Below are 72089 nucleotides of genomic sequence, written 5' to 3'. Positions count from 1 at the left end.
AGAATATCACACATTTGCAAGTCTATGGAGATTCTCAATTAGTCATCCAAAAAGTGAATGATGACTATGAAACAAAAGATGAAAATCTTATTCCCTATAAGCATATGGTAGACTTCTTCAAGAAAAAATTCACAGCTATCCATTTCAGTCAAGTTCCAAGAATGCAAAACAAGTCGGCAGATGCAATGGCTACGATCGCTTCCATGTTAAATATGCCCCATAATATGGATAAATGTGAATTTTTAGTTGAATAGTTGCTGGTTCCTTCTTTTGACATTCCAATAGTAGATGTGATGTGTGTTCTTGTTGGTCCCAACTCCCCGTGGTACAATGATATATATCAATATTTGAAATCCCAAACCTTACCACCTAATCTTTCTGCTAACCAACGCCAAGCCTTCATTCGAAAAATGGCCAAATATGTCATTATTGCCGACACCCTTTACCATCATTCCTTTTACCATACCCTCCTCAGGTGTTTGGATTCTGATGAAGCACAAACAGCTTTACACAAGGTTCATGATGGTATATGTGGGGGCCATTTCAATGGTCCGAGCTTAGATAAAAAGTTGATTCGTGCTGGGTATTATTGGCCCACTCTGGAAAAAGATGTTCATGATTTTGCTAAGAAGTGCTACAAATGCCAGAATCATGGAAACTACATTCATGCACCAGCCCAAGAGCTTCATTCTGTTATATCTCTGTGGCCTTTTTCTCAATGGGGATTGGATCTTATTGGCAAGATTCACCCAACATTTGCAAATGGACACAAGTTTATCATTACAGCCACAGAGTATTTTACAAAATGGATCGAGGCTATCCCCATGACCTATATCACTGGTGTGCAAATTTAAAAATTCCTATTGAATTATATCATATGCCGGTATGGGGTTCCCCTTTCCATAGTCACAGATAATGGTCATCCCTTCAAGAATAAAGATGTCAAGGAACTCTATGAAAATTTTCATATCCAACACCGTTTCTCTAGTCCATACTATCCACAGGGGAATGGTCAAGCCGAAGCATCAAATAAAACCATTATCAAGATCTTGAAAAAGGTTGTCAATGACGCTAGTCAAGATTGGCCTGTTTAGTTGAATCCAGCACTATGGGCTTATTGCACTTCTATCCGCACACCTACGGGCACAACACCTTATTCCTTGGTGTATGGTGCGGAAGCCATTTTACCCTTGGAAGTGGAGATTCCTTCCTTGCATATTTCCTTGCAACATCTGATTGTTGATGAGATGTACAGAGTCTCTCGGTTGCATCAGCTTGAGATGTCAGATGAGAAACGTCAGACAACCCTAACACATTTGCAAGCATATCAAAACCATCTCTGTCGCTCTTATAATAAGAAGGTCAAAGGGTGACACTTCGAAGTGGGAGATCTCATTTTAAAGGCAAACCCTAAGAATACACAGTCTACTAACATCATCAAAGGTAAGTTTGAACCTAATTGGGTCGGGCCTTTCATAGTGACTGCAGCCTATGGCTTGGGGGCATATCAGCTTGCCACACCAGAAGGTGAACCTCTGTCTGATCCTATAAATAGCATGCACCTTCACAAGTACTAGGCATAATTTTCTATCAGCCCTTCTTCAAGTATGATCTTGAAAATTTTTTTAAAAAGGGAAAAAAGTGAAAAAATACAAAAAAAGTGAAAAAAAGCAAAAGAGAAAAAGAGCAAAAAAGTAAAAAAATAAAAAAATGATTCGCCATCTAGTGAAAACCTAGCAAATAGGCGCCATGCGTAATGAGATCATTGCTCCATCATATGTCATGACCTCTAGCTATCCTTTCTCTCGGCCTATTTATCATGTCTATCTTTGTCTTGACCCAATGTTCTGTTCCAGGCCTATGATTGGTCAACATCATTGTCTTGCATACTCCATTTCTTGTGCATACATTCTGGTCCTGGCCTCTATATATATGTCTTTTAGATGTGCATTGGGTGCGTTCCCTTTGTCATGATTAGTCACTGGAGCTTTTGAATTTTAAAAGGTCCTAAAATAATTCAAAAAAATTGAAAAATGTCTTGAAATAAATCAAAAAAATCATAAAATGTCCTGAATAAATCAAAAAAATCAAAAAATGTCCTGAATAAATCAAAAAAATTGAAAAATGTCTTGAAAAAATCTCTAAAAATTGAAAAATGTCCTGAAATAATTCAAAAAAATTGAAAAATGTCCTGAAATATTCCAAAAAAATTGAAAAATGTCCTAAAAAAAAACTCTAAAAATTCAAATAAAGTCCGGAAAAAAATGAACAATTTTTTTTTTTTTTCAAAAACATTCAAATTCCAAAAACAATTCCTTTAGCATTTTGCATTTTGTCAATAAATAACCCCTTTGTGCATAGACAGATCACTGAGCATACCTCCAACAACACGCAATCCAACACTGTACTTTAATGAAATCATGCGTAAATAGATGAACTTTTTCCATCAAACTAGACATTCAAACTGATCAAAATTGTCATATCAATCAACCTCAAAATCATTTGTCCTTGCCACACTATCATGGGTCTTATACAGGGTGTGGTATACTCGAAACCAGACTATGTCCTGTCTTAGACGGGGTATCGCATATCCTGAAACCAAACAACATGAATGTCCTATCCGGACTTTCAACTTTTGACAATGAAGATCAAGATGTTTGTTTGACTTGTTGGAGTTTGTGCATCTTATCTATTTACTGATTTATTTTTGGCTTCGGTCATGTTCCTATGTTGCTCGATGATGTCACTTAGTGATTTAGAGTGACTGGGATGGTTCATGGTCCTTTTATTTTTTTGTTGTGATTGTTGTTTGTCTGTGATGTGTCTATCTTTTGCGAAAAGGGTTGCATTTCAGCTTTGGCTTTCAATGCCATGATGCTACGCATCCATTTTGCTACATTAAAATAAAGGTTCTCACCTACAAAGTGCATTACTGAAAGCAAGTTTTTCTTTGTCTCTAACTATCCTCCATCTCATTTTCTTCTTACTAACATTTCTTTTGTCAGTTCGGATAGTCAATTCGGTCTAGTGCTCCGATTTCCCCAAACACATATGCTACATCTTGCATCCATTCGGTTAGTACATTTGCATTATATTAGGCATTTTATCCATTTCATATTATAAATGCATCAAAAACACATAAAAATGCATCCATACATGTTCCACAATGGTACATCAATAGTGCATAAGTCATCCTTACGTGGAAAATAACATCAGTCATAACACATTGCATCCCATCATATCGATGCATATCATATCATATGTCACAATAATATTGGAGTACAAAATTGGACTGTCTGTCCTAAGTATGGCCTGCAGGCTGACTACAAAATGTCAAACTACATAAATTTCCACTATCTGTCATAAGGAGCATGTGCCTCTGTCACTGGGTGCTACCTCTATCCTCCTCAACCCTGCCATGTCTCACAGATGATGTCCCTCCTGGTCCTGGCTATGGTGGTCTCATAGGTCCACTCACCCCCATGCTACTCAATGACCTTTGAGAGCGTGCCCTGCTCTCTGTCCTCGATCATGCCTGATATGAAGCTGCTCTCTGCTTTGGTGGAACTGCACTCTCATATAGTGTCCTCTAATGACATATCTCCTCTCCGGTCTCTACCAACATCTGTGCCATCTCCCGTGCATTGGCATCCTGAATCGACCCAATATACTCAGTGACACTATGTTCTTCTCGCTGTGCCTGAGCTATTGCTGTATCTCGAGCCTCTGTAAGTTTGGCTATCTCTTCTCTGAACTGATCCTGCTCTATCCTCAAGATGGCATTCTGTCTCTCTAAAGTCGCAATATGATCATGCTGACTCACTATGGTAGTCCTGCACATCTCCATCTCCTCTATCCTAGTTGTCTCTGGCTCTATGGGTATATCCTGCAATGCCTCTTGCTCGCCTGAATCTAGGTCATCCTCATCATCCCCCTCCTCATCTCCATCCTCATCATCCCCCTCATCCTCATTCGTGCCCTCATCCTCCTCGTCCTCATCATCTCCATCCTCCTCTCCTGTGAGTGGGAAGTACTCCTATCTCCTCGGTACTAGAATGTCCAGATCGGTCAATGGCACTGGCTGCTGTTGTGTAAACCATCTCTCATACTCCTCTGTCATCCCAGTGTCCTCCACATCTGATCTCCAATCCCACTGTCTTTGTTGTAGCTATGAGAAGTCAACATATGCTATGTGTGGCTAAATCATACTCCCCCATTGACTCGTCTCTTTGTGAGATCGGGCAAAGTGTGCAGTCCTCCTAGGAACATCTTGCCTCTCTCCAAACTGTCGTCTGACTCTCTCTGGCAGGTACAACTCAATCACTCTCTGGCGATTCACTGGTTTCCCGATCAAGTACCTCTCCTATCTACAATATGGTAGCTCATCACTATCATCTGACCATCCTCGACAATCACGATATGGCCTCCATGTGAACTCTCTCAGTCTGTTTAGCTCGTGTTGCCAATACAATATGTATGCAAAAGGACCCTGTCTCAGTGCTCCCCCATAGTAGTACACATATGGTCAATGTGGTACTACCTATCTCTTTGTAATCGGTCGACATATGGCTATGTGCTCAAATGCCCATACCTGTAACAGTGTGACTCCATAGCTCAAATTCTGCACTCCCTGATATGCTATCTGATGCAACTAAAAATACAGCATAGCTAGTACACATGGTCCCCATGCGTACACCGTACCCTCTATCACCATCCGCTCTAGCACTCTTCCCCATCCAATCGGGAATCCATGTCCTCATCTGTCTCCTACTAGTAGACATGCTATCACCACTGCTATCACCACATATCGTCGATCATACTCTGACGCCATGGTCTCCCAGCCGATCTCCCTCTCTACGATGTCTAGATCCTCTGCGTTGCACTCAAATAATCTGCACAATGCATCTCTCCCTATCACTGGGTCATACTCTACCACCTCTCCATGAATCAGAATGCGGAGGATACGCCATACATCCTCTAGTGTCACAATTGCCTCTCCAGTCACCAGATGGAAAGAGGAGGTCTCTGAATGCCATCGCTCTGCCAATGCGGTAAGCAGTCCTGTGTTTGCCTTAGTCTCAGGCATGAATGTGATATAGTATATCCCAAGTCCTGCTAATGTATCTCTATCCATGCTCCTGAGTCTATGTCGTAACATGAAGTAGTCTGGTCGGTTCTCTCGTGTGATCAATGGATACTGTCGACTCTGCATCACAATTGGGGCATATTTTGTTAGTTTTAGGGTTTTCTCCTACGGGTTGCATTTCCTCATTTCATTCACAACTCAGGGTGTTTTTCATCTATTCTGACCTATCCTACCCTTCTCCCCCCTTTCCAGATCATTTGCATGCTGTTTTGACCAAAATTAGGGTTGCCAATGCACTTCTGTGCCTATGTTATGCATCCTGTGCCTGTGTATCATAACCTGCACCTGTGTATCCCTACACAGGTGCAGAAGACCCTACACAAGCACAGGATTCGCCCTACACAAGCGCAGGAGTCCCTTTCTGCATCCCCTGTGGGCCCGGCAATATCCCGCAAGCAAGTCAAATTCATAAAATTGAAGACATGGGTTTTTGAGATACATACCGATGCTCCTGTGTCGTCTGGTTGTCTGAATGTGTGTACACATTCTTCGAGGTGATCTGCCCTTGGAATGTTTGCCATCTCTCTGCAAGTGTCCTTTTCCAGAGCAACAAATCCTCTTCTTGGGCTAGTGCAAATGAGTAAATTTTCACTCTCTTGGTCTCATTTATAGATTTTGTCAGTGCATAGATGGACGTACACCCCCTCCATCTTATGTTGGTTGCAATCTTTTGCATCTTCAATTTCTTGTCCTTCATGCATCCGGTCTCCGATTGTCAATCTATTTGCTCCTATCATTTTCTATCATTTTTATCAATCAATTGGCCTCTTCTTTGCATGTTTCCGGCCAATTCCTCGAGGGGGCATGCATATGTGATTGTCATTGTTTGGGGCATTTTTATTATTATTCTTTGAAACAATGCTTAGAATCGCATTGTCTCAAAGAGGGGCAAAATGTAGACACCTAAAAATGGTCAACGCTTGCGGAATCATACTTTAACATTTGCGCATTGCCTCATTTTAGGTTTTTGTGTCACATTAACATTTCTCCAATGCCACGCACTTGGTCTTTATCATTTGCGAGCATCGAGTCCTTCTTCTACATTCTTCATTTGTCTCACTCTCAAATTTGGTCTTGTTGACAACACTCTCCAGTCATGATTTTGATCGATCTTATCCTGTCGCATCAATGTGCGTGCTCATTTGTCATCATTTTGGACATCGTCAATCCTAATTAGGGTTTTGTCCTCTTATCAATCTTATCATCTGGCGATCGATTTGTCATCAATCCTTATCATTTTCAATCTTGTCGTTTTGTGATTGATTTGTCATTGATCGTTGTCATGTTCGATCTTGTCATTTTGCGATTGATTTGTCATCGATCGTGGTCATTTTCAATCTTTTCGTCTTACAATCTATTTTCTCATCAATCCTTGTTCTCTTGTCAATTTTTTCATTTTGCGATCAATTTGCCATCGACCATTGTCTGTCTCAATTATGTTAATTGGGATCAATTAGTCATTGTTCCTCATCAATTGGCGCATTTATTAATCAAATCGTTTGTCAGCATTGGTCTTTTATTAAGTCAAAATCATGATCAAATCAAATCCATATCAATTATCCTTTGTCAAGACCTAATTGTCATCCTTGCATTTCTAATTCATCTTTTAGGGTTTCATGATTTTATTCATTTAACTCTGTTTGTCATTTCTCCCTCTAGGTTAAATAATTTATTTATTTATCCTAGGTCTTCGTGTCATAATTAAATGTCTAATTTAATTGGCTAACTAATTATTCCTCTTTTTGTGAATTAATTAATAAATGACAAATTATTAATTGATTTACCTAATTTCTCCTAATTCTTAATTTCCTAATCTTTCATCAATTTTTAAATTTCCTCTTTGTGAATTAATTAATAAATGAAAAATTATTAATTAATTCACTAAATTCCTAATTTCAATTTCCTCCTATTTTTCTCCTAATTTCATGGGAATGACATTTCAATTTGTCAGAATTTGTCATAATTGACAATCAATCAATTTTTGACATAGAAATTTGTCATAATTTTGTCATAATCATCAATCAATCAAATTTTGCATAGAAAGTGCATAATTTGTCATAATTTTTCATAATTGACATTTTTGATTTGCAATTTCCATTTGAATTGAATCATGCTAATTTGATCATTTCTCCAATTTATCTATAAATTTAATGAATTTCTTCAATCTCGATCTAATAATCACATTATCGAACGAACCACTTTGTCGAATCAATCACACTTCGAGTATTCTTGAGCAATCATCTTGTCTACTTGCTTTCATATCATGATCATGCACTAGTAGGTGAGATCCACAACAAAGCTATTTGGAGGAGAAAGAAGGACAATGGAGTCACATGAAGGAGACATTCAAATCTGCACTTGGTTTGCTTAATTTTCAAATCTTGAATGTTTTGTTTTCATGTCTCTATTGGATGTAATTAGGATTGTTATCATTGCATTTGAGCTTTTGTGATTGAGCTATGACTAATATTGATATTTGCTTTGATGATTTCCAATTTCCTAGCTACAGTAATAATGCCTAACTAGACATGTCGGAGCCGACGGTTCGTCATCGCGATGAGCAGAACAAGAAATCGGCCACGCGACAACATTCGATTGAGTTAGACTGATGATTTTTTTGCCAACAGAAAAAATGTTGCCCTAATAAAACCATAGGGAAACTTGAAAAACTAAGATAGGCTTTTGTAGGGACCCTTCTCATGGCCCCTTGGGTTCAAATGGATCATTTGTAGGTGCCATGGATTCTGAGTGAGGGCCCATCAAAGTTTGCCAATTTTGAGAACTTAGGGTGCTTAAGGGATGATGCCGGTAGGGTATGACCCCGAGCGTTGGATCAAGTCAGGGGGGAAAATAGGAGCATGCATAGGGTAATAATGCCTAACTAGACATGTCAGAGCCAATAGTTTGTCATTGTGATGAGCATAACGAGAAATCGGCCATGCGACAACATTCAATTGAGTGAGACTGACGATTCTTTTGGCAACAGAAAAATTGCTGCCCTAATAAAAATGTAGGGCAACTTGAAAAAATGAGATAGGATTTTTTAGGGACCCCTCTCGGGGCCCTGTAGGTTAAAACGGATCCTTTGTAGGTGCCACGGATTCCGAGTTAGGGCCCGTCAACGTTTGACAATTTTGAGCACTTAGGGCACTCAAGAGACGATGCCGGTAGGGTATGACTCCGAGTGTCGGATCAAGTGGGGGGGAAAAATAGGAGCATGCATATGGTAATAATTCCTAAATGGACATGTTGGAGCCAATGGTTCGTCATCGCAACGAACAGAATGAGAAATCGGCCACGTGACAACATTCGATTGAGTGAGAGTGACAATTTTTTCGCCAACAGAAAAATTGCTGCCCTAATAAAACCGTAGGGAAACTTGAAAAACCGAGATAGGCTTTTGTAGGGACCCCTCTTGTAGCCCCGTAGGTTCAAATGGATCATTCATAGGTGCCACAGATTCTGAGTTAGGTCTCATCAAAATTTGACAATTTTGAGCACTTAGGGCGCTCAAGGGACGACGCTAGTAGGGTATGACCCGAGCATCGGATCAAGTGGGGGGTAAAATAGGAGCATGTGTAGGGTAATAATTCCTAACTCGACATGTCAGAGCCAATGGTTCATCATCGCGATGAGCAGAATGAGAAATAGGCCATGCGACAACATTAGATTGAGTGAGACTAACGATTTTTTTGCCAACAGAAAAATTGCTGCCCTAATAAAACCGTAGGGCAACTTGAAAAACAGAGATAGGCTTTTGTAGGGACCCCTCTCATGGCCCTGTAGATTCAAATGGATCATTTGCAGGTGCCACAGATTGCAAGTTAGGGCCCATCAACGTTTGACAATTTTGAGCACTTAGGGCACTCAAGGGACGACGTCGGTAGTGTATGACCCCAAGCGTCAGATCAAGTGGGGGGAAAAATAGGAGCATGCATAGGGTAATAATGCCTAACTAGACATCTTAGAGCTGACAATTCATCATCGCGATTAGAAGAACGAGAAACCGGCCACATGACAACATTTGATTAAGCGAGACTGACGATTTTTTTGCCAACAGAAAAATTGCTGCCCTAGTAAAACCCCAAGTGTTCGACCGAGGTGGGGGGAAAAATAGGACCATGCATAGGGTAATAATGAATTGTATCAAGTATTGTTCATTAAATGAATTGTATTATATTGTTCATTAAATGAATTGTATTATTCATGAATTGTATTGTTCATTGAATGAATTGTATTGTATTGTTGATTAAATGAATTGTATTGTTCATAAATTGTATTGTTCATTAAATAGCCATTAATAACCATTGTTAATTATTGGAATGAAGATTAAATATTTTGATGATAACACCACACACAGATGAGAAACAATTTATATGATTGAATATCAACTTCTATATATATAAAAATGTCAAATGATTACAAATGTATGTCCATACACAAATATGGCATAAACGCCAACTGAAATAAAATGTTTGTCTAAATACGTGAATGTATGTCCATATACAAAATATACATGCTAACTAGACATGTAAGAATCCCAAAACTATCTATAACATCCTAAGCTGCTGATGGATCATCAAAATCGATCCTCTTTGCCACACTGCTCGGCTCTGAAGGATCCTGCACAAGAAAAATAAACCACGATTAATATTAGTTATATTATATAATTCATATTTGAAAAGTTAACATAAAAATGAACTATATAATTGAACTGTTCATGTTTACCTCATCTCCACATTTTCTCTTCAACTTTGCAGGACTCTTGATGTATGTCTTCGGTAGAGGAGGTATGTTTTGAATATTTTGATACACAACCTACATATTTTTAGAAACATGACATTGATAAAAGTTAGCATATAATTATCACTGATAATAACAAATTATATCTACTAATCAAAAAATAAAATAAACACACATCTACTTGAGGCATCTTCTCTTCTTCTTCAGGTATACTGGGTGTAGTCATCAAGAATGTGAAGCCAAAAATTCTCTGTATATATACACAACAAGTATATGAAACTATCAATCTATGTCTATACATGTATAATCACTATAAGTTATTTAAACTATTCATTCAATCATATTTGCATTCAATTACCTTTCCCTTGTCTCCAACTACACTACCAGATCCTAAATCACACTGCCCCACACTCGTGCTGCATGTGCCCTACAAGAGTAAAATAAGATATACATGCAAGTTACTACATAATCTAATTAATACCAATATAAATTATGATCATGCATGTACAATAAAATACGAGCGACGAGGTGCAATAATGTATGTACTATCAAGTTATCAAGGCCAAATAAAATGGCCGACAAGGTGCCCTCCTAAATCTATCTCAACTCATCCTCGGTCATCAACTATTAAATAGACCATGTAAATAAAAATTAGTACTTAATATTATCTAGTTTATAAATATTTAATTAAAATATAATGATGAACTGTGAAAATACAAATATTACCATTACATCATCAATGTATGATGACAGTGCCTCCTCACCTCTAGCATGTGAGGACTCCCTAGGGTATCCTCCAGTCTATGTAATAACATCTGTTGCATCATGCATCTCATGCATAGGTCATAATATGCACTATCCACAGGAGGATCAATGGGCTCTCCAACTAGACCCAAGCATATGTGCCCACACATGACACAACTATGGGGTATGCATATGTGTGGAGCAGAGGATGATGCATCAATGGCACCAAATGCACCACTACCATCAAGAGTAGGTTGAGCTACTGATGCAGCCTGAGAAACCAAAAGGCTACTCAAAGAGTGAATAGCCGATATGGTCCGTGAAGCTACCTCACAAATGATATCAGGATGCTGCACTGTAGGTGGGGGATCAACAAAAGGAGGGGGGTCATATGGGCCCTAGACTACTCTGACTACCCTAGGTCTATTTTGGGGCATACCTAAACCTGCACCTTGGAAAGGTTGGATGTCAAAGTAGTCCACATGTTTGTTAAAACAAACTCAGCATACAATTTTTTTATGAAATAGAAGGGGATATCAAGATTGTTGTTGGGTGGTTTGTCGAAAACCATCCACAAACGATCCCAAAAGTTTTTCACAATCCCATCATTTGTGCACCATTTAATAGAAAGTTTTATTTTTTTGGGATCTACGGGCTGACCAGTACGGGGATTGACAAACAATGAGGCGATTTCAGCTTTGGATATCTCGAGATCCTTGATATCCTTATAAGACAAGCCATCTGCATATTTTCCCTCATAGAATCTCGCCACAAAAGGGCAACCTTGTGCTCCTCAGTCATGGTTTCTGTACTTTTTATGATCAACGTGAGAGGATCAAACATTGGGTTTAGACGAGGGATCCTGCGATATACTTTTGCAATCCCCCTCAATTCATTCAAATTTTGTGCAACCAAATCCTGAATTGAGGGGGGGTTTGGCAAATGAGGGTTTGGTTGTTGCAGTTGTGGTTGGTTAGGGTTTTCATTGTTATCCCCCATTTCTTACCCAATTGAATGTAAACAATTAAATTTAGTTAACAAATTTTAAACAATTAGGTATTTGATTTAAAAAAATCTACTTTTCATATGAAAAAACCATATTTTCAATGAAAAATCAAATAAACATTAACAAAAAATACAAAAAATGAATGAAAATGATTGAAAATGATAAAATTCTTACCTCTGAATCTATTTTTTAGCAATTTTTTGCCAAAACAACGGATATCGGATTTTGATGAAATCGCGTGGCCCATGAGGTAAAAATGACTCACAGGCTGTCATTGTCGAAATATAAAAGTCTTAGAAAATCGGAAATCCGATTTCTTTACTTAAATTATTTTTAAATAACATATATAATAATATAATAATATATTATATAATACATATTGTATTATATTTTATATATTATAATATATAATATAATATAATATAATATATAATATAATATAATATATAATATAATATAATATTATATATAATATAATATAATATAATATAATATAATATTGTATTATATTATATATAATATAATATAATATTGTATTATATAATACATATTATATAATATATTATTATATTATAATATAACATAATATAATAATATATTATATAATACGTATTATATAATATGTAACATATAATATATTTTTTAAATTAAAGCTACAAATAAAAATCGGATATCTGATTTGCATAGGTAATTACCAGGCCAAGGTGTACTGCCACCCAGGCCAAGCAAAAACTCAACATGGTTTTTCACATTTTTAGGTGAGTGAGGAAGGCTATTTTTTTCACATCGCCACTTTTTGGCCCCCCTTGATCCTGCACTAACCCTATCTTCATAGCAATTCTCTTAGTATCCAAGTGTCCACCATAGGGCTGATCATGACATGCCCTAAGTATGTCATAAGTTTCTTCCTCTCTCATGAATCTCCTCATTACATTGTTAATCCTAGTGTGAAATAAGTATCCAGTTATCTAGGAGTAGGAAAAACTATGATATATTAGCTATGTTTTCTCCCTAGGAGATAAATGTGAGGGTGTTCTTCCCACCACTAGATAGTTAGAAATATCTACATACCAGGATGAGTATACTAATAAGGAAAATAGGTGTTCATCAGGGAATGAGTAATCTACCGCTTCTTGGTATTCTATATTATTACATATCCTTGAAAGAAAATCTGCAACAATGTTAGCAATCCCTAATTTATCAACTATGGTTACATCAAAATCCTGAAGTAAAATAAACCATCTTACAAGTCTACTAGAAACCACTAGTTTATTCATCAAATATCTAATGGTTGCATGGTTAGTATGGATGAAAACAATGCCAACTATGATTGAAGGCAATGTTTTGAAGGTCTACTGGAGAGAATCTATTACCATTGTAGTTTATACATTCAACAAAGTGCATATCAAAGGTGATATCGATAAGACCCCTTATGAGCTTTGGTTTGGTCATATTCCTACTATAAAATATTTCAAAATTTTTGGTAGCAAATGTTATATTAAGAGAGATGAGTTCTTGGAAAGTGTGATGCCAGAAGTGATGAATGTATCTTTTTGGGATATTCTACGAAGAGTAAACCCTACCGATGCTATAATAAGAGATTGAGAAAGATAGTTGAGAGTGCAAACGTGAAGGTGGATGAGAACCTTGGGAAGGAGATCAGAGTCTATGATGATGGTCAACATGTTGTTTTAACTCATATTCGACCTGAAGAGCCTAAGAAGAATGATCTAGTAGAAACTGTTAATTCGGATGTTGCTACTGCTGGTAATGATGTGCAGGAACCTGAGGATGAGAACAATCAGCAGACTATGAGGTATGTTAGATTGAATCATTCTGAGAATCAATTTTTTGGTGACAAGAATAAAGGTGTGATGACTAGAAGAAGGTTAGCTGCAGAAGAAGTATGTCTGATTTTTAAAGTTGAACCTAAAGATGTTGCTGAAGACTGTAAAGATAAAAATTGGATAAGAGCCATGGAAGAAGTGTTGGATCAAACTGAAAAGAACAACACTTGGGAACTTGTTCCTAGACCTAAGGATAAAAATGTTATTGATACTAAGTGGGTTTTCAGGAACAAACTGAATGAATCTGGTGAAGTAGTCAAAAATAAAGCTAGACTGGTTTGCAAAGGATATCCACAACAAAGGGGAATTGATTATGAGGAAAATTTTGCTCTAGTTGCCATAATTGAAGCTATTAGATTGTTACTTACTTATGCCACTTATAAAGATTTCAAGGTATATTAGATGGATATCAAATCTACATTTTTGAATGGTGATCTAGAGGAAGAGGATTACATTGAGCAACTTGATGGATTTTCACTATCAGATGATGGAGGCATGGTATGTATGTTGAAAAGAACTTTATGGACTGAAACAAGCTCCTAGAGCCTTGTATGGTAGATTAGACAAATATTTATTAAAATTGGGATTTACTAAAGGTGCTACTGCCAATAATTTGTACTTTAAATTTGAAAATGATAACATTTTGATTGTTGAAGTCTTTGTTGATGATATTATCTTTCGTGGTGATGATGATATGAGTATGAAGTTTGTCGGGGATATGCAGAAAGAATTTGAGATGTCTATGATTGGTGAGATGAAGTTTTTCTTAGGTTGGAATATTGCACAAACAGAAAAATATATATTTATATCTCAAACTAAGTATGTGAAGGAACTATTGAAGAAGTTTAGACTAGATGATTCCAAACCGGTTGGAACCCCTATGGTGAGTGGTTGAAAACTGTCTTAAAATAATGTATCTCCTACAACTAATCAGAGTTTGTACAGATCCATGGTTGGTGGACTACTATATCTTACTCAGAATAGGCCTGACATTATGCATGTTGTGTGTATGACTGCTAGATATCAAGTTGATCTGAAGGAGAGTCATGTCACCGTTCTTAAGAGGATATTCAAATACCTAAAGGGAACTGTGGATTATGGTTTATGGTATTTGAATAATATTGATTTCATGTTATGTGCTTACACTGATGCAAATTGGGCTAGTCATGTTTGTTGGAATCCAACAACATTGAGAGGTGGGGTGAATCAATGTTATTCTAGATCTATTTATTTTAGCCTTATTAGAACATGCATACACCAACCGTTATACCGGTACATACAAAATTGAAAGAAGTAAAGAAACCAGTAAGTCAATCACATACATGAGAACCATAACACACAAATTTATACATGGAAAACCTCAAAGAGGAAAAAAAACAATGGGATTTATGACCCATAATATCAATCCACTGGCCATATGAAGAGATATTACAAAATATGAGGGGCTTGCACTTGTAGGAAGGCTTACAGCCTAGAGCACACTGCTCAATCACAAAAGGAGCCTCATTGACTACATAAAATTCTAGACTACAATTCGGAGAAGTATAAACTGCTAAGATAGCATCTTTTATGCCAGAATACAGTTCCAGTTTAAGCTCTATTTATTCTAGTCTGAAACCCTAAACCCTTTACCGGAATAACCCTTACATGAATTTTGTCACATACATGATCTCTCTGATATATTTTGCATCATATTACATTCGCATATCAATAATTTCCTATCTCATGTCTATGTCAAAATGATCTATCAAACTAACCTATATAGCTTATACAAATTTTCATGTCTTATGTCGGCTTACAAAGATATATACAATATCAAATTACATGTCGACCATATAAATAAATGTATAAACATTAAAATCAATTGCTGATGTCGGATCCAAGATATTTCAGCCTCCAATAACGATAACCTTTACTAAACCATTTCGGCCTGCATTGTCGGTGACCAAAGAAATCCTTTTGTCCTACCGGTGTCGGTGTAGTATCTGTCAAGTTCCCGTCGGTACACAATTGAACCAAAGTATGAAGCCAGAACACAATACCATGTTGCCATCAATAACAACATAGTGAAACCAACCAATTGAGTGTCAATTGCCAACAATCTCCCCCTTTGGCATTAATGGCAACACTCGTCTGAAAAATAATCAAGGTTTCATCTATCAGTTTCATCCTACCCTGCTCCCCTTGAGTTGAATATGCAAATTACTCCACATCTGCATAGCTCCATGACTCTATAATTACCCCTAATGTATACAACTCCTTTTATTATTTTTCACATCTATACAACTCCCCCTTTGACATCAATGCCATAAAAAATACTAAAAAGAATGTAAAAGAATAAGAACTGTATAATGAATATCCCAAAAATGTCTTACCAGAGCTTGGTAAATTTTAAAATTTCTGGATAAGCCTTCTCCAGTAGCTCAAGATAATTATCCCAACCTGTTTTGAATATGCCAAAAATAGATACAAGTCCACTCAGTATATGTGCAAAATAATCTTTCTCATTTTCCTCTATCGGTGTGGGCTTTCCCACCATATCCATGCATTCTTTCTTATGTACACTGAGTGAATTCAACCAAGGACTCACCAAGCCTCTCAAGCATCTAGTTCTTCTTATTATTTTGTCTCTTTCCTTCTCAAGAACAGAAATTTGGTTCTCTAGAGTTAAAATTTGACCATCAATTGATGTAGTCAATGACATTAATTCGTCAAAAGAATTAGCTATACTTGCAATTTTCTCCTGAATTTCTTTTATCTTTTTATCCACATTAACTGTAAGTATTTCAGTGTTACAACATACCCTATATATATTTGTACATTGCTTCAAAATTTTTTTAATTAGTATCAGCTTCTCATCAATCTTTTTCTTCTCAGTTTCAATTACCTAATCAAATGTGACTCTCTTAGCCTGAGTAAACCTTTCTAGTGCTTGTTGGTTTGAGATTTATTGTAAGGATTGAAAATCCTTTGAAATATTCTCATTGATTATTTTAAGCTTTCCAGATGGGCTCGCTTCATTTTCTATCTTACACTCTGGGACTAGTCTGTGTAAAATAGTGATTGATTGATCAATAATCCCTTTTATATATGGATCCCTCAATTAGTTTTTGTGCTGCCATCATCATGAGTTCAGTATGACTCATCTCTATGATGTTTTTCTCTTCGACCTATGAGGTGTCAATTGACAACAATGATGGACCAACTATTGGTTCCCTGTCGGATTCCTCTTTTTTCTCTTCTGAAGATTTATCCTTTATGACCTCCTCACTTGCACTGGTGGCTTCACCACTTGGTGTAGTCTGTGTAACTGTTGGTTCCTCTGTAGTAACTATAACCTCAACTTGTACATTTTGTATTCGGAGGACAACTATCCTCAATATTAGTATCCTATACAACATTAGCTTGTTCACTCTCTATATTAACTGGTGTCTCAATATTTATTTGTACATCTGTATTTACCGGGGGCTCAATTTCCACTATCTTAATATTTTTCAAAACTGAGGGTGAAGTACCCATAATCCCCTTTCCTTTTCCTTCAACTGGGTTATCTACAATGTATGTCTTGGTTTTCGGTGAAGTAAAGAATCCTCTATTTTCTCCAAGAAATTTAAGCCATACTTTTTGAGTCTCCTTTATTATTTTATTTACTCTTCCTAGCATCAGACTAGTTATCGTATGTTTGCTATTGAAAAAATTTTTGTCTGTCACCTCAAGTGTCTTTTCCATTTCATCTAGAGCAATAGTAACACAGATAGATAATAGCTCTTGAATTTTAATATATGTTTATCTTCCTGCATAGCGGACAATCTTCTAGCATCTAACATATTATACAATTCAGCTGGTATTTGATTTTCTATTTCTATTAAGGTTTTCTTATAAATATCCAAGTATAATAAGGCTACTTCCTCTGCCTCTCTTTGTTCATCATCCTATAAGTGTTCATAATAAAATTGAACATTCTTCAACATGCCATCTTTAGTGATTTCATCTAATAATTATGTACAAGTTTTAGGTGGCATGATAGTCACATTACTAGATTCATTTGCTAGGTCAATGCCACTCTTCTTCTTCCTCTTTGCAGTACCTGATGTAGCTAAAGGTGTTAGTTTTGGTTCTTGCAATTGTGCTGGTATTTTGACTGTAACCTTCCTAACCAGTTGCATCTTAGCTTTTACCTTTGTTTCACCTGTTTTCTTTCTCACAACTCTCTTAAATGCCAACGGTGTGTCATCCTCAGATTCTAATTCTACAGTAACTGGTTCAATATGTACTTCGAGATCCTTCCTCTTTCTGCCTTTCTTTGGGACAACTTCAATTAATAATTTGATGTCCTTTGAGACCTTCGCCACAAATTTACTTGCTTTCCCTTCTTGCTTCTCTCTTTTCTTCTAGTTGAACTTTGTTTCAACCTCTTGTGTTTTCTATTGTGCAGTACCACAGGGTTTCTTTACCTCATTAATTGGTGCATCAATCAGCATTTTTGCATAGGCATCAAGAATATGTGCATCCACCTCATAGCCCATTTCCTCAATCCAAATCTTTTGAGGCTTAATTGCTTCCATAACTGTCTAATCCTTCTTTACCATGAAGCATATTTCGGTTGAATATTTTTCTACAATGTGCTCGGGTACCCTTACCCTAGACCTCATAGATTTTTGGAATGCTTTGAAATATCCCCATACCTTATCATCTCTCTAACTTCCTAAAGCAACAATTACTATTTCAATTGTCTCCCTACTAGGATGTCAACTGGCCATTGCCTCTTACCAAAATGAGGTTTATCATTCATGAAATATAACATAAAGAAAACTATCAAGCTGCCATACTAGAATGTACCTTTCTTTTCACTCTTGATCTTCCCTAGATTTATTAACAACTCATCTAGCATCTTACTACATAGATCTAATTTTACATTCTCTCTCATCATTTTGTATGCAGCCAAAATGCATGAACTGGAAACAAAATTTAGTCAATTTGACTGAGTTACCTTATACCCAATGATCATGCTACTGAATTTGATGTCCATGTCGATGATAGTGCTCAATTTCATGGATCTTTCATCAGATGTTGTGTCGGTGATATTTTTCAAGAAATCATTTGAAACCTTCTTATCTGGATGTTGCCCAGCCGATGCTAAACCAGTGATTTTCCAGATGGCTTCCTTGGTGATTTTGTAAGGTCTGTTTAACCATATAAATTCCCCAAGTACTCTACTCAAAACATATGTGATTATCTCATCCTCAAATTCTAGAATATCCAAAATGTCGGTAAATCCTAGGTCTTCAATATGCTTGTATGCTAGTTTGATCTTTCTAGATTCTCCCATCAGCTGGCTCATATACATGCCCTTAATTTCAGAAGTTCCCAAGTCCTCGATGTGATAGTGAATATATGCCCTAACATCTTTTATATAGACAACTCCCTTTGGAACGCGAGAAAATGCTCCAACCAAATCTTCTAAGGTAGCCACATGTGGTTATCGATTGAAAATTATGCTGGGGCAATCCTTGACCTCTACTACAATCAGATTTACAACCAAAAAAAGAATAGATGATGATCCCGCTTCCATGTTTAAAGATAAACACCTTCTGATCGCTCTTGGTCAAAACCTCCAACAAATTCTTCCAGACGCTGGTGAAATTGGTCAAGAAGAAATATGATTGCTCTGAATTACCTTTGATTTCTCTTAGTTTCTCTAAAATTTCTCTAAATGCAAGGTGATCAATAATGAATTCAATTCGACCTTTTAACCTTTGAGAAAAACCCTAATCTTTCATTGACATAAATGACTGTTGGTGAAAGATACCGGATCTTGCGTAGAACATATCCATGCCAGATAATCATCTCCAATATTTGGAACATCTTCCAGAACCTCTTCCCGGGGCATATGCAACATCTTCATGAATTTTCCCTACCCCTAAGGCATCTGCCTTAGTTACCAGATGAGCTCCCTACCGGTGCGGGAGCAACCTCTTCTACTGAATAAGTAACCAGGACATTATCATCTGATGATTGTTCTTCAGTCTTTCTAACCCATCTCTGAGTATGATCTTTCCAGATTTCACTAACCTTCTCTTTTCCTTTCTCATTTGATCCTCCATTACCAACAAGTGGATTTTTGCTTTTACAAAATTTAGCAATATGTCTAACCTCATTACATGCATAACATCTAACATTGTTCCTTTGAATTGCTTTGCTTAAACCAGTGAAATTGCTTGACCTGTAATGATCATCCATATGTCCAAATTTTCCATGTGCATAGCATTTAACATTCATTCTGTAATCTTCTATTTTATGAGCATACTTGTTGCATTTAGAATATTTACTAGAAGCAGAATCAGGGTTTTTATTTGCTCTGTTTGTACATTGCCTAGCCATGTGACCAAATCTATTGCAAAAAAAACATCTACCATTGAATTTATAAGCATGAAAGTTCCTTACCGATGCCTTATGGTTTTGATCTTCATTAGCAGTATCGGAACTGTATCCTTGCTCAAATCCAAGTCCACTGGAATCACCAATCTATCTTTGTCTATTCAATAACCCATCTAGTTGTGCTAAGATGATCTTGATTTTTTCTTTATACTCACTTGCAGTAGTTAAATATTCTCTCAAAATTATCATTTTTCTCTCAAGCTCTTGTTCATTACTCTAGGATTGTACCAAATCAGTTTTCAACATATCATTCTCATGAACCAACCTACCACATTCTTCAAATTTGTTCTTTAGGGATACAACAAGATTTTCCTCTTTCTTCTTTTTGTCCTCAATCTCCTTAGACATCCTCATAGTTATAACTTTCATTTCTTTTTTCATAACCATGTTCTCCTGATTCAATTTCTGACATTGTTCCTTAAGTGTATCTTTCTCTTCATCATCTTGACTTTGCAAAAGTTCCTTCTTCCTAGCTTGAACAAATGATAACCTCTATTGTAGGACAAGAATGAATTACTTGGTAGAATTCAATTCATCTTGTAGCTTTAAGTTCTTCAACCTTTCAACATCATAATCTTCAAGTACCATCTCAACTTGCTTCTCCAAAGCCATATCCATGGATTCCGGTTTCAGGATCTTCCTCAAGTAGTTAAAATTCCTCTGAGGCACAAGGCTCTAATACCAATTGTTGCAATCCAATAACACAGAGAGGGGGGGGGGAGGGGGGGTGAATCAGTGTTATTTTAGATCTATTAATTTTACCCTTATTAGAACATGCATACACCAACCGCTATACCGATACATACTAGATTGAAAGAAGTAAAGCAACCAATAAGCCAATCACATAAATAAGAACTGTAAACGTATAAAAATGACTATATTCCTAAATGAATATTTTATGTTCATTTCTCTATTTAATTAAATCTAATTAAATTAAATTATCCACATTCCTCTATTTAATCAAGTAAATTACTCAATTTATTTCATTAAATTCAATTAACCCCTTTTAGGTCATTTAATTGAATAAATCATTTTATTCAATTAAATCTATTCTTCTAAACCATTTAATTAAATTCACATTTAATTAAATAGGGAATCCGAATTAAATAAATCTAATTTATTTAAAAACTTCCACTTGCAACCAAATTAAAATAAAACAATTTATTTTAATTAAACCTTTTATCCCTCACCCACTTGCATTTTCCTACATCTCCCACTTGCCTCCTAAACCCTATTCCTAAACCTATTCTAGATTCTTCTAATCACTTCTAAATTAGCCTAACCCATCTCCTAAATATTGTCACATCCCTAAGCAAGAGGAAGTCACTTCTCAAATCCTCAAAGTCTTTGATAACCTTTAAAGGCTTCAAGTCTCCAACAACTTTCTCTTCCAAACCATTAATGGTTAACTCAACCCTCTAGCATGATTAAAGACTTTTAGCCTAACTTAACCTCCATGTAACCTAAGGGTCTCATCAAGCATTTATTGCTTTGACCATGGTTATCCCTTAAACTTTGCACAAGAGTTTTTCCTTTGGGTAAAAGCTTTATCTAATGGATAATCTTAACCTAACCTTAACCCTTACCCCCTAAGGTAACCATCATGTCTTCTCAAGCATTTAATGCTTCCTACCTCTCTTCTCAACCCAACCTTATGTTGACAATTGTCACCATTTCATTGGTGCAAATTGCAAACATGGATTCCCAACTTTCAAACTCAACCCTTGATTAACTCTTTCAATCCTAGCCATCCATTGCCCTATTTTTACTATAAATAGAGCTCTCCATCCTCCATTTTGATATATCCAAGTCTTTAGCATCATACTTATATTGAAATCCATCCAAGCTTTAATATATCATTTGTGCTCATCATTTAGCCTCTCTTTTAAATAGAATTAATCTAAATATGCATGTTTAGAGTATTTTCCTTATCATTTAGCTTAATCATAGACTTATATATCATGCTAGGATAGTCTTGCTACTAATCTTGTCATCTTATAATCTAGTTTTATTGCATTTGTAAGATCATGCATAGCTTAGGATGCATTTCTTAATAAAATCAAATCAAAGCATCCCTCGTTCTTGCATTTGTCATCCCTAAACCACTTTGCTCAGTGATCTAAGAACAAAGACATTGGTTTGAGGGACCTTGTGAGATAGAGAACCATGGAACCAACCTTGGAAAACTGAGTCATCCTTCGTGACTCCATAGCTTGCACTAAGAAGTCTTGTGGGTGTGTGGACAAGACTCCTTAGGCTTCATTTTTCACATTTTAAGTTCTTTTGACCCTCTTTTCAAATCGGTTTTTGAATTTAACCACTTTTGTAGGTCCATAGGAAACAAGAATAAACATGTGGGAAACATTCCCTAGCGCATCTGGTTAACAGTCTAGTGCATCCCACTTTCTGTTTAGCGCGTGGGGCCTATTTGATAGTGCATGTAGTCTTTACTATATCGCATTATCCCACTTACATTTTCCTATAGGTCTCAGCGTGGGAGAAAAACAGAGTAGCACATCCGGAAACCATCTTAGTGCATCCTGTAAATAGCATAGCGCATCACTGTCATCTTGTAGTGCATCACTGTTATATTGTAGCATGTACAATTTGTTCTATGATGCATCACGAACAAAGGTAAAAACTAAAATCTGTAACCGAGGGTAAAATTAGACTTGTTGAAGTACACAAGTTATCTAACCTTTTTGCTTGGTATTTTACAGGGTTGTAACGATTTTATTTCAGATAGGAGCTCAGTTTTAGGACCATTAAGATAGTTAGAGTTTTTACTAACTTAGTTAAGTTAGTTTAAAATTTGAACTTCTTTTAATTTTCTTAAATTTGAACTCATATTTCATTTGGGTACCTAAAAAGAACCACAAATCAAAAACCTTTTCTTGCTTTTCTAGGAGGAAAATTCTTAATTTGGGCTTTAAAAAGAACAAGACAAATTTTCATTTTGCAAAGGGCTTACAAAAAAAGAATTTCACCATCCTTTGGTGCATAAAAGGATCCATCATTAAATTTGGGCAAAGGAAAAAGAATCACATTTAGAAAGTTTTGTTTAACAATCAAAGAGGGAAGTTCTTCCCCTTTTTCTGATTTTCTTTTGTTGACCCAGTTGAATTTTTGCTTTGTTGACCAGGTTCTTTTCAAGATTAGATAATCACTGCTTTGAAGAAATAAAAAGAACACCATGTTTTGTGGAGCAACATCTCCATACAGATTTTAGAAAATCACTGAATTGAAAGGATAAAAAGAACAACTTGATTGCCTTGTCTCGAAAGTAGAAGGTATATGCTCTCCCCTTAACTGGGTGATCAAAAATCTGGACTACTCTTAAGCTTTCAGTCATTTAAAGCATTTACATCCTTTAGCAGGTCTGCCTTCCCGAGGGGTTGAAAAACTCTTAAAGCCATTCGTGGTCGGTGTGAAGGGAACGACCTAAGTGGAAACAACTTTGACGCCAAGTGTTCCAAACCACTATAATCAAAAGTGGAAAGTGACGAAAGTCCTTTTCGATGGTTGCACGCAGAAATTAGCCTTCCCCTAGTATCCTTGAGATACGTAAAGTCTTTGTCCTAAAGGTTGGGAAGCCTCTTGAGGGAGTTTATCACTGATGACCGAACAGGAAGCCTGATTACGAACCTTAGTATAGAAACTTTGAACCAAGTCAGTAACCAGACATTTGTAATATCATAGTGCAAGGGTGGGGAAGAATACGCCCCCAAGATTACTCACCATATATCTCCCAAGATAACTACTCAATTGTGAAGCAATTCACTTTGAGTTAATTTTTGGCAAAAGGCAAAAAGACGGGCGCCATCTAGGGGGTGATACAGCTGTTTGAGTTGACGAAGTATCGAGAATAGTGGGCTATGATATTACTTATGACCATTGAATAAAGAGTCTTCTTGAAGTGTATTATTTGTATCCAAACCTGTTAAAAATTGGGGATTTGAACACATCCTCGCAGAACATACACTTATTGTTAGATTAAGAAAAATAGTTGTCTCTTTGGTGCCGTGCTTTCATTTGTTACTTCACAAAATCATCTGTCAACACTGAAAAATTCAAAATAAAGATCCAAAAATCACAGAAAACAACCAAATCAATACATCAAGGTAGTCTAGCACATAAGAACAACCTCTTAGCACATGTGAACTATCTTCTAGCGCATTGAAACTGAACTTTAGCACATCAAGTCTTAACAATAGAGCTTTACCAAGAATCCAAAACCCACAGACATAACTTAGCGCATTTTAAGAACAGTCTAGTGCATGGAAGCATCAACTTAGCACATGGGAGTCAAATACTAGTGCATAGAGTTCACCAATTAGGGCTTAGCAGGCCCATACTAGTGCATGACTTTTTGAGCAAAACAAAAAGCAAAAATAAACAGTCTAAACCAGTTAGCATGTAGCCGGGGGTAGCCTACCGCATGTGGTCTTTTCCTTAGCGCATTGAAAACTTTCTGTAGTGCATCCCATCTCTGCTTTAGCGCGTGATAAAAACCAGAAAAACAAGGGGCAAAACAGTGATAAATTTGAAAAATTTTGACAACATTTTTGAAAACCTCCTTTCATCAGCTTCATTTTCATCAAAACAGAGTATCAGAAACAGAACATTGAAAGCTATTTCTAAGACAAATTTCTAGTCAAACAAAAGTTGTCCAGAATCCAAAACTGGTTGCATGATAAACATATCTATCCTATCAAAATCAGGAAACATCATCGCAAGTGATGAATAGGTCCTTTATCATCTCACAAATTTTATCCCAAAAACACTTGTTCAAAAAATTCAAGTTGTCAAATCAAGTTTCCATATCGGGAAACTATATCCATATCATTTGACACACTTTGTTGTGAGGGGGCATCTAAACCTTCACTTTGATAAAGTAAAACTTGAGTCTTCAAAACAAGATAAACTGAATCCAAAACAACTCAAAGGAAATCATACACATATGCATGACTAATCCTCATATTCTGAGAAGAAAGAATATTTATCGTAACACCACATTGAAGAAACAACAACCAAGTTTTTCCAAATTTGTCAAAAGAAATAAATTTTTATACATCAATCATCAACTCTTTAATCTCATCGAATATTTCTTCATCACATCAAACTTTATATCCAGAACAAATCTAATGAATTTGACAAAGAACCTTTGAAGACTAGAGCATATTGTCAAAAATCCGCATTCAGTCAAATCATAAACTATGGAGGAAAGATCAATCCTGCATTCTTTCCCAACGAGTGCATCACTTACAACATACCCCGATTTGAACCACCAAACCCTAAGCAACACATCGAAGAGGATTTTTTCCCCTTTACAATAGAAAGCTTCTACTAGATGTCTATTGTTACTCACTCTCAACAAAACAAACAAAGTGAAATTCAATCAGAATCCAGCATGAATCAAAGATTATCAAATCCTTTCGAGCATCCGAGTCTAGAGAACATCAAAATTTCTGAAGAACTTCTTCAGGAATGCCAAGAGAGTGCTTCACTTCAAAAACTTGTAGAAAGACTCATGGAAAATGACAAGGAAAAATACCTACTCATTCTTACGAGCAAAGGGGTTAAACTTCCTGAAGAATTTGACATAGAAATGTTTAGAACAAGATCTCAACATTACGACGATCAAGAACGACAACAAGAAGGGGAAGTACGTGACCCTGAGCAAGATATTCCTGAAAAAAACATACTGGAACAAAATACACAAGGTCAAAACATTCCTAAGCAATGCATCCTCGAGAAAAATATACCGTTCCATACACCATTTCAACCCAAGATTAATGCAAGGGAAGAAGTCTTCCCTCGGCAAAACAAAGCGCCTTTGGTTGCCCTTACTCAACAAATGCAAATGTTACAAAGACAAATGCAAGACATGCAACAAGGGACAATAGTATGGTATTCACTAAATGAAATTTGTCCTTATCCTTTTGACAGAAGATTGCACATGGTCCCTTTTCCTCCAAACTCAGATGTTCCTAAATTTGACAAGTGCGATGGAAAAAGCGATCCCCGTGATCATGTTCAAGAATTCTACATGATGAGTCTTAAATTTGCTCATGATGACACCTATCTGATGAGGTTATTCCCAAGAAGTTTGGGAGGACAAACAATGGAATGGTTATCCAAAATCACACCTCCTGTCAGATCATTTGATGAACTAGTCAACAAATTCATCACTCAATATTCCTATAACCTTCAACATGCTATCACCATACTAGACGTCTGTAACACCAAATAGAAAAACAATGAAACATTCATGGTATTCCTTCAATGTTGGTGATATATGGTTTCACGATATCCTCAAGATATTCCTGAAAAGGAGAAAATGGAAATTTTCATTGACAACTTGAATGGTGAGATGAGTTACAGGCTCAAGCTCCAATGCATATTGTCTTTTTCTAAACTGATTGAAAATGACATTCAAGTAGAAGAAGCATGTGTCAAGAAAGGAACGCTCAAATTCTTCAAAGAAGGAAAAATTTCATCAAACTACAATAACCAAAATAACAACAACTTAGACAAATCTAGATTCTGGACCAGAAATAAGAATAATGGAAATGAAGGAGGCAATGAACCACATGATCCAAAATCTAAACAGCCCATGCTCGCCTTATCAAGAAATCATCAAGCTACAAAGAACCCCAAATGTGCTAACCTAGACACTAACACATATGCACTAAATACCAATCAAGTTCAACCCAACCCAAACAACACCAATAATGCTCAAAACAATCACGTAAATTGAGAACCTAATAACAATTCATGAGGTAGCACCAACAATTTCAAAAAACATGTCTACACACCTCTAGGACAATCACTGGAGTCAACATTCAGAGAACTCCTGGCAAATAAAATTATCTCTTTACTAGCTATCAGCAAATATGAACCACAAATCAAACTACTTTGGTGGAATGACTCGCACTTTTGTGATTTTCATCGCAACAAAGGTCATCAAACATGAGACTGAAAAACATTGTTTAGGACATGATTGATAGAGGTGATTTAACGGTCGATGGTCTCAAGACAAATGGTGACCATGGAGCCTTTAAGAATCCTCTTCCAAACTACAACAAGGATGGAGCTTCCACCTTGAATGATACACGTGGAGCTCGTATCAATCACATCTACAATAACACCATCAATCATATATCGGCTGAAGACAATCAAGTCAATGTCATCACAATCTGAGATCAAGGTGATCATGAATCTGTCAGCATAACAACAAGAGCTCAAAAATATGTCTTGAAAGGATATACATCAACAACAAGTGCTATACCCAAAATTCAATATGATCTAGTCAGCCAACTGCACAAAACTCATGCTCAAATATCTATACTGGAATTATTAAAACTTTCACCAAAACACAAAGACATATTGGAGAAAGCCTTATTAGAAACAAATGTACCTCAAGATCTGGATGCTAACAAATTCCAAGCCATGGTCGCTAATATGACATGGCCTCATAATCTCACTTTTTCAGAGCATGATAATATCTCACTAAGTCATCCACATAACACTCCTCTCCATATTGAAGTCATCATCTATAAACACCGAGTAAAATGAGTATTGATAGATGGAGGAGCTGGGCTTAATATATGTACCTTAAAACTTATCCGTGCACTAGGCTTCTCAGAGGAGTCTATTGAGCCACATAGAAAGATTACTATAAAGGCATATGATGATGAAGAAATATCCTCTAAAGGAATAGTGGTGTTGCCGATTCAAGTCGGACCAATACAAAGAGATACTATGTGCCAGGTCTTAGACATAGACCTCACCTACAATATCTTATTAGGTCGACCCTGGATAGATGAAATGCAAGTAGTGCCTTCTACATATCACCAGTGTGTCAAATTCCCCTATAATGGGTAGGAGGTTTCTATATCTGCTAATCAAAATCCATTTCAATATTGTAATACAATGGGGGTAGCCCAGGATAGTTTGATTCTGCATAATAGAGAGAAACGGAATCCCTCAGCATCAGATCTTCAACAAGAGAAGTCTAAATTAGTACCTGGAGATTTCAAGAAAAAAATGAAAATCAAAGAACAAGGCGTGGGAGAATACTCTTTGGAACCCATGTGTTTGACTAGCTTACCCACATCACCTAGATCTCATGGATTACCTACAACATCAACACATCAAGTAACTCAGCCCATCACCAAGTTTGATGGCACATTCATTCAACTGAGCACTTTAGCACATGAATAAGAGGAAAAGAATATCCTTAGTTGGCTATACAAAGATGAGGAAGAAGACAGAGCATCTACTGTAGAAATAGCTATACCAACACACCTATATGGAAAAGCTTACTTAATCATGTAACAAATGGGATACAATGGCAAAGGACCTATTCGTAAGCGTCAGGAAGGTGTCACAAAACCATTCGATCCTCCTTCACAATTTAGTAAAGACAAAAAAGGATTGTACTTTGAATTCAATCTACTACCAAAGAAAATACCATGCAAATATCAAAAACCTCAGTGGAAAGCAAAGAAGAAGTACAAAGAAGAATCCTAGCAAGAAGCACTATTTGAGTCAGTAGAGACAATCTATAAGGAATGTGAACTTCAAGAAAAGAAGCAACATCAGAAGAAGCCCATCATTCACAAGAAGGGAACATCTACAATAGTAGCTCATATTCATGAACAAATATCCAATAAAGCAGAATCACCTCGGGGCAACATCATTCCTCCCCAGGACGAAATAGGAATAGAACCAGGGTCTGACATAGAATCAAAAAAAGCCAGCAGAATAGTATCAATTATCAAAGATCTATTTTCGCCATTCAACATACTTGTTTACAACACTGAAAAGATCTAGGATGATAACTCTGAGATTGATTCCAATGAATATGAATGGGGTAGCTACTCAAATGCTACTGAAAATGTTACCGAAAATACTAGTTCTATATCCCTTTCTCAAAAAGAACATAGCACAGAAATTAGACTACTTGAATTTGGACCACAGAATATCTATGACGCTAAGGAAAGCAAGCTGAAGCATTATGAACAAGTCTATATGGAGGATGATACCATCGAAGACCTCGACAGAATCCTGGACTTCTTTAATACCTGAACTAATCATAATGAAACCTCTATCCTGACACTTACCACAGTAGAACTTGATCCACCAAATGATTCCTTACCACTTGTCTTTCTTGACCTCATCGATTGGGATGAACCCGAAGTACATGATATACCAATTTTCCCAAATGATGAATCTATTATTCACTACCTATGTACCGTTAACCCGGAAACAGGCTCTGCCAGTAAAGAAAGTAACGATGTCTACAACCAAGGGAGTGCGAAGTCTTTGTCACAAAAATAAACCAAATAAAGGATCTAAGGCTGAAAACCAGTCAATGGTAGCTCTAGATCACAAATAAGTAAAAATAAAGGACACATTTGATGGTGAAAACCTTTTTAAGGCACCTAAAGATGGGAGACTTGACACTCTTCCTGAACATTTTCATGAGATCACCCATATTTATTGAGCCCACTCAACCAATCAACATTGGTACTATAGAAGTAGCCAAAAATATACACCTTCTAGAATCTCTGACAGAAGAAGAAAGATCATAATTTATCAAATTTTTTAAAGAAAAGAAAATCAACTTTGCTTGGGCATATGCAGATATGCCCGGGATCGATACACAATTAATCATGCATCACTTGTCTATGGCTCCAGGTGCTAAACCGATTAAACAAAAACTACAAAAGATGAATCCACATGTGGCACTCATGGTCAAGGCTGAACTTAAGAAACTATTAGATGTCGGATTCATCCGACCCATCGACTATGCAGAAGGGATTTCCAACATTGTACCAGTTTCAAAACCAGATGGCAGTATCAGAATATGCACAGCTTTTAGAGATGTCAACAATGCCTGTCCAAAGGATGACTTTCCTTTGCCTAGTATCGACATAATTGTAGACCTCACAGCAAGCCACGCAATGCTATCAGTAATGGATGGTTTCTTAGGCTATAACCAAATCAAGATTGCTCTAGAGGATCAAGATAAAACAACATTCACCTATCCTTGGGGAACATACTATTGGAATGTCATGCTTTTTGGCTTAAAGAATGTAGGGGGAACTTATCAACGAGCAATGACAACAATCTTTCATGATATGATGCATACCTTCATGGAAGACTATGTGGATGATTTACTAGTTAAATCCTTCACTAGAGCAGAACATCTAAGCATCTTAGAAAAGATTTTTGATCGATCAGAGAAATTCCAAGTTAGGCTCAACCCTAAGAAGGGTGTCTTCGGAGTTACATCAGGCAAGTTACTAGGCTACATAGTCTCAGCTAAGGGTATTGAAGTGGATCTAGTAAAGGTACAAGCCATCATGGAGATGCCACTGCCAAAGAACATCAGCCAACTCAGATCTCTACAAGGGCAGCTCCAATCAATCAGGTGATTCATTGCTCAATTAGCAGATAAAAGCCTACCATTCAATCATTTGTTACATAAAAATGTACCATTCAGATGGGAAGCCAAATGTGCAGAATCTTTTTATCAAATCAAAAGTATCTGATGAACCCACCAGTTCTAGTACCACCAATAACAGGGAAGCTACTCATTCTCTACATTTCCACAATAGATATATCACTAGGGGCACTATTAGCACAAGAAGATCAACAAGGCAAGGAACGAGCAATATACTACATCAGCAGGACATTGAACGGCTTTGACCTAGATTACACCTTTATTGAGAAAGCCTGTTTAGCTGTGGTCTTCACCTCTCAAAAATTCTAACACTACATGCTAGCTCACACAATTAAGCTAGATGCAAAAATTGATCCTCTCAAACATTTACTCAGCAAGGTAGCTCTTATAGGCCGATTGGCTAAATGGGTCATGATTCTCAGTGAATTTGATATCCACTATATGGAGTGAAGAGCTATCAAGGGACAAGTAATAGAAGATCAACTAGTAGAAGCACCACTACCAGGAAAATAAACTATGGAGATTGAATTTCTAGATAGGGATGTTCTTGCTATCTCTACCAAACAATGGACCCTATACTTTGATGAATCCTACACACAACATGGTTTAGGTGCTGGCATTCTATTCATCACTCCTGAAGGACTCACTATACCAAGATCATATAGGCTTATGTTCCCATGCACAAATAATGTGGCTAAATATGAGGCATTGGTTATAGGCATCAAAATGGTCGTAGAATGGAAAATCACATAGTTAAAGGTCTACAGAGACTCACAATTAGTTGTCAATCAAACCAACAACGATTATCAGACAAAGGATGACAAGCTGCTACCCTATAAGTGAATGGTGGATGACTTCAAGCAATATTTTGCACACATCACCTTCGAGCAAATACCAGGATTGAACAACAAAGCAGTCGATGTAATGGCTACTATCGCTTCATTACTACAAATTCCAGAATAGCAGAGTTGTTACGAGTTTCTGGTAGAGCAACTATTCTCCCCAACCTATGACCACTTGGAATCCCATGTTATCTACACCTTAACTGGTTCAGACTCCCCCTTATATGGAACGATATATGAGTATCTTAAGACCAATATCCTACCCATTGACTTGTCCTCAAACCAAAAGTGTAATTTTATCTGACATGCTACCCTTTATACCCTTACTACCAATACTTTGTACCGTCGAGGTCTAGATGGTACTCTTCTTCATTTCCTTGATTGTAATGAATCTGACTCCACTTTACATGAGCTTCATGAAGGTATCTGTGGTACACATTCCAATGGTACTACTCTTGCTAAAAAGCTTCTAAGGATGGGGTACTACTGGCCTACAATGGAAAATGATTCTTATCACTTTGCAAAAAAGTGTCCTAAATGCCAGATCCATGGCAATCTTATACATGCACCAACACAGGAACTGTAGCCATTCACAACATCCTGGCCCTTCTATCAGTGGGGACTAGACTTGGTTGGCAAAATTCATCCTTCATCTTCAAATGGACACAAGTTCATTATAACTGCAATGGAATACTTTACCAAATGGATAGAAGCAGTCCCCACGACCGCAATGACTAGGAAACAAATTGCCTCTTTTATCCTTAATTATCTCATCTGCAGATATGGTATTCCCAGTTCCATTATCACTGATAATGGATGACCTTTCAAAAACCAAGATGTTCAAGAACTATGTGAAAAATTTAAAATCCAACATTGTTTCACTACACCATACTACCCATAGGGGAATGGTCAGGCAAAAGCATCCAACAAGACAATATTAAAAATCCTAAAGAAAACAGTGAATGATGCAGGCAAAGAATGGCATGTGCAACTCAATCCAATACTTTGGGCATACAGAACTAGCATTTGCACACATACAGGAGCTACGCCATTCTCATTAGTATATGGATCATAAGCTCTTTTACCCCTGGAGGTAGAAATTCCATCTCTTAGAGTCTCTCTAAAAGGCTTAATCCCAGATGAAGAGTATCAAGTTAACCGACTACAAGAACTTGAACTATTAGATGAAAGACGCCAACGTGCTTATTCTCATCTCAAAGTATATCAGCAATGCATGTGCAGAAGCTATAACCACAAAGTCACTCCCTGGATTTTTAAAGTTGGTGACCTAATACTCAGGGAAAATCCTAGAAATCAGCAAGATCAAGAAAAGAAAGGAAAATTTGAACCTAACTGGTTAGGTCCCTGTGTCTTCATATCAGTCTATGGATCAAGTGCTTATCAACTAACAACTTCAAAAGGAGATGTGCTCGACAAACCAACTAACAACATCCATTTGAAGAAATACTAGACTTGAGTAGTCTAATACACGGAAAAACAAAAACAAAATTAAAAAAATCAAGAAAAAGCAAATAAAAAGGTACAACAAAAGCAACTGGTGAAAACCTAGTAACAGGCGCTATTGTGAAAGAACAACTCCTCTATCTATATCCATATCCTTATCTCTGCAGTAAAGCACTATCGGACATTGCCTGACATTTTATCACAAATATCCATTCAGGACATACTTAGCGTAGTCACTATCCTGATTTATCCATCTAGCATTTCACCACATCTCACCATGGCTTGGTAATCACTGTACATACCCGCATCAAGAGGTATACTTAGCTAGGGGAAATAACCGTCTAAAACTTGCAGCATCTTCAAACCATCACAACTACTTGCAAAACTCATAACATCATATCCAACAACCAAAGGCTCACGCAAATCACAAAGCAAAACATTGATCGATCAAACAAGGAATCACAAAAGAAATAGGATGGATGATTTTCTGAAGTATCACATGTTGCATTTTGCATAAAGTTTTGACTATTCTTGCATTTAAACTTTTTGAGTTATTGGATTCTCTATATTTTCTCCACAATGCTTCAAAGCTAGAGAAACATCAGGAAACTCCAATATTTTGTTAGTTTTTTGTCTGTGAGGCGATCATTTGTACTGTGTAAATACTTTTCTCGAGACGTGATTCACAACACATCACTGAGGACATGATTCCACTTTATGCATACAAATGGTTTAATCTTGTTTGTTTATATGCAATATGCACTCTGGTCATCCTGGTTCAATTATACCTTGATGCTTGTGCTATTTTGCAAAATCAAACATCATGTAAATTTTTCTCAGGTCATCATGGTTCAATTATACCATTATGCTTGTATAAATTTTCAACATATTCCAAGATCAATCAAGGCTTAATGATGATATATATATATCAAAAGCAAATAGCATGTGGCTATATCGGATGACAAATACAGAATGAGGATGCTCAAACATAATTAGTTACATATCATTTACAATTAGTTGCATATCATTTACAATTAGTTTCATATTATTTTCCAATTAGTTGCATATCATTTTACAATTAGTTGCACATCATTTACAATTAGTTGCATATAATTTACAATTAGTTGTATATCATTTTCCAATTAGTTGCACATCATATCATACATCTCATTTTCAAGATACATCTCATAAATCAAACATCATAAATCATGTTCATCACATATGAATCAATCTATCTAAGCATTACATCATCAGAGAATAAGCATATAGAAAGCATCATCCATAACACATCACATAAGGATCAAAGAAAATGGTGTCATATATATATCTCAACAAATGATCAATATACAATATCTGTCATGTCTATACCCAATACAACAAAAACAATGATAAAAAATACAATGGAGACAATGTCTCTCAAGAGTGACTATCTCCTGAAGGAGATGGTCTCGCCACAGATGTCCTAGCCCCTAGATCTCCAAGTGGATCCTGTCTATGAGGCCCCGTCACGCCTCTGCTCTCTGACCACGAACCAGTCTCTCAAGATCGACTCGATCTCGACTGTGTGAAACTCTGCACTCGGCGCTTCCTAGGTACTGCATCCTCATAATGGCGCAGGTAGTACTCCGCCTCCTTGGCTCTCAAAGCCAGCTCTCTCAAGGTGTCTCTCATCAGACCACCTGCTACCGCTCTCTGCAAACTCCCTGCCAGCTCCTCAGCTCGACCTAACTGCTCCACAACAGTATCCCGCTCTGTGGTCAGTTGTGTAATCTAATGTTGTTGTACCAATAACTGTGCACTGTCACATGTAGGGTCCTAATCTGAGCATCCTCTTGATGTGTCAAAACCTAGAACTGAAGGGGTACCTGGGAAGACACACTCCACATCCTTCCCCCTGTCCTCGGTGCTAGTGGAGGTAGCACATCAGTCCTCCTCCTCTGAGCTGGTCATCTAAAATCATTAGTCCCTCCCACTGCTGCTATCACCTCTGCTACTCTCCCCTCACCCCTTGCTCCAATCACTAAACCTCCTCTCCCTCTATCCATCACAACTCATCGAACTACTCTCTCCACCCGCACCCCTCTATCACCACCATCTCTACCTCTGTCTCCTCTCCTCTCCCAATATCCTCTCCCTCATCGTCCTCCTCCACCTTCTCCACCATCTCCCTCATCCCCATCTCCCCCTCCCTCATCCTCATCATCATCAAAAGTGGGCTGCATCTCTGCTAGATCTGATATCCTCGCCATGGCATGAGCTCCGAACAATCGGGCAAACTCGTCTGTCATACCAACATCTATTATCTTAGGGGCGTAGTCCCATATCTGGCCTGCTAACTATACAAACTCCTCTATGGTCGTCGCACTCTCAATAGTCAGACCCCAATCCTATATATCCTGCCTCCAATGCACATACAAACAGGTCCATTGTGGTATCCCGTGTTGACGACCATACTGCCATAAAACTCTAGCAACCAAAAATCTCTCGATCACAAACGGGGTCCGCCGTATCAAAAATCAAGTCATGAAGACATATGGCATCTCCAAACCATCCTCAGCCCAAACCTCACAACTTGTATAAGGTCGCCAGACAACCGTATCAATGTCATATAATACCCTCCTCCAATGCTCAAGTTTTCCTAGCTTCCGCTAGACAACTAATCTCCTGTATCCATATGCGTATGCACACCCAATAGGCCCATCTCTATCCACCAGTGGCCTAGCTACGGGAATGTGCTCCCAACACCATACCCATAGAAGTGTTATGCCAGCTGACAAACTACTATAACCTAGGTATACTACCTCATGCAAGTCCCTGTACAAGTGGGCTAGCATAGCTGATCCCCATGCGAACCTGCGACCCTGTGTCACCATCTCCTCCAACACCAATCCCCATCCTACAGATAGTCCCTTCGACCTATGGTTGGGACATAGGAAACCACCTATAAAGCCTACCAATACCGATGGAAGAGGTGCATAGCCCAAATCCAGAAACTCCTGCCATAGGATCTCATATCCGCAAATTGTGTCATCATGAAATATCTGGCGAAGTGCCTCTGTCTCACCCTCCTCTGACTACTCATAAGGTAGTAGTGCACCTACTACAGGTATACGCAGGATCTGGTAACAATCCTCTAGGGTCACCATAATCTCACCTGTGGCAAAGTGGAAGGTATTCGTGTCACTATGCCATCTCTCTGCTAGCGCTGTAAGTAAACCCCAGTTCACAGTAAACCAAGGCATACCTAGAAGGGAAGATAGGCCGTATCTATCAATAATCTCTAGATCAACCTGTGACAACCGTGGTATCAATGCCCATGGTCTAGGGAACCGCTCACTTGACTAAACCACTCCCAATCGCTCCTATCGAAAGCAAAACAAGTCCAATATCAATTTCCTCATCAAAACATAGATATCAAAATCAAAATCACATCAAAAACTTGAAAACTTTGAAAATCAAAATCAAGTTCTACATCATATCCATCCATATCAACTTGTAACACAACTCAAGTTTTCAAAAATCATATCAAACATGTAACACAACTCAAGTTTCTACATCACATCAAACTTGTAGCACAACTCAAGTTTCCAACCCATATCAACTTGTCAAACAAATCAAGTTCCACAATCATATCAGCTTGTAACACAATTCAAGCTCCACATATATCAACTTGAAATAATGCAAATCAAATCAAGTTCATATCAATTCCACATTAATATCTATAAATAAATTGAAAAATTGCAAATCAAACCAAGTTATATCAGCACTCATATTGGACAACCTATCAAAACCATGACAGTAGGCAAAAAATGAACAATTTACACCTATCTCAGCAGAACTGACCTTATTCTATAAATTTTCCTCATTCACAAATCATCCTATCTCACAAAACCTACCACATGCACTAAGTAATTTTGGCTATGCATTGAAATCCTACTCATGCGCTAACCTATTTTCTCCATGCGTTATCCTATCTACCCCACACGCTAGATTGACTCTATGCGCTATCTGTTTCTTCCAATGCACCATCTAATCTACCCTAAGCACTAAACCTATCCCATGCGCTAACCTAGCCCATGTCTGCACTACCTATCTAACCCTATGTGCTAGGTAAGACCTACACGCTACTTACCCCTACCCATGCGACCCCCTGTGCACCCAATGCGCTAGGTTTACCTAATGCGCTACCCGTTTAAACCTTTGAGCTACCTTGTGTCCCTAATGTGCTAATCTATGGCTATGCGCTAACCTAGCAAATCTATGCACTGCCCTAAGTTTTCGGACGCTACCCAAAATCTAAAACCTTATGCGCTACGATATTTTTTCATATGCGCTAACCAACGACCCCTATGCGATAAAACGAAAAAACCACATGCCAAAATTCAAAACATGACCAAAAATGACAAAATAAAAAATCAAAAAGGGGTCAAAAGGGTTGACTTACTGGTGGTCCATACACGGTAGGCCTCCGATACCTCCGAACGCGCTCGAATCGATGCGTAGAATATGGAATAGGCATTTTGTCTTCTCTCCAAAAGTCTCTCTCTCCAAGGTCAACAAACACAAATGAGACAAAACAATGCACTTTTCCCCTTTTATAGGGTAAAGTAAAATTAGGGTTAGGGGATTGGGCATTTAATTCACTCGTGGTCTTCATTGTACCCTCGCACACATCAATATCGGGAGATGAATCAATTTTAGCATTCCACATAGCCAAAATTTTACAATGCAAACACAATTATCAAATCAACTCAAATTTTCCAAATTTTGATTCATCTCCTGAGGGGGCATTATCAAACATCATTTATCAAATCTGAGGCATCACACATCAAATCTGGGGCATGACATGAAAATCTAAAAACAACACTGATCATAATCAAATTTTAGAGACACATCATTTTCCTTGAATTAACACGTGCACACACGTCACTTCAAAGAGGGGCAAAATGTAGACATATAAAAATGACTATATTCCTAAATGAATATTTTATGTTCATTTCTCTATTTAATTAAATCTAATTTAATTAAATTATCCACATTCCTCTATTTAATCAAGTAACTTACTCCATTTATTTAATTAAATTCAATTAACCCCTATTAGGTCATTTAATTGAATAAATCATTTTATTCAATTAAATCTATTCTTCTAAACCTTTTAATTAAATTTACATTTAATTAAATAGGGAATCCCAATTAAATAAATCTAATTTTTTTAAAAACTTCTACTTGCAACCAAATTAAAATAAAACAATTTATTTTAATTAAACCTATTATCCCTCACCCACTTGCATTTTCCTACATCTCCCACTTGTCTCCTAAACCCCATTCCTAACCCTATTCTAGATTCTTCTAATCACTTCTAAATTAGCCTAACCCACCTCCTAAATATTGTCACATCCCTAAGCAAGAGGAAGTCACTTCTCAAATCCTCAAAGTCTTTGATAACCATTAAAGGCTTCAAGTCTCCAACAACTTTCTCTTCCAAACCATTAATGGTTAACTCAACCCTCTAGCATGATTAAAGACTTTTATCCTAACTTAACCTCCATGTAACCCAAGGGTCTCATCGAGCATTTATTGCTTTGACCATGGTTATCCCTTAAACCTTGCACAAGAGTTTATCCTTTGGGTAAAAGCTTTATCCAATGGATAATCTTAACCTAACCTTAACCCTTACCCCCTAAGGTAACCATCATGTCTTCTCAAGCATTTAATGCTTCCTACGTCTCTTCTCAACCCAACCTTATGTTGACAATTGTCACCATTTCATTGGTGCAAATTGCAAACATGGATTCCCAACTTTTAAACTCAACCCTTGATTAACTCTTTCAATCCTAGCCATCCATTGCCCTATTTTTACTATAAATAGAGCTCTGCATCCTCCATTTTGATATATCCAAGTCTTTAGCATCATACTTAAACTCAAATCCATCCAAGCTTTAATATATCATTTGTGCTCATCATTTAGCCTCTCTTTTAAATAGGAATTAATCTAAATATGCATGTTTAGAGTATTTTCCTTATCATTTAACTTAATCATAGACTAATATATCATGCTAGGATAGTCTTTCTACTAATCTTGTCATCTTATAATTTAGTTTTATTGCATTTGTAAGATCATGCATAGCCTAGGATGCATTTCTTAATAAAATCAAATCAAAGCATCCCTCGTTCTTGCATTTGTCATCCCTAAACCACTTTGCTCAGTGATCTAAGAACAAAGACATTGGTTTGAGGGACCTTGTGAGATAGAGAACCATGGAACCAACCTTGGGAAGCTGAGTCATCCTTCATCACTCCATAGCTTGCACCAAGAAGTCCTGAGGGTGTGTGGAGAAGACTCCTTAGGCTTCATTTTTCACATTTTAAGTTTTATTGACCCATTTTTCCCGCACACAAGAACCATAACATAGATTTATACATGAAAAACCTCAAAGAGGAAAAACCACGGTGTGATTTGTGACCCACAATATCAATCCACTAGCCATATGAAGAGATATTACAAAATATGAGGGGCATGCACTTGCAAGAAGGCTTACAGCCTAGAGCACACTGCTCAATCACAAAAGGAGCATCACTGACTACATAAAATTCCAAACTACAATCTAGAGAAGTGTGAACTACTAAGATAGCATCTTTTATGCCAAAATACAATTCTGATTTAAGCTCTGTATGTTCTAGTCTGAAACCCTAAACCCTTACATGAATTTCCTCACATACATGTTCTCTTTGATATATTTTGCATCATATTACATTCACATATCCATAATTTCCTATCTCATGTCTATGTCAAAATGATCTATCAAACTGACCTATATAACTTATACAAATTTTCATCCCTTATGTCAGCTTACAAAGTTGTATATAATATCAAATTACATGTCGGCCAGATAACATAAATGCAAAAACATTAAAATCAATTACCGATGTTGGATCCAAGATATGTCGGCCTCCAATATCAATTACCTTTACTAAAACATGTTGGCCTACATTGCGGATAACCAAAGAAATCCTTCTGTCCGGTCAATGTCAGTGTAGTATTTGTGAAGTGCCTACCGATACATAACTGAATCAAAGTATGAAGCCAGAACACAATACCATGTTGCCATCAATGACAACAAAGTGAAACTAACTAATTGAGTGTCAATTGCCAATAATGTTGATGACCGAAAGAGTACTACCAGTGGAGAATTCTTGTTGGGTAAGAAATTGGTTTCATGGGCTAGGAAGAAACAAGATTTAGTATCTCTATCTACTATTGAAGCTGAGTACACTGTTGTTACTAGTAATTGCACTCAGATAGTTTGGATAAAGTAAATGTTGAAAGATATCAGAGTTATTCATGATGAGCCTGCTGTTGTATATTGTGATAAATTTAGTGCTATAAACATGTCAAAGAATCTAGTACAACATTCAAACTCTAAGCATATATCGATCAAATATAACTACTTGAGAAAGAAATTCAGTGAAGGGAAGGTAAAGCTAGAGTATGTATCTACAAAGGAACAAATTGTTGATATTTTCACTAAACCTTTACCTACAGATACATTTGTCTATTTGAGAGACAAGTTAGGGGTATCCACCCATCTTGATGAGAATTAGATGCATTGAGTTGCATCGATCTGGTGGAATTTAGAGCCTTATTGTTCTATGTGCATTGATGAGTTGGTGTTGCCCCTCTACTGGGGTAGTTTGTTGATTTTGTTGTATATCCTAGGGGGAGAGCGATTCATGATTATGTATTGGGAGAGATTTTAATTTTTTGTTTTGGATATTTTTTGCATTTCTATCAAATGGGGAGAGAGATCATGTGAAAAACTGCTTTATCTATTTTTATCTTAGAGAGATTTTGCTGATGGTATCTTCTTTCTTTGCATTGACTGTTTTTCACATTCATATGTTGCCATAAATGCCAAAGGGGGAGATTGTTGGATTGTTGGGGAGATTGTTGGATTTGATTGCTGTCATTTTTGCTACTAAGATATGTTGTTGTTATTGATGTCAACATATTCCTATGATTTATTCTAGTGATTTTGGAAAGAGTTTCTAATCCAGTTTTGAAGTTTGGTTTTGTTGATCACTGTTTTGCAGAATCCGGTATTTCCTCTAGTATATTCTAGTGTGATCAAATCTTGTGCTGAGACTTTAGGATATTGTTTGGGATGATATTTTGTATCTTCATTTCTGATGGTTCATGATTTGGTTCTTCATAAGTTATCTTTATTCATGACAGTTGTTGATTGGTTGTGTTCTTGAGCTTTCTAGATGTTGATCGATGAAGATTTGAAAAATGGTGTTGGTGCAACTATTCCGCATGGTTCCAACGTGCTTGTTGGTGTTTCCTAGTCATGTCCTATTTATTCTGGTGATCTACATTGATTGTTGTGCAAATTTTTGGTGCTTTCTATGAACCGGTGATGATTTTCATGTTATGTGGTAGTTTTGATGGTGTAGCGGGTTGTGGTTGATGTTGGTGCGATTTATGATAGATGTGATCATTTGGGAATTTTAATTAGGTCCATGCTATGTAATATAAATTATTATATTGGTCTCGTGATCGATCTTTGTATCACATGTAATGTAATTTTTATATTATGAGTTGAGGGTTGAGGATTTAGCCGATCTTGTTATCAAGGTTGATGATTTGTATTTATAGGTGATATACTTATGTAGTTTAGGTGTCAATATTGTGTCTACATTATCAGAGAGATCTGATTGTGTGAATAAGAGACTTATCATTCAATGTAGTGTAAAGGTGAGATTGGTGTTGCAGAGCAGACAATTGTGCTTAACCGAACTATCATTAGGCATTTGTAGATACTATCATTGCAGTTCATTTCTTTCGAATTGTAGTCTAAATCATATTGTAAGTCAGTGGGACTTCCCTAAGGGATGTAGCCTTCTGGGCATATATCTTTTGAGCAATGATCTCTAGTTAGTGTGCCTAAATGCATGTGCATTCCTCATTGTAATATTTTCACATATTGCTCGAAAGTATCACCTGACTGTAGATAGGTTCCCACTGTGGTTTTCCCTTAACTAGGTTTTTCACGACAAAATCTTGGTGTTGTGTGTTCTGTTGTTTATTTTCTTATCTAATTCATTGTTGTAGTTTATCAGTTTATGTTTCAAAGTTTAATTTCCTTTGATTTGGTGAAGAATGATTAGAATGATTCACCCCCGGCCCCCTCTTAGTATTCCTTCTTAATAGCTGCTAACATGGGCTTGGGTTGGGTTTAGTTTTAATGTTATAATTAGGGATAGAATTTGATTTAGGGGCCGAGTTACTTGGTTATGTTTAAAATAGAGTTATGGTTAGGGTTAGGGTTAGGGTTAGGGTTAGGGTTAGTGTTAAAGATAAAATTAGTGTTAGTTTTTTATTAGGGTAAATGGGTTTGAGATAGATTAGGGTTATTGTTATCATACAATTGTAAACCTATCCCTTAACCTAACCATTATTAAACCTTAACCCTAATACTCATTGAAGATTGATTGAACCCTAACCCTAGTCAAACTCTAATCCTAAAATTGAATGCTAATAAAATATTTACCTTAATTACCTTAAACACAAATTTGAATGTTAATCCTAATCCTAACCCTATTTGTAGCCTTAATCATAATTTTACCCTAATCCTAATCTTAATTGAATCCTAACCCGAACCTTGACGCTAAGAATATTTAAATCTCAACCCTAACACTAACCTAGGTAATCTTTACTATAAAAAAATTACCCTAACCCTATCCTTAATTAAATCCTACCCTTAATTGAACCCTAACCTTTATTAAACCATTACCCTAGGTAGACATTAACACTAATCAAGCCTTAGTCCTAATATTAATTATATTGTAACTTTAAGCATAATAGCATCCATATTTGAACACTAATTCTAATCAAACCCTATCCTGAATTATAACACCGATCCTATTTTTAAGCATAGTTGTAACCTTGAGAAAATCTATATAATTAGAACCTAAAACATGAATAGGTGATTAAATAATGTTGATAACTTTATATAATCAAAACCCTATCACTAACCATAACCATAACCCAAATTGAACATCAACCCTAACTATAATAATTATTAAACCTTGATTTCACCCTAAATAAACTACAACCCTAACTTCAAACCCTAATAAAATAGAACCCTTAATTACCTTAACCTTAATTTCTCAATAAAGAGAAGTAAATGTCTGAAAAACTTTTAACTTTCCTCAAATAATCAATGACAAATTTCACTTAATGACTTGATATGACAATGACATGAAGCTTCAAAAGTGTTCAAAGCCACATAACAAGTATATTTTTAAAAAAAATTTAAGTGTTGTGTTGTAATAAACCAAGTGTATTACTTATCTCTTCATAAATATTGTAGACTAATTATTAACATCATCCATGTGTGTAATAGTTAATAATTTTTTATTTTAAAACTTAGAAATTTTTTCAAGAAAGAGAAATGAGAAGAAAAAGAATAAAATAGATTCTTTGTATACATAATAGTCTTAGTTGTATACAAAATTCCAAATAAAACAATCATTATAAATCTTTAAAAGTAAATAAGCACACTAGTATCACTTTCATTTCATTTTCCTATCTCATTCTATACTTTTTTACATTAATTTTCTAAGAATTAAACTTTAATTAATTTGATGTTCGATAAAATTCAGAAGAAAATTGAAAAAAAGAAAATAAAAGAAAAATTCAAACATGAGAACACCTTCTACACAAAACTCATTGAAATTATCAATGCTAAAATCATAATAACAATAATACTCCAATTAACCATTAGAAAACAACTAAATTCACTAACCATTCTTCATCCTTGCTTCAGGCCATCATATCATTATCACTTGATAGGTTTCAATTCCATGCGAAGAGGACAGTCCATTAATTCTTTTTCCATGAAACAACAAATAGTTTGAATTAATTTGGTGTTGATTCTACAAAAAATTTACCAATTTGTTTAATCCTAGCATTCTTGTGACACAACTGAATCAAAGTCAAAGGGTCGGTAGAAGCCTCTCAAACTTTTATTTATTCAGTGGGGCCCATATGTGTAGGGTCAAATTGAAAGAATCATCAACAACAAGCCTGGACATGTATACCTCATTCAAAAGCCCAAAATATTGTTCACACTAGTCAATCTACATATCTGCCAGAGCACCTGATTGCACATTGCTACGAAGTGATGAACGCCTTAATTGCAAAAATATGGTTTTTTATTGGGCTCTTCACTATGCTCCAAAATTTTCTCCCTCCTCAGTTGCATGAAATCTTAGTGCAATGGTATTCATTTGTACATGATTATTTCAACCCTCCTCTCTATCAACTGGATGTTCCAAAAGTCAAAGACAATTCTGATCTGAGAAACAATGATCTTTATGAGAGCGTGCAATAGTATTTGGAAAGTCTACACGACATTGCTCCAAGGTAGACTGTATTTCTTGCCAAGAAATCCTATAATGTGTGCTTCTCTAGCCAATGACAAGGAAGTGGGGGATTTCTTCCAAGGAGTCACACTTGTTAGTTATAAACAAGCATGAAAAAATAACGGAATGAAACCAAAACAGATATAAACACATAACAAAAGTTTTAATGTGGTTCACCACTAAGTGGCTACGTTCACCAGAAACATAGGGAGGAATCTCTATTAAGCAGTAATTCAAATACAACACAACATCAAGCATGGACTGTACTTAGTATTTATAATCATATAGAGCCTTCAAGCTAAGATTTTCCAAAAGATGAATGGTTGTGATAGGTGGGCTTCACATCCCAACAATCTCCCACTTGAAGCTCAACCGGCACAGCCATGCTCTCAACATTCCTTGCATTTCCAATTCTTCACACCACAATCAGACACATCAAAGACTTCAATTTTGCTAAATATTTCTCACAGACACTATGGATAAGCCTTCTCCATCTCAAATCAGAGTTAAAAAAATCCCCACCTCCTACTCTTTTAGGCACAAACTTGTACATTAATCCACAATGAGGAATACCATGTTCTGTAGGTTCAAACTTACAATAAAAAAACCACTCATTCCTTCATCTTCAACTATCCTCTAGGCAGTACAAGCATTGACTATTAGATTCCACTCTATGCTAGTTGTTGTGGCAAGCATATCATCAACATCAGAATGAGCTAGTGCAATTAGAGGCGAAACTTCACCTTCTTGTTTAGATATAGATAATTCATCCAAAATACCTAGCTCGAATAAGCTCTTCCCAATCCCTCTTCCATGTAAAATGGGCTGATCAATAATTCCAAGAATCGGAATTCTTTTGTGAACAAGAGCTATAAGTGTCCCAAATAAAGGCTTCCCTGTGATAAAGCTTTTTGAGCCATCGATGAGATCTAAAACCCAAATATATTTTGCATTGTCTCCATTGCAAGTCCATTCAATCTCCGCCCCATATATTGCATGTGTCGAGAAGTGTTCAGAAAAAATAGAACACATGGCTTTTTCAGCAACACGATCTGCTATTGTAAGAGGGCTTAAGTCATTCTTGTCCATAATATCTAAATGACTACGAAAGTATTGGTGAATGGGTTTCCCTACAGCATCTACAAGTTGCAAGTAATGGATGGCGAGGGGGAGGACGAGGGTTCGAATGAGGGAGGTGAGCTTCTCAATGACATTGAAATTTTTAATGGTCCCATGTCCCAAAACTCCATTTGCCACCACGGGCAACCCAACAATCCATGCCTTGTGCTCCTCCAGCAGGGTATCCTACGCGGATATAGAGCTTTCAGACCTCAACATTTCCTAAAGAAGGTTACTATGTTGGCAATGGACATAGCAAGTTCGTTCTGTAGACAACACTCGATCTCCCGGCCTATATTCGTTCTCCCATTGGCAATTACCACTTCCACAGTGAGGAAATCTATCTAGAGGCTTGTGCTCATTATCATCAACAACCAAGTTAGCAAGTGTGCCCATAGCCCATTCAAGAACTCCATCTCTATCGTAACGGTCTGCATCGTATTCCCCGGACGCAAAAAGGCCCACATCATTACCCAAAAATTCTTTAGAATGTCCAGTAGTGTCGAATACTGGCAAGGTTGGAAACCTCTTTGCCCCATCGCCTTCCTCAGAAGTTGCAACTGCACAGGGAGGTAGATTGATTCCACTATAGGGGGGCCCATTCTCTAATTTCTCAGCCTCTATAGCTTCCATCACTGGCTAACTCTATATTACTTTGTCCAGCCAGTCGTGATCAAGTGTTTCAAACAGGGTCCGATTATGTAGCCATTCATTCGCCTCTTCGACTTCCAAAATTTGAACTCGGCACATGGTGTCCTTGTCCTTTGTATTTATTTATGCTTTGACAGAACCTGAAACATTATCTCATATGGTAAAAATTCTATTGAGGGCGGCCAATTCCTTTTTCAACTCTTCATTTCTTTTTTCTACAAAAAAACTCCCCCTCTTTTGTAAATTTCTCTCACAAATCTGTCATTTCATCTTTCATACTATATATTCGCTCTGTGAGAATAAAAATTTCCTCTTTTAGTCTCTCAATTCGTTAGTACAGGTAATCTTCTGAGTTGTTAGCCTCACCTTCTTCAGGGTCATCTTCATTTGACAAATTCGAGACTGCATCCTCCTCACCTTGGGAGGCATCCTTCTCATCTTGGAAGGCAAAAAAAATAGTCTCTTCTTCAAACAGCGAATACTTCAAACCCTCTTCTTCTTCAGGCGAAGTCTCGTCCTTTTTCCAGCCATCCCACCACTGAACATTATTTTGGGTTTCAACCTCCACTTGGACATCACTCTCTACCGAGTCTAGACTGCCAATAAATTTTTTGATAACTGATTCAGCTTCATCATTTGATTTGGCCTCATCATCTGAAACTTCAGCCTATTTGTTGATAACATAAAAGCACTTAGGACCACGATCGAACAAAAAATAAGGGCACCCATCTCCAAAATCAACCACCCAATCAGATCTCATCTCTGCTCAACATTTCACCATAGCTCTGATACCAATTGTTAGTTATAAATGAGCAAAGAAAACATAATGGAATGAAACTAAAATAGACATAAACACATAACACAAGTTTTAACATGGTTCACCACTAAGTGGCTACGTCCACCAAAAACGAAGGAAGTAATCTCTACTAATTAATAATGAAAATACAACACAACATTGAGCATGTACTTTACTCAATATTTATAATCATATAGAACCTTCAAGCAAAGAGTTTCTAGAAGATGAATGGTTGTGACCGTTGGGCTTCACATCCGAACAACACTACGGTGGAAGCACACAGCGGAGACTGTGTTCAAATCAACAAAGAGAGGCAGAGCTTCACTCTCAAACTGCCAAAGGTAGACAAAGCCTTCCTCTCCACTTACATCAATTAGATTAGCAGACGGGCAGAGGATTTTAGTAGAGAGAATAAAGAAGTCACGCTCTACAACAATACAGGCGATGCTATCTACGGGTATGGATGGACCGGCATTCCGTTCAAGCATTCCTCCACATTGGACACAATTGCTCTCGATCCTCCTCTCAAACGCAAGATTCTGATGAATCTTGACCATATTAAGCGAGGAAAGGAATTTTACAGCCAGATTGGGCGTTCGTGGAAGCGAGCCTACCTTCTTCACGGCCCACCTGGAACGGGGAAATCAAGCCTTGTGCCCGCTAGGAATGATTTGTACGACCTCGAGCTCACTCAGGTGAAGAACAATGAAGACATCGATTTCTCACTGCATCTAACTGACAGGGTTTCGAGGCTTTCTGCCAACGATGAAGAGGAGAAGAGTAGCAGCAAAGTTACTCTGTCTGGTTTTCTCAATTTCATAGACGGATTGTGGTCTTGCTGCGGAGAGGAGCGTATTATTGTGTTTACGACAAACCACAAGGATATGCTTGATCCAGCCCTGCTCAGGTGTGGGAGGATGGACATGCACATTCTGCTCTCTTTCTGCACTTTTCCTGCATTTAAATCTCTTGCTTTCAATTATTTGGAGATAGAGGATCACCCGCTCTTTTCCATCGTGGAAGAGAAGATGGGATGCGGGGCTGAGATGACTCCTTCAGATTTTATAGAAGTTCTGATCAATAAAATGGACGACCCAGATGAAGCTTCGGCTGATTTGATGTCTGTGCTGGATGGAAAGAAAAGCGTAAGGAATGCCCCCCTTACATCTTGATCTACACAAAGTGAAGGGTAAAGAGAAGAAATACAAATAACGGAGGAGACTACGTAGAATGTAATTTGAGTGTTTATCCTCTATTCTTGCCACCAAATTTCAATGCCTCGTTTGCTTGTGTAAATCTAATTCAGAGTGTCACTAGATCATAATTGTATATCAGTTTGAAGGAGTTTCCATTTATAATGTGTATATTAGAAAGATGATTCTCAGAATACATGTTTCATGTGAAAATCTGAAGTAGATGTGAGTGTGGAGATGTCTTTTATGTATTCAAGTATAATTCATGATACATTGTGAAGGTGATGGTTAAGGTATGATCAATATATCTGCTAGTTCTACATATAATTAATTATAATATATTATTACAAATCTTCTTGAAGTAAGATCTTTTCGTGCATATCTAACAATTTCCCTTGATTTTAAGCTCATATAATAGATATAATAATAAACACAAATCAATTAATTACAAAGATAATCATTTTGTCTTTTAAAAAAAAAAAAAAATCCCATCTACATAAGAATTCACTTGCATCTTTCAACCATAAAAATTCATTACTTGTATCAAATGTAATAAATGTACCTAAATATCGTCGACTCTTCATCATAATTGATTCTTTCAAAGAGTGCAATATTAGATCCTAAAAGGAGTGCTCTCTCCGTTCTCGTTTGGTAAGAGTCACAAGGTAGAAGATAGTTCTTGCAAAGAACCATGACTACAATACTCAAGATTGACCATACTCAAGATTTTGAAACTCGTAAGCATAATAATAATAACAATTTACTATAAGTTGTGAAGATTGTAATTCCAGACCTCGAGCGTGCGCAATTTGTTGCGCATGGTGTAATTAAAAGTTTTAACGACGTGTACGGTAAAATTGTCGTTTTGATAGCGAGACGGCGCTTAGAGTCTCTATAAAACATGAAAAACTATTGTCATCTAACCAAAACTGTGAGCGAGCACTTGACTTCCAGATAAATATGGAATTGGAAGCCTTAATGGAAAGATCTTATCCATACTCGGGATTCTGACACTCGCACAGAGCTATCTTCCCCCACAGGTACGCCAAATCGTGAGACAATGGGTGATGCGTATTTTTGACTGCGTAAATATATGTTGCTGCGTGAGCCTCCCAGAATTCAAAGGAAAGCACGGATGGAACATGAACGAGCTGTACACGGACGCGGAAGGGTACGTGAAAACTCTGGAAAGCGCCTCGGAAGCTCGCAATCTAACGGCGTATCGAGGCATAAATGCGAGAGAGTTGGGCATCTCTCCCGACACAGAACAACTCATCCACGACTCATTCCGCGGAGTTAGAATGTGCTGGACCCAACACACCATACAGAAAATGGTGGACAAAGAAACCGTTGAAATACAGGCCTATACTCTCAAAATGAACAAACTAGACCAGAACCTCCTCAAGGCCTATTCGAACCACGTATCCGAAAAGGCGGCGGAGCATAAACTGGGCAAAAGGGAACTCAAATTATATACCAACAGTGGAGTTTGCGCCATTCGTGGACAAGGATGGAATAGCATGCCTTTCAAGCACCCATCTACTTTTCATACGCTTGCACTCGATCCATCCATAAAGAAAACAATTATCAATGATCTTGATCGATTTAAGGCCGGAAAAGATATCTACAGACAGATCGGTCGCGCCTGGAAACGCGGTTACCTTCTTCATGGCCCTCCCGGAACGGGAAAGTCCAGCTTAATTGACATCTATGATCTTGAACTCACTAAAGTCTCTCATAACCAGGAGCTCCGTGCCCTTCTTACTCAGACCAGTGAAAAGGCCATCATTGTTATCCAGGATATTGACTGCTCGCTTGATCTTACGGATAGAGAGCGCAAAGAGAAGGCCACAGAAAGCAAGCTGCGAAGTCAACTTACCCTTTCTGGTTTGCTCAATTTTACGGATGGATTGTGGTCTTGCTGCGGTGAGGAGCGTATTATTATCTTTACTACTAACCACCCTGAACATCTCGATCCCGCTCTTCTTAGATGTGGGAGAATGGGTGTCCACATTGAACTCTCTTACTGCAACTTCGCTGTTTTTAAAATTCTCGCTTTCAATTATTTGAGAATTGAAGTTCACGAACTTTATCCTTTGGTGGAGGACAAGATCGCTTCCGGGGCCGAGATGACTCCCGCTGAAATTATAGAAATTCTGATGAGTAAAGTGGACACTCCTGACGAAGCAATGACCAATGTGGTTAGTGCTCTGGATGCCAAAATTAAGAAAAAACAGGATCATCGTCAGTCCCAATCTTCCCAAACGGAGAAGGAAGAAAAATGCATCACGAAGGAAGAGATAAATCCTGAAAATGACGCCGTGGAAGACTTTTAAAAGTTGAGTTTGCCACTGTAGATGCACGTCTTTACCTGAGTGCATGGCCCTGCGTATCACCTAGAACAGAGTTTCTTTCAAATTTCACTATACCGGTATGTATCTATAAGAGGATTCAACGGATAGGTGGATAGGCTACAAAAAATAAAACATAGGTATATTTGAACATGTATATTTTGACATATGGTTAGAGCATGATTCTTATATGAAATAATTTTTTGGAATTATTAAATATTAATATAATAATATGTTATTGTAATTGAATCTTGACAAAACATCATGTAATTTCAATTCTTACCCACAATTTAATTGTTGATAAAATTTGGAGAACTTACAATTGAATTTTTCAACACTTTTGTTCATAATGACATATTATTAAAACATAGTCCACTTGTATATCAAAGTATAAAGAGAATAGTACTAAATTATATTGCATTATGCAGTGAGTTAATTATATACTAAGCAGGCCGAGAATTGAATTTAATTTGTAATAAACGAAACTAAAATTGTTCTTGCTTGTGTCTTCAGAAAATTAAAATACAACATGATAAGGGAAATGGGAAATTAACTATATTTTCACGTTTATATTTAGTCAAATAGAAAGTAGAGGATAATTTATGTTTGCTTTTAATTTTATGTACATCCAAAACTATGGACAAACTAAATGACTTGAAGGAAAAGAAATAAGCGTAGATACTATGTATTTTGAGAGAGAGATGATATCTAAAATGATTCCAATAAATAATATAATATAAAATACTAAAATAAAAGTGAAATTAAAGAAAACCATGCCAAGGTGTGGAGACCAGTGAGTGAAACAAATTTCATAATTAAAGTATCAAAAGAATTCAAAATAAATTATAAAATTTTGGAGTGATATAGAAGTGTAGGAGGGTTTATATAAAACATAAATATGTGAGGAATAAAAAATGAAGCTAAATTCAAAATATGAATCACAGAAAAGTTATTTTGGGCTAGAAATAAGGAAATTATTATTCAAGAGAAGCATTAAATAAATATTTGAGAAAAATGCATCTAACAAAGCTCTTTGAAAATAGTCATATCAATATACATCACAAGAAGGTGGGGTGATATTATAGATGTCTACATAATCAAACTTCTCCAAAAGAAAGAATTTGAATTCAATGAACATGATGTGGGTAAGAAATTTGGGTCTTTGTCGACCTGCTCCAAAAATTCAAACATTTGATGCACAGTTAGGTATAAAAGGAAGCCTACTCCCCTCATTTGGTAACTAAAAAGGGGAACCTATAACTTTAGCTAAGATCCTAGTTCCACTTTAGGAAAATCAATTCAATTCTATGTGAGAAAGAATTCAATTATTCATCAAACATTGAAGAAGAAGGTGAAATCAAGATCAAGTATTCATGTTCAAGCATCCATTATCAACCTTCTATGAAGACATCCTACCCATTTGCATGAGGATTCAAGAAAAAATCAACAAGGAATTGTCCTAAGAGTAATGAGTAAGGAATTTGATAGTGTAGACAATGATAGTCAAACTTAGATTTTGAAGGCACAAAAAGTGAAGGACCAAGGTGGTCCAATTGTTCTCCCCTTGGTCCCAACAATTCAGCCTGAATCTTCTATCAAAAGTTGTGATCCATTCTCCTTCGTCATATCTATGTTTATAGCTCTGCATGATATCTAAAAAATTTTGTTAATGGTTTTTTATGTCAATTTCTCATTCTTTGTCCTAGATCTAGCATTACAAATCAACCCTAATTCAAATTTAGTTTTCAACTCTAATAAGGAAAGAATTAACCTGATTTTAATTCAATCATTTTAGGATTGATCAGTCAAGTTCAATTCTTTTACCCTAATGTAAGGTGATCCCATGGAAATTAGTGGCCTTTATGCAAGTAAGTTGTTGAATCCCTAATTTTCACCATCTTACAATTGTATAATAGCCTGTTATAAGCTACAACCTTCCTATGAGATGTGTTATATTTTTGGAAGCCTTGAAAGATTGCACTAGGTGCTAAATAAGCTTTATGGCCAATTTTGAATTCTTTCATTGAATATGTTAGATGTTAGCTCCATCAAACTAACACATGGAACTTTCTAACCTCTTTACATGGTCTGTTTGAATTTCTTTAATCATTAGGGAATGGTACAACCACTTCTTGGTCTTCACAGGTGGAGCAACTAGAAGTTTATTTCAAATCCTCTTAAATTTTTTCCACACAACAATTACAATTTTTCCTTTTTTTCCATCCAAACATACACAAAAAACAAAACAAAAAATTTATGCCTAGAAGACCTCTAGATCTATTTCTTTTGAATTATTAATCACTTTCAAACAACTTACCATATAATCTTCTTGAAATCAACACACCTTCAAATCCTTTTTTAATTTACCAAGGATTGATTAAGTGTATTTTTGTCCAAAAAAATAATATCCACCTTATGGTTTTCATCCTAGGTTGAATAGTTGAAAAATAGCTTAGACAATATCATTTTTTCTTTTCGAATCCTTTTATAATTCTCCTACAACTCTCCAAAAAATTAATTATAAAAAATCACTTTTCAAATTTTGATTCTTTTTGGTCATAATAGTGACTTTATACTATTGTATTTTATTTAACAAAATATTCAAGTCATCAACATTATTAAATAAATACAAGTGTCATAAAATAATTAATTTAAACAACTTAAAATAATTGATTAATTTACTTTCTCTTTGTAACTTGAACCTCAATTTAACCATCAAAAAATCTATAAATTAGAGTCTTTATCCTCCACCATTATCACTTCATAGACACTAAACTTATCCTACTAGTTTCATCATCGAAATTGATATATTGTGAAGGCTATGCTATTGGGAGAGCTAACCACATTTGAACCAGATTTAAAATAAAATCAAGTGACAAAGGTACATCACTTTGGCTCAATCACGAAAACATAAAAGGTAAAAAAATTTAGATAAATTTATATTAATGTAATTCTAGTTTATTTTTTATGTCTTTTATATTTTTCAACCTCTTGAAAATCCATATAGAAGGAAAAAAAATCAAAAGAGATAGAACTCTTACTACTCTAGTATTCTAGAGGGTGAATATATTTTCTCCATTAGTGCCTCTATATTATGCTAAATCCATGCCTATTCGCTATTGGAATTCCATCAAAAGAAACTATTCTATTAAATTAAATGGAATTAATAAATTAAGTATATAAAAACCTTAAAATTCATAAAATTGACTAAAATAAGAGAAAGATTAGAAAAGAAGTAAAAATACAAATGAAAATTAACTTTCATCTAATCAAAACTATTACAAAACAATCTGAAAAGAAGGGAATTGCTAGTTTTTCCTCACCAATAGCGGTGACAAGGAGGCTCTCGACAAAGTGACCTAGGGAGAGTTACAAAGGTGCTCAATTACCCTGCCCTTTACTCAAGTAAACATGTATGACCAACAAGGATGATCCTAATTGTTCAATGTGAAAATCCTAGGCACATAAAAATAAACAAATTTAAAAGGAAAAACAATGACTTAAATGTTCCAAAGCCTTCATAACCTTAAATTTTACCTAAAGAAACAATCATAGCCAAATTAAATGAACATTCTTCAAACAAATAACAAAATTTATTATTTATAAAAAGTTGGAGAGGCATGTACCATCATAGAGTATTACATAGCCATAGAAAACTGCCACTTAGGGTGCATGAGAAGGGCATACCTAGCAAAACCCAAACCCAACTAATAAAGACCAACAAAAAAAACTAACACAAACTAAACCAGAGATAGATCCAACAATAGAAAACCACTCACACAACAAAACCAGTGAAGTCGACTAACTACAAAAGGAACAAAGAAATGACCCACTGGGTGGAGGCATTACCTTCCTACCAATCCTTGCACAAACTAAGAACTTTTTCAAGGAAGGAAATATTTTTGTTTGAATCTTTAACAAAATTAGTGGCACCAAAATCTGAAGTTTCCTTAATCATGGAAGCAGGGAGCTCCACCGATGCAGAACGAGACAAAACATTCTACTTGCATTTGGCTCTCCTATGATCAATTTAATCATGTATAGCTTTGAGAGAAGCTGAATTTTTCATGACCATATCCTAGCTTCATTTGTCCAATTCCTCAATCTTTCCCATCAGGAGCTCCTAGTTCTCTTTTATTTCTAGAACAATTTTATTCTCATTTTTCTACATCACCTTCTCTGAGAGCTCATTCAATATCCCCTCAAATATTTTCTAGTTCTCCATATTCTCGGTCATATCACTTGTCTCTTCCCGAACCTATTCATCTTTGAAATCCATTACCCATTTATCCACTCTTACCCTCACCGCAGCCACCATTTCTAGCCTATTGAGTTTTTTGATTACCACATCAAACTATGAGATAAGCCATTTGATAACCATTTCTTGTCTCTCCACATTCTCCTCCAAATTTAAAATTGTATTGTCAGTATCTATGAGGGCCTTTTTAGGTTCAAAATATTCTTGATTAGGGGAAAATGGGGCCACGTCCGTAGATGTAGTTGAAGATCATTTGGATTCTAAATTAGAGAAAGATTCATTGTCCTCAATATCCTCCTATTCACTAGACTCTAACACATTCCCTTTATTAGGGCATGGGTTAGAAGAGGACTTTTTATTTTCCTCTCTACTAGGTCTAAAATGAGTGGGAACAAGTTTGAGCTTAAAGGTAGAACCAATAGCCAAGGTACTTCTAGTCATAGGGGCCCCAAAGATCTCAATCACCAAATTTGGTTTTAGTAGGAGATTAGAGGGCTTAGGTAAACCACTCAAATGGGTTAAACAAAGATAAAAATTATATGGCCCAAGGATTAAACCTTGATGAAGGGGGAGGAAGTTCTTTGACTTAACTCTGCCAACAAATTAGGATAAAGATAAACAAACCCCCAAAGAAAAGTTCATGCGGATTTCATGCCTCAATTGATTTGACATGGGTAGCATCTAAGTGTGAAATCTTCTATAACGGGCATCAAGGGTAAAGAATTTAATCAAAAGAAGGGTCACATCCTTCAATTTTTTGGAGAGCTCTTCTTAGTTGTAACCACTTTGTACTTTCGACACTCCCTCGCCCTTCTTGAATAATAGATTTGATTCTTCATTATATGAGCCCTTTGACTTAGGAAATTTAATTCCATCCTAGAAGAGTCCAGTAATGGTCACAATCAACTCTGGCATCACTTTGAAAGAGACTTTGTCAATCAGCCTCCACAAAGTTTTTGTAAAGCTCCATTTTGAAACCATGCATGACCTCCACATAACTATCTAAATTCCCCTTGACAATTTTCTACCATACCTTTGGTTTGCACTTGAATTCCTCATGGTTATTGGGTTTTACTTGGATTAAGTCCGCCCCCCCCCCATTTCCACCACTAAGAGCTTCTTAACCAAAACCAAGTGGGTGAAGCAAAAACTAGTAGTTTATGTGTCACAACACTTACGAGGAGAAATGGCATTGCTTCTTGAAAAGGACGTCCACCAATCATGTAGAATATTACTTGCCAAAAGGCAAGTTAGGGTAAAAATGACAATTCTTGAATTATACCCCATCATTATACTTAATTTCCTTGTAGATTGTCACCTGAATCAAATCTGGAAGATAACAAGAATTAGTCTAGATTTTTTAATTCTCTGAAAATGGACCTAAACAAGCCATCCTATCTACAACTTTGTTTCCTTCCCTCGTGTGAATTAGGCCAATGTGGCTAATGCCACAAATGAGATATTTGCACTTTTCCACCAACACTTTGCATTTCCAATATGAAGAAGATTCATTTTTAAGGAAAATGAATGTGTTTCTTGAGTTCCCCTTCTATAATAATTTAATGTACTTTCCTTCACTAATAATGATTAGACAAAAATAAGTGGCAACCACCTCAACAAAGCTTGATGTTTGCACTCCTAGGTTGACCACATAAGCTAACACAAATTTTCCACTATGGTCATGGACAACACCAACCCCACCTACCTGATGTAGGTTCCCTTAGGACAAGTCATCAATGTTTAACTTTAGCCAACCAGAATCAGGGAGGCCCATTTATTTGAATTCTTTAATCCAATTGGTGGGGCTATGAATCTAGTCAAAGATTAAGCTAAACCCCAAGACTTTTTAATTCACCAATCCAAATTAGAGGGGGGAGAAAAGTGTGTACATTTTGCAAAGGTACTCGGGTTCTCTTTGACATTAGAAACAATGGTAGTGACAAGCACCTCCCAACAACACCTCCTATACCAAAAAATTATGTTGTTTGTTTCTTTCCCCAGCCACCACCCCAAATGCAAGAGATCTTACCACCATAGCTCTTTAATAAGGGGATTATTTGAATGGGGGGCCAATTGGAAACACGAGCCTTTAACTCTCTAGACCAAATCTAGTTAATAAATAATAGATTCTAATATGATCGATATGATGTGATTGAATCTTTCTTCTTCCCTCTGGCACAACACATATTTTTTGACAAATTGGAAACCACATTTTCTTAAATTATCAATAGTGAGGATCCTTCCATGGCACATAGTCCACCAATAGAAACAAACCTTGGGGATCGTACAAAATTTCCCAAGGATCGATGAATTGAATTGGGATTGGGGAGAAGGAGAAGAGAACCAAATACTTCCCATCCTTAGAGGGACCCAAATTATTTTATCACCAACCTCCTATGTAAAACAATTGATATTATTGATTATCTTGTAGAGCTCTAAAGGCGTTGTTCTCAGCAGAGGGTTGACTTTGTGAACAAATAATAAAAGAAAATTGTAGGAAATGGATATTTTCACAATTCTCTACTTGTTGGACTTTGTGAACCTAAATACTTAAGGCTAATCAAATTGATTTTTTTTCCTATAGACCATTTGTTTACATATTTCTATCACTATTTGACAATTTTATTTTCTCACCACTCTCTTCTTTCCCATTCCATCGTGATCATTATTATTAAAAATAATGTTTTTACATATATTCCTAACGTTCTCTAGTAGGCTCAGTTTTAGTTCATATTTTCATCCATCATTTCTACAAATCAAGAAAAGTCAAGATATGCATGCACATTGAACTATCCAAAAATATTAGATCCGCTTATGCTTGGTATACAATAAATTTAAGCTAATCATCTATCAAAAATAAACTTGGTTTGGTTCATTTGGGTTGCATGTTATTCTTGCATAAAAAGGCACACAATCAAGGTAGTACCTCTAGCCAATGATGACAATAAGCTCTATTGTTATTTTTTTATTGCCTATATTTTTACTCTCAGTATCTTAATATCCCCCTTCAATTTTTTTCAATGCTTATTTTGAACCACTCTCTCATATTGCTTATCCTTCTCACTTTCTAAAATTATTATTTTGACTGCTTTAATTTATAGAGGTATCTAGGAGAGCTTGACTTTTTTTAGCCAAACAATGTTAAATTACAAGGTCACCTAAGAGACCAATATTAATTTATAGGGTTGCTCAAATGATCTATCCTAATAAGATGTGTGACCCAACCTTAACACTAGAAATTGTTTGTTAAATTGACATTTGCATGTCATTCATATTTATTTATTTTTTCTTACTTTTCATTTTGAACTTTATGTTATCATTTAGGTTCATAGATTATTTTCTTCCCTAATTTCTTCCATTCTTTAAATTTAATCCCTCATTCAATATTTAGTCATATTTTTCCTCTCATCCCCTTTCATATTTGTTTGTATGGGCCCTCTTGTTTCTCATTCATATGAGTATAGAATGCATAAAGAATAGAACCATACAAAAAAGTAAAAAATGCATAAAGAATATAACCATAGAAAAAAACTTTTTATTCGGCAAAAGAAGATTAAATATTCTTCTAGGTTCTTTAATTTTTCAAAAGCAATTTAATTTGAAACCTTGACTTAATTTAGTAATTAGATTTCATTAATTTTCCTAAGGACTATTACACTTTGTTGATGTTTCCTAGTTAGTTCAAAATTTATTACCTTAGGTAGAATAATATTTAATCTAGTTGGCATCTTGCAAATAGATAATGAAGTTTCTTTGGAAACATTAAAAAAAAAAAAATTCCAAAAAAATATGATATAAGTTGTGCATGAAAATCATATAAAAATAGTTTTTCAAGTAGATAATTAGTTCACACTCTATTTTAAAAAAGAAGAAGAGGATAGTCCAATTATATTTTCCCTTTTGTACTAACCTTTTACATGAAAGAAAAAATAGTTTGGATTGATTTGGTAAGGTCAAATTGAAAACTATGAACGTTTTACCAATTCGTTTAAGCCTAGCATGTTTGTGAAACCACAAAGCACTAGCGTGCCACTGACAAAGTCAAGGGGCAAGCCTTGAGATGTACACCTCACGAAAACACCCAAATATTGTTCTGACTAGTTACTCTGTATCTCTGCGAAGGCACCTGATAATGGACAATTGCAAAATAATGGTCTTTTATTGGCCTCTTCACTATGCTCCGAAATTATCTTTTCCCGAGTATTTATCTCTGCATGTTTTTTACAGCCCTCCTCTCTATCAGCTGGACGTTCCATAAATCAAAGTCAATTCTGGACTGAGCATCAATGATCTTTATGAGACTGTGCAGCAGTATCTGGAAACTCGACAAGGCATTGCTCCAAGACGGGTTGTTCAATTAAATGAAATATTTTAATCTTTAGTTGAATTTTTTTTGTCTTCATTCAAATGTAATAACTTTTCAATATTCGATTGTCTCTTCAATTTCTTATGAGAACATAAATGTAGTCAATTTGTGACATATATCTCGTCTATCGAGTTAGCGAATTTGTATCAGCTTTCATGGAGTCCACAAGCATACATCTCTTTCACGAGTTTGCCTAATTTGTATGGACTCGGGCATACATCTCTACCACGAGTTTGCCCAAATTGGACATTCAAGGACATACATCTCTTTCAGGAGTTCTCCAAAATTTTTATGGTTTTTAAATATATATCGATTGAAATGAAGCTTTCACATGGTTTATTATGTATTTACAATACCACCAATTCTTCTTTGGTTATTAACCCTAAATTGACAAAATAATTCTGATCACATAACCATAATAACGAATTATTATAATTATGAAGATCGTAATTTGCGATTGTAACGAAATGCAAGGTAATAATGTCATTTTGATCGCGAGACGACGATTAGAGTATATAAATCATGCAAAACTATTATCATCTAACGAAAACTATGAGCGAGCACTTGATTAATTTGCAAAGAAAGATGGACTTGGAAGCCTTAATTGGAAAGATATTCCACATACTAGGGTTTACGAAATTCGTAGAGAGCTGTCTTCCCCCACAATTATGCCAAATCGTGAGGCAATGGTTGATCTACATGTTGCAAGTAATTTCTCCTGCATGTTCTCTAAAAGTCTATCACCATCTAACTTCAATTCCACCATTCAACTTCCACTGCCATGTTGTAGTTCATGGCTCAATTATATAGTGATTTAATAAAGATTTTAATTTGCATTGATTTTAGATCAACCCCAATGCATGTAATGCATGAAATAATAAGTGCAGTATAACTGAAGCTTTAATCTTTTCTCCTGAGGTTGTATTCTGTATATAGGAATTCCATTTTCTGAGTTATATTTTATACAGAAAAAGATCTCTCTATCGAGGCAATATGCAATGTAATCCCATGAATTTTGAGTAATTAATTTTGTGTTAAATTTCTCTTTGCAGTACCCTCTATGTGTGCTATGTTTTATCTTTGTGTTTTTCAGATTGGTATGAGAGCCAGCCATTGAGTGCAGTAGAAGAATTTAAGAAGATTGCAACAAGTTTTTATCTCCTAGGAGATACATTGCCAGGATAAAGAATATCCACATGCAGAGCTAATAGATATTGTTGAGATTGTTGTTTATAATAAAGGGATTCCAGTTTTTGGAAGAGAAAGGAAACATGATTGTTGATATTGCTGCCAATGAAGAATGGAGAAGTTGTGGAAAGACGAAAGGCTGCTAGAAGTTCCAGGTGTATTGCAGAAATAAAAGATAAAGATCACAGAGAAGAGGGCCAAAAGGTTGCAGGCCACTGTTCATGGGTTACGATAGTAGAAAGGAGATTAGTCGTGTGCCAAATAAAAGAAGTTGTAGCCATTAAGTCACCCTTGTCACAGGCATGCCATTGGACGAAGATGAGAATAAAAGGTTTTTTATGTTGTTGTTTGAACAATGATTCAATTTTTGTTTCTCTATTTATTGTCTATGTGTTTTTTAAATTACAAAGAAAGGTTGTTATATTATTGTTTTGTGTTGAAGTAGTCAAGAATTTGATGATGTTCGTTGAATGCATGTTTATGAAGGAAGTACAGGTGAATTCTAGATCGTTGTGTTTGTGAGAAGCTGTTACAAAATTAAGAGACTAGAAGGTCATATTCTTAGAGTCAGAATCAAGGGATCTATAAGGAAGATAGTTCGAGTGAAAAGTTTTGTGAGGTGCTATTAAATTATGAAGCTACAATCAAATGGGAAAATCGGGTAAGAAGGTGAGAAAAGAAAATGTAAGTTTAATGTGTGAGAAGGAGCTGATGAATCAAGAATTGCTGAAAGTGAAAAAGTGTAATTCCGAATTGATAGAAATTATAAAGCATTCAACAAAATATTTTTATGAGCAATTATGTGAAAATGATATTCTTGTAAAAGAAAATAGAAAATTGAAAGAAGAATTCAAATTGTTTGATGAAGTAAAAAAGGTGAATGAAGATTTGGAAAAGAAGTTGAAGTTGTTGGAAAAGGAAAATAAGATTTTGTAATCAAAACCAATAGTGTGTGATGTTGCATGTGATACAAGTGATTTGTGTCCTTTGGTTGATACGGATGATGTACCAAAAGTTTTTACAGGTGAATATTGTGAAGTTGAATGGAAGGATGTGTTTGCATGCACAGGTGTGGGCTATGATATTAAAAACAAAGGTTATTCTAAAATTAATATTGGTATGAAGATCATGCAAAAAATGGGTTATAATGAAAGAGGACCTGGGAAGCATGGGAAAGGAATTCAAGAGCCCATTCAACCAATAATGAGGCCCAAATATGAAGGCCTTGGATATATGATAGGTAGAGGAAAGAATGATATAGGTGTTCCAGGTTCAAGCAAATCAGCAAAAATAATGCAAAGTATAAATTGTTTACCTTGTAATAGGAAAGGACATGCGAAAGAAAAATGTTGGGATTTGCATCCTTGTACCCTATGTGGGTTGAGAAATCATTGTGACAAGATGTGTTGGAATAGAGAATAAAATAATGAGTATGTGACAGGTTGTATGAAAATGGATTGTGGATGGAGTAATGGGACGAGTTGGCAAAAGCTTATAGGTATGATGAAAAAGTTGATTAAGTTTAAATATTCATATGTTGATTGTAATCGATAAAGATTTGAATTTTCAAAAATAAATACTTTGGGTCATAGGAAACCATTGTCTTGCAAGACGTTTACAGAAAGTGAGGTTGCAGAAAGTTCAAGATTGATGATTTGAAAATCAAGATATTGAGAGACTGTCGTAGTAGTGGGAGAAGCCAAATGAATGGCACTATTATTAAGAATTGGATATGAAGATCACCAGATCTAGAGTTGGTTTGAAGCTATCAAGTAAGACAAGATTCAACAAAAGTATAAAGACAATGAATGAGTCAGAAGAAGATAGCAGTCAACGAATTGTACATGCAGTAGCATATGGTCGAAATTAAGGGGAAGTCTTGGAAGTAATTTCTCCCGCATGTTCTGGAAATATCTACCACCATATAACTTTAGTTCCAACATTCCACTTCCACCACCATGTTGCAATTCATGGCTCAATTATATAGTGATTTAATAAAGATTTTAGTTTGCATTGATTTAAGATCTACCCCAATGCATGTAATTCATGAAATAATAAATGCATTATAACTGCAGCTTTAATCTTTTGTCCTAAGGTCGTATTCTCTATATAGAAATTCCATTTTTTGAGTTATATTTTATACAAAAAAAGATCTCTGTATCAAGGCAGTATGCAATATAATCCCATTATTTCTGAATAATAAATTTTGTTTTTATTTTTTCTTTGCAGTAAGAGTGTTCTACTTCCTCTGTGTATGGTCTATTTTTATCTCTCTACTTTCATCGCATTTGTGACTGTAAATCTACGTTGTTGCCTGAGCCTCCCAGAATTCAAAGGAAATAACAAATGGATCAACAACAACCCATACACAAACGTGGAAGAGTACGTGAAAATGCTAGAGACTGCGTCGGAAGCTCGCAATCTAACGACGTATCGATCCATGAATGTGAGAGAGTTGGGCATCTCTCCTGACACAGACCAACACATCAACGACTCATTCCGTGGAGTGAGAATGTGCTAGACCCAACACCCAACGACCTGTGTGTATACAACACCCATACCATTGACCATGTTTTTTTAAGGAGTGTTCATTTTCCAATTAATTATTAGACATGATCAATGATACAATATGAATGCGAGATAGATGTTACTCACACCACCCACAATATGGTGGACAAAGAAACCATGGAAAGACACGCCTATACTCTCAAAATGAATAAACTAGACCAGAGCCTCCTCAACGCCTATTTGAACCACGTATCTGAAAAAGCAGCGGAGCACAAATTGGGAAAAAGGGAACTCAAAATATATACCAACGACGGAAATTGAGCTATGCGTGGGCAAGGATGGAATATCATGATGCCATTCAAGAACCCATCTACTTTTCATACGATGGCACTCGATCCATCGAACCTGGAAACACCGGAGAACGCGCTTGAAAACGCGGTTACCTTCTTCATGGCCCTCCAGGAATGGGAAAGTCTAGCTTAATCGCCATCGTGGCGAACTACATGAAATATCACTAAGGTCTCTCATAACAAGTGAAAAGGCCATTATTATTATTGACGATATTGACTGTTCGGTTGATCTTACGAATAGAGCGTCCAAGCAGAAAGCCATGGAAAACAAGCTGCGAAGTCAAGTTACTACTTCTGGTTTGCTCAATTTTACTGATGGATTGTGGTCTTGCTGTGGTGAGGAGCATATTATTATCTTTACCACTAACCACCCTGATCATCTCGATCTCGATCTTCTTAGATCTGGGAGAATGGATGTCCACATTGAGCTCTCTTACTGCAAATTCGCAGCTTTTAAAATTCTCGCTTTCAATTATTTGAGAATTGAACATGACCAACTTTATCCTTTGGTGGAGTAGAATATCGCTTTCGGGGCCGAGATGACACCTGTTGAAATTATAGAAATTCTGATGAGTAAAGTGGACACTCATGACCAAGCAATGAGCAATGTGGTTAGTGCCCTGGATGCGAAGATTAACGTAAAAGAGGCTTATCATCAGTCTCAATCTTCCCAAACAGAGAAGGTAGAAAAATGCATCACGAAGGAAGACAAATGCATCGCAAAGGCAGAGATAAATCCTGAAAAGGATCCCTGTAGATGCACGTGTTTACCTTAGTGCATTGCCCTGCGTATCACCTCGAACAGAGTTTCTTTCAAATTTCACTATACGGGCACGTTTCTATAAGAGGTTCAATGGATACACGGGTAGGATTTCAAAGATAAATATTTTATAATTTTACATATTTATAATTAAAATATATGTTATTGTAGATATAATATTATTATTTTACATTAATTTTTTATGTTTTTAAATTACAAGAGATGCATTGTTCTAAATTGCTTATCATGAAATATTGATTAATAAAGATTGATTAAAAAAGTATGTAATTGAATCTTGACAAAACATTACATAATTTCAATTCCTATACACTATTTAATTGTTGATATAATTTAGAGAATTAATTTTCAAAACCTTTGTTCAAACATACTTCACTTGTGTATCAAAATATAAATGAGAAGAGTCTTATAAAAAACAATAACTATTCAATGAGTTAATTATATTATATCAAATTATTAAATTACTTAAATGTTTAAATAAGTTTAATAAAATATATGAATATTTTAACCAAGCCAAGAATTGTACTTAATTTGAAAAGGCGGAAGTGAAACTATTAGATTGCTTTTGTCTTTAAGAAACTAAAATATTGCATGATAAGAAAAATGTGAAATTAAGTATATTTTGATGTTTCTATGTAGTCAATAGTAATTAGATGATAATTAATGTGTGTTTTAATGATAAGTACATACAAAAGTATGAAAAAACTAAATGACAAAAGAAATGTAATAAGTGTATCCTATGTATATAAGAGAGACGACATATATGGAAGTAACATCGAATGTATTTTGAAGGAGATACCTATATTAGTATTTAGTAAGAACATAATATTCAATATTATGATAATAAGTAACCTCTACCTCTTATATATGCCATATCTATGTCTTGGATGCAACTCAAACTGATTTAATTATTTATGTAAGACTATATTAATGATTATATAACTTAAAGACATAAGATTTCCACAGTCCATGTTTATTAATTTTAGAGTTTCTAGATTTGACCATGTGTTTTATTTTTGCATCAATGTTTCAAACCATACGATATGATTTATCATTAGGATGGAGAGTTCATGAAGAGAAGATAATATCTTCTCTTGTCCAACTCTCCATCCTAATGATATGTCATAGGGTACGATTTAAATACTGATACAAAATTAATAGACACGGTGAAATCTAGAAGCTTTAAAGTTAATTACATAATAGTTTAGTTTTAAGGTAATCAAATTTTAGCTACTCGCTACCCCATAAAACTATAGGATGAATTTTGCAGTATGCCACCCTTTGTAGAGAAAATCCAAACAAGGAAAAGCTTCAAATTAATTCAACACATAAACAATTAAACATCAAAACACATCCAACACATGAACACCAAGATTTTCTATGTGGAAAACCCAAAGAAGGAAAAACCATGATGAGCACCTACCCACAAAATATATCCACTATGTATATTTGATTACAAAGAAAAGAGCTCACTTTTACGGACCTGTACACCAAGGCTAACAACTCATGGAGCAATATACAAAAGAGCACCTGAAAAACTTGAAGCTAACTACAATAGGGAAGAAATTTATATGAAAAGAAGGATCTCCTGATCATGAAGTTATATTTGAACTCTACATCAAGTAGCCAACATCACCACACACAACTTAGATCTCAACTGCCAACACCCTATCTCATATCTCTGCCATAGTCTTAGCACAACTTGTATATCCTTTGAACTCAACTCTTCTCTATTGCTCTTCACCAAACCTCAGTAATTATCTTTGCATCATGCATATAGATTCCACACCTCATCACACATTTAAATCAGTCACATTCATCCTTATATATAGGATAGATCATCAAAGCTTGGACCAAGTTGGTGTGCACCAAAATATACCTTCTGGAATGAAAATGCGTACGTTGATCCACTCCAAGATAAAGAGCTGACCAAAATAAATCTTCCAAATATCAATTCACCGATTTGCAATTACCAAAAGATAACCAACAACATATCCACACATTACACATCCATATAAGTAATTAATGACCAAAATATACTCTCCAATGTAAATAACTCGAATTTGGATCTCCACATGCTATGGTGAGACCCATAACACATCACATAATCTATCACAAATAATTTCCAGACCTAACAATAGGTCTAGCATAGAATATCACAACAAAAAATGAACAATGCTACAACACCTAGAGAACACAAAGATATTTTTGAGCCATAAAGCAATCATATCCACGATACCAAAACAACATCCAATAAAGATAACAATAATAATCAACATCAGTAACACTTTCTAAACTCAAACACTTTTAGAGTAACCAATAAACATTTTGAACATCAACACAACAAGATATCTCTGCATCATGGACATTTGAAGTCGATGTTGATCCAGAACAACAATTTTGACATTAATGATAACCACAACAAAACATACTTCCAGTAATCTCCCTCTTTGTCATTGATGACAACCATTGACCAAACTTAAACACTGCTCAATATCTCTCCATAAACTGAATCTACACAAATTCTACCATATCAAAAATATTACTCAATCTCTGCTCAATCTCTCTCTTAGAACTACTCAATCTCTCATGTTTGCTAGAACTTACTCAGTCTCTCCCCAAAGATCAAATTTTCTCAATCTCTACCCCTTTTCCATTAAGGACAAAGGTAACAAAAACACTAATCCCCCTAAGAGAAACCACGTAATCAATCCAAGAGATGAAATAAGCATGAAAACACCCCTAGAAAGATGCATCCCCATAATGGACCTAGCAAGAAGAAGGGGGGAGAGTAACCCCAAACTTCTCCCAAAGAAACTCAAATGTATCCTTTGCCAATTCCTTTGTGAAAATATCTACAACCTTCTCTTTCATAGAAATGTACTCCAATCTAAATTCCTTCCTGTAGCGTCGTAAATTGTACACACTTGCTAGGGTGGTACAATTTCACACCTAGTTTAGCACCCACCTTGGTGCATTTTGCATTTTGCATTGCATTTCCCCTTTAGCACTTAATTAATTAAATTAATTAGGTCTAAGGTTCTATTTTATCATCTCCCATATCATAAAGTTGGGCCATTTTCATTAAAGTGTGCCCCTTTCATTTTATTCCTCCAATACATCATTTAATCAAAAACCCTAATTAGGTCCTATTTTGAACTTGGGGGCTTGATTTCGGGGGTTAAAACATCTCAAAATCACCTATAACTTCAGGATTCTCTCTAAAATCATCATATCCGATAGTCCTGAAAATTTGGTGAAAAGTTGTCAGGACCATGGCGCCCGGAGTGCAACATGGTCCCGGACATTTTCCCCAAAATTTTAGGAGCACGATCTAATCATAAAATAAAGATTAACCCCAAGACATTGGCAGGAGATTCAATCTCTAAGTCAGCCTAAAGTTGAAATTAAGACCTAGGGTTTCATACATAAGAGCTCTCTTTCTTCATTTGAAAGGATCCGATTTTTGGCTTGGAAGGACCTTCTATGCAGCGAAAGAGCAGATCTTTGAAGACTTCAACAACATTCAACATCTTTCTATCAAGCATTTATCAATTTCATTCATCCATTTAGGGCTTGGAAGACATTGAAGAACAATAGGAGATTACCGACTGAAGATTGGCTTGTACTCCTCCCTTGAGGGTTGGGTATGATTTCATGTTGTTTTCATGTCTTTGCATAAGCTTCAATATATCCTTTATTCATGCTTTAGATCACTTTGCATTTTGATTTAGAGCATTTACATTATCATTTACAAGCAATTAGGGTTTATTTTCTAGGTTGCTCTAGTTTGCTTTCTTGCATTTAAGGACCTTGCACACACACTAGGTCTGCACACACAATACATTTTACAATACAACTTGGCTATTCGTGGAGGTGGAAATCACCGAAGCGGGGGTTTGACTAAGGCAAAACCCTATATAGCCGCCCAAACACCTTTTCAGATATAAGTGCAGGTTTCGGGACTCAGACGCAGCTGCAAGTTACAGATCCGGAAGAAGCAGACGGAGACCAAACAACACACCAACTCTGAAAGCAAAAGACCAGGACAGGGGCGTGGGGCGCCCTGCTCCTGCTAGGACAGGGGCACTGGGCACCCTGGTCCCTGGGACAGGGGCGCTGGGTGCCCTGGTCCTCCTGACAGACAACATTTTCAGCATTTTTGACAGCTTTTCTAGAGTGCAGAACAGCAGTTTTTGGAGCAGTTTCAGGGGCAGATTCAGGACAGTGGCGCCCACGCCCCCGTCCTAAATATTTTCATTCATATTTTAACACTGGGTACGCATTTACATTCTTGTCTTGTCCTTGTGTTTACAACTTTCCATTGTTTAAGTTCAATTCTGCAATCTTGTTATTAGTTCATACTTGCACTTTGGGGTTAGGGATTGAACTTGCATCATTCTATCTATCATTTACAACAAAGGAATAGAAATCCTAATAGGTAGCCCATGGCTCTCTCTTCCACAAAAAGAAGTAGCCAATTGTGTGATACCTCTAGGCTCTTTCGTATTCCACAAGTGTGTGGTTGAAAGTGAGATTAGGGCCCGTTTGCTTAGTGTCACTTTTTCTCCTACACATTTTGGTGAAACCGACGTGAACTCCAATCTTCTCTAATTTTGATTTATGTTTTCAAATTTGAGTGTTTATGCTATTTCAAATTCAAATTTGTATTTACAAGTTTTAATTTCTTACAAGATTCAAAAAATTAGAGGAAATTTTTGCTAAAACCCTAATTTTTCAATTCAAAGTTGAACTTGTGGATAGCTTAATTTGGATCAATAATTTCAAATCTAAGTTAGGAACTCATTTGAATCATAAATTTCATTTTATAAAACTACATTCTAAGTGCTTGCATTGGTTAAAATTAAACATTTCCTTCTATTTTGCATGTGTTATCATTTGAAAAAGGAAAATTGTTGTCATGATGCATTCATTTCATAGATGTGATAATTGGTTAGCTTCCCTTGTTTCAATTTTTCCTTCTCCTAAAGAACCTCCTCCCATCTATAACAACATTTTAGTGCCTAAAAGAGTTGCTACCAATCCCTTTGAGACTCTCCCATGCTCTAAGGATGAAGTCTTTAAGAGTGATCTTGATAATTCTCCTAAAATGTGCCCTTCCTATTTATCTATCCTAGAGGAAGAGAATGATATCATAAACACATTTCTTAATATTACTTCACCTTCCCTACATGATGCCTCTCTAAGTGAAAAAGTATTGATGGACATTGACTTATTTTCTCCTAAAGTTGGTCCTTTCAATGGGGGCATGTTAGTGCAACAAGAGGTTATGAACACTTCTTTCAAAGATCTCCTTCTTAAGCATGAATCTTTGGAGACATATGTTCATGTTCCTCCTAAAAGACACTCCCTTCATGAGGATCCTTTTGTGCAAGAATATGACATTATCCTTACATTTCCTAGTGATGGCATTTCCTTTTCCAACAAAATTCCCACTAGAGATGATGAATTAATGATAAATGCTTACCCTTCTCCTAAAGTTTGTCTTACCCATAAGCATCCCTTAGAGAAAGAAAATGAAATAATAAGCAATTTCCTTAATTCTCTCTCCCCTAAAGATCATATTGAACATATTTTGAGGAAATAGGATGAGTTTAACACATTTATTGATGCTCTCCCTCCTAAGGATGAGGAATTAATAAACAATGTTATCTCCTCTCCCGAAATTGACAATACTTCAAACATTCCTTTCAACCACTTCACTATTTGGGATGAACCATTAGAAGAAGGTATAGATTATTCTCTACCCCTAGCCAAGGGGGATGAAATCAAGATTGAAAACTCCTTTGATAGTTTCTCACCTTCCTTGAATCTCAATTATTCTCCCTCTAAAAATAAAGCATCTCCCTCTCCTCAACTTGGTTCTACTCATAAGGAGACCCTAGTTCAAAGCAAGATGGTTAACATGTCTTTCAAATATCTCCCTCTCAAAAGTGAGACTTTAGAGAGTAATGTTGATCCTTCTCCTAGAGAGTTTATTCCCCATGTAGATGCTTTGATGATAGAGGATGATATGACCTTTCCTAGTATTACTCTTCCTACTAGAACATCAATGCCTATCCCTTGTCTCTCTCCTAAAATTGATTTAATCTGTGATAAGATTTTAGTGCAAGAGAAGACTATCAATAATTTTTCCAACACTTTTGTTCATTCCTCTAAACCATCGTCAATCAATTTGATACATGTGAATGAGACACCTATCAAACCTCTCTTCACTGTCCAAGGTGCTTGTCCTTCTCAAAATTCTCAACCTTTAAATAAGCCTATCTTAGTGGTTCAAGGTGGTTATGCTAATGATTCTTTTTGCACGCCTAAGAAACCTATTATTACTATGCAAGGAGGTTATTCTACTAAGAGCCCTTATGAGTATGCTAAGCAACTGACTAGAGAGAGTTATCATGCGGTTGCTCATACCTATAACACAAGAAACAATAGGAAACCTAATCCTCCTCCAGTTATCCCCACTTCGCTTCCTCCTTCCCAACCTATTCTTCCGCAAGCTCCACGTATTTCACAAGTTCTTGGTAAGGAATATGATCTCATAGAACAACTTAAAGCTACCCCTGCTAAGATATCCCTTTGGGATTTGATCCTAACTTCTTCCGCTCATCATGGGATGTTACAAGATGCCTTGAAAGATTTGAATGTTCCTCCACCTAATACATCTAGTAATATAGTGTCTTTGGTTGACTCTATGATGAATCCTAAAGCTCAAATTGTGTTTACTCAAGATGAGTTGCCTACTAGTGAAATTCAACATCAATATGATCCCTTGATGATTGTGGTTATCATAAATGACACTGCTATAAGACGAACACTGGTAGATAATGGTTCTGGCCTTAATGTGTGTAGCATCAATCTATTGCATAAGATGAATGTGGATACATCCCTTATTGAGCCTGACTCTCGTCCCATTCGAGGCTTTGATAATGTTGCTAAGTCTTCATTAGGTATTATCACCTTACCCATCACAGTGGGACCTGTTACTTTGCCTACTCCTATCCATGTTATGTCAGGAAATCTAACATACAACTTGTTATTAGGGAGGCCTTGGATTCACAGTATGCAAGCTGTCCCCTCTACATTGCATAGACAAGTTAAATTCATTTATAACAATAAGACATATACCTTGATAGGTGATACTAATCTTCAGGCTTGTTTGCAAACATCTACTTCCAAAGGGAGTTCTTCTAGGCCTTCCTCTTCTAGTGATGACTCGTTAAACAAGATACCTATGGATGGATCATCATCCTCTGATAGTCAAAATTCTTTGGATGAGTCTGAAGTTCCTGAAGAAGATTCTTCTCAACTTGAATCTACACATGAAAAGGCTTTTGATCCTGAGAAGGTTCTCGCAGAAGATGATTGGGGATCTCTTGACTTTAATCCCACCTTTGTAGGTGAGTATAGGGTTCCTCCTCGAGAGCTTAAAGTTAAAAAGAAGGAAGAAAATAGAGATCAATCAGTCTTACTTGAACCTATGAGCAATAATTTTGTGGCCGCTTCTCAAACTTCTTCTCCTCACACTTCTAATTCTAAAGGATTTGATTCTTTGTCTTATGAAAAACCACCTTCTCTTCCTGAAATGGCTGATCGTTATGGTCGTGGTTTTCACATTTTTGCTAAGCATGGGTATCATGGAAATGGTTGTGGTGCTCATGAACAAGGGATAAAAGTTCCTCTAGAGACTAATTTTCACAATTATGCCTTTGGACTTGGCTATAATCCCTGCAAACACACTAAAGCATCTAAAAGACCATCTCTTAATGTGAATGCTATATTTAGTAGTGATGATGATCTCACTTCAACTAAATCATCTTCTACTTCTATCAACTCTCATTCCCCTCATAAGGAAATCTTGGCGATGAACAAATGTCTTTATGACTTCCCTCAAATTTCTAAATCCACTTATGAATCTTTATTTCCTATTCATCATAAAGTCCTTTCCTCCAAGGATAAGGCTCTAATAAATTACACTCATCCCTCTCCTAAGATTTCTTGTGACTTTTCTTGTTCAATTTTTATCATTTTACACATGTTTTTGATCTCACTTATAGTTGAGCATTTAGCATGTCATATTCAAATACCTCATTCAATCCATCATGTCTTTAAATAACATTAATGGCTATTATGTTGCTCATCATTATGTGACATTGGTAGCTCATTTACTGGGGGCTCATTGTCATTCATGATGGTACAATTTCAAGTGCAATCATATTTTTGAAGCAACATAATAGCCTAATTTTCTATGTTATCTCTTGTTCCTATGGGGACAAGAGTAATTTCATACATCTCTTCTTTTTCTTATGTCCAAATCTCTTCCTAGAAGATTGTGTAAGTCCTCATTGAGGCAATGATATTTCCTTATTTTTATCTAAG

At 36.2% G+C, this 72089-nt stretch overlaps 3 protein-coding genes across 3 annotated transcripts; 2 read left to right on the top strand and 1 right to left on the bottom strand.

Annotated features, from left to right (window-relative positions):
- Positions 1-44767: 44767 nt before the first annotated feature.
- Positions 44768-45220, bottom strand: LOC131035656 (bifunctional phosphatase IMPL2, chloroplastic-like). Its single transcript, XM_057967375.2, has one exon. It carries the CDS (start codon positions 45218-45220, stop codon positions 44768-44770), a length of 453 nt encoding a protein of 150 aa, XP_057823358.2.
- A 2019-nt stretch (positions 45221-47239) lies between these two features.
- Positions 47240-48788, top strand: LOC131035645 (AAA-ATPase At3g28610-like). Its single transcript, XM_057967368.2, has 2 exons — positions 47240-47842; positions 48669-48788. The coding sequence occupies exons 1-2, from the start codon at positions 47240-47242 to the stop codon at positions 48786-48788; spliced, it is 723 nt and encodes a 240-aa protein (XP_057823351.2).
- Positions 48789-48957: 169 nt separating this feature from the next.
- On the top strand, positions 48958-50226 carry LOC131035631 (AAA-ATPase At4g25835-like). The gene has a single exon (XM_057967360.2). It carries the CDS (start codon positions 48958-48960, stop codon positions 50224-50226), a length of 1269 nt encoding a protein of 422 aa, XP_057823343.2.
- Positions 50227-72089: the final 21863 nt, after the last annotated feature.

Source organism: Cryptomeria japonica, chromosome 5 (assembly GCF_030272615.1).
Source record: "Cryptomeria japonica chromosome 5, Sugi_1.0, whole genome shotgun sequence".
Lineage (NCBI taxonomy): Eukaryota > Viridiplantae > Streptophyta > Pinopsida > Cupressales > Cupressaceae > Cryptomeria > Cryptomeria japonica.
Note: the sequence above shows the minus strand (reverse complement) of the source record. Positions and strands in the feature narration are given on the sequence as shown.

What these genes read in the sequence shown, in the direction of transcription:
- LOC131035645 (XM_057967368.2), top strand. Translation starts at nt 47,240, where the DNA reads ATGAATCTTGACCATATTAAGCGAGGAAAGGAATTTTACAGCCAGATT. An exon ending in TGCTGGATGGAAAGAAAAGC is followed by an intron (nt 47,843 to 48,668) that starts GTAAGGAATGCC and finishes TAAGTTGTGAAG; the next exon opens with ATTGTAATTCCAGACCTCGA.
- LOC131035656 (XM_057967375.2), bottom strand. Translation starts at nt 45,220, where the DNA reads ATGGACAAGAATGACTTAAGCCCTCTTACAATAGCAGATCGTGTTGCT.
- LOC131035631 (XM_057967360.2), top strand. Translation starts at nt 48,958, where the DNA reads ATGCGTATTTTTGACTGCGTAAATATATGTTGCTGCGTGAGCCTCCCA.